Raw genomic sequence first — 72,089 nt, 5'->3', positions numbered from 1 at the left:
GGGGGAGGCAGCACAGTTAGGGAGTTTTAGAAAGTGGCATATGTTGATGTTGGACATTCAGCTGATGCAAAAGGCGAAATAGGTGAAGTACCAGGAAGAGGTGGACCAAAGCAAGCCATTTTTCTGTCACCCTATGTGTCATCAGGGGAAGGTGGGACAAAATCCTTGGAAACCCATGCGTGGTTCATTTTAATGAAGGTTAGATCATCCACATTTTGGGTTGACAGACGGGTCCTTTTTTCTGTCAGGATTGATCCAGCTGCACTGAAGACTCTTTCCGATAGCACACTTGCAGCTGGGCAAGCAAGCTCCTGTAAGGCATATTGGGCCAATTCAGGCCAGGTGTCCAGTTTAGCGGCCCAATAGTCAAAGGGGAATGACCTGTGTGGGAGAACATCGATATGGGAGGAAAAGTAGTTTGTAACCATAGTTGACAACTGCTGTCTCCTGTCACTTTCCATCGATGCAGTATTACCAGTTGTGTGAGCGGTATTTGAAAAATCAGTCCACAACATTGTCATGAAACCCCTGTCTCCAACGCCACTTCTGCTGTGTGCACCACGAACACCTCTGCCAAGCTGCCCCCGTCCCGTACGGCTCGTGTGAGAACCATCACCGCTGCTGTGTGCTGGGAATGCCTCAAGCAACCGATTTACCAGAGTTGCTTGTTTATTAGCCAATATTAGGTCAAGGTTCTCCTGTGGCATGATGTTTTGTAATTTGCCTTTATAACGTGGATCCAGGATGCTGGCCAACCAGTAGTCGTCATCGTTCATCATTTTGGCAATGCGGGGGTCCCTTTTTAGGATCCGCAAGGCATAATCTGACATGTGGGCCAATGTTCCCGGTGTCAATGATGCACTGCGAGTGCTGGGTGGAGGAGCACTTTCTGGCAAATCCACATCCCTCCAGTCACGCACAAACCCTGTACCAGACCTTGCCACGCCAACATTTTCACTTGCCCCACGAGATGCATCCTCCTCCTCTAAGTAATCATCCCCATCATCCTCCTCCTCCTCTTCTTCCTCCACCTCGTCCAAGAGAGGTCCCTGAGCAGACAATGGCTGAATGTCATCAAGGATTCCCTCCTCCTCTTCCTCCTCATCAACATTGGCTGCAGAAGCCTGCTCCTTAAGGTGCGTCAAAGTTTGCATGAGCAGACACATAAGTGGGATGCTCATGCTTAGGATGGCGTCGTCTGCGCTTACCAGCCGTGTGCATTCCTGCATTCCTCAAAACACTGAAGGACTTTACAAAGGTCTTTCAGCTTCGACCACTGCACGCCTGTCAACTCCATGTCTGCTCTCAAAGTGCCTGGCCGTGTATCCTCCCACAAATGCATTATGGCCTGCCTCTGCTCGCACACCCGCTCCACCATGTGCAGGGTGGAGTTCCACCTTGTTGCAATGTCGATAATGAGGCGGTGGTTGGGAAGGTGGAGCAATCGCTGCAGCTTCTGCATACGAACGGAGTGTACAGGCGACCGGCGGATGTGCGCGCACAGTCTTCGCACCTTCTGGAGCAGGGCTGTTAACTCCGGATAATTTTTGAGGAAGCACTGCACCACCAGGTTCAAGGTGTGAGCCAAGCAAGGTATGTGGCTGAGTTTTGAAAGGGCTATGGCTGCCACAAAATTACGGACGTTATCACTAACTACCTTGCCTGCCTCAAGATGTACACTGCCCAGCCATGACTCAGTTTGTCGCTTCAAGTACTCGGCCAGCACCTCGGCGGTGTGTCTGTCGCCCAAACACATCATCTGCAACACAGCCTGCTGACGCTTTCCACTAGCTGCTCGATAGGGGGACACATCGTGTGCAACTGTGGCAGCTGCAGATGGAGTGCTCGTACGACTGCGCTCTGTGGACGAGCTTTCGCTTCTGGAGGAGGAGGAGGAGGAGGAGGGTCGAACGCCTACAGCCAACTGTTTCCTATACCATGGGCTAGGCAGCACTGTCCCACCACCGCTGTCCCCTGTGGACCCTGCATCCACCACATTAACCCAGTGCGCAGTGATGGACACGTAACGGCCCTGGCCATGCCGACTGGACCATGCATCAGTTGTGAGGTGCACCTTTCCGCTCACTGACTGCTTGAGTGCATGGACAATGCGGTCTTTCACATGATGGTGGAGGGCTGGGATGGCTTTGCGAGAGAAGAAGTGGCGACTGGGTAGGTCATAGCGTGGTACTGCATAGGCCATGAGTTCGCGGAAAGCTGTGCTTTCCACCAACCGAAAGGGCATCATCTCAAACGAGATTAGTTTGGCAATGTGGGCGTTCAAACCCAGTGTACGCGGATGAGAGACTGAGTACTTTCTTGACCTACTCATAGTGTCTGGGAGGGTGAGCTGGACTTGAGAGCTGCATATGGTGGAAGTAGCGGTGGACAGGGCGGACTGAGAGAGGGTTGATGATGGTGATGGAGTTGGTGTTCTTTCTGATGGCCTATAATCAGTCTTTCGTTGATATAACAGTGGGATTGCCTGACTGCTGTGGCCTTGCAACGACACCTCAACATTTGCTGCTGTGCTAACCGGTGGGCTTACAGTGGGGGAAACAATGTAGCGTTGCTGACTACCTTTGTTGTGATCAGTTGCACATGTGGCACTTGAGGTTGAGGTGTTGTGTCCACGCTTGCAAGTGCATGCTGGTTAAATGTCTAAGCATGCAACTGGTATTCAAATTTTTCAGATTTTTCCCTCGGCTAAAGGTCTTTGTGCACTTCTTACAGATAACCTTGGCCTGATCATGAGGATTTTGTTCAAAAAAGTGCCACACTGCACTCTTCCTACTTTGGCAGACATTTTGCGGCCTAGCACGCTGTGATCTTTTGACCCTCTGGACAAGCTGTCCAGCAACTCTTTTGATGTTTGGAACCTGTCTTTGGAGTGCTCCGGGCCTGCCAGATAACAGCTGTTGCGATGTCGATGTCTGCTGTGGATGCTCCTCATCTGAGCAATTGGAAGCAGCACCCTCTTCCCCCAATGGATGCCAATCTGGGTCAACAACTGGGTCATCCATCACCTCCTCTTCTATGTCATGTGCACCTTTCTCTGTGTCACCGTGTATGGTGGTATAGTATGCGGGAAGGGGCACCTGAGTCTCATCAGGGTCAAAATCTGGCTCTGTACACTGCGAGGACAATGTAGTGCTCTGAGTGAATGTACCAGCAGAATCATCCATCAGCGGCTGTGCATCAGTGCACTCCATGTCAGATTCATCTTGGCCTGGGTAATTCACCATTTGACTTGATAATCCAGGCATGGTATGTGAAAACAGCTCCATGGAGTAATCAGTAGTATGTCCTGCGTCATCCTTCAATCTTGGTTGGGGTGAAGGACACAAGGAAAGGTGTGGTTCATGAACATGAGCCTCCAATGACGACTCAGTGCTTTTACTTTTTACAACTGAAGAAGAGGAGGCGATAGAGCTGGAGGCTGAGTCAGCAATGTAAGACAAAACTTTTTCCTGATGCTCTGCCTTTAAAAGCGGTTTGCCAACTCCTAGAAAACTAAGCGTTCGAGGCCTTATGTAGCCAGACGATGACGCAGGGTCAGCACCTCCTGCATTCGGTCCTATTTTGCTCTTGCCACTACCATCAGATCCACCACCAACACCATCATTACCAGCTGCCAACCCCCGCCCAATTCCACGGCCTCTTCCACCAGCCTTCCTCATTTTTGGTAGAAATGTAGACAAAATCCAACAAACTATATAGTAATGTAAAACAAGGTACAAGGTGTCTATAGGACAGGGGAGTTTTAGAATTTCTGCACACACTTGTGGACAGTGGACACTTGTGGATTGTGTGAGGCCCACTGATATCTGAGCGCTATGTGACACGCTCGATGGCACAGCTGCCTGTGACCAAAGTGACGAGAGGATAATGGAGATTTTGAATCTCTGCGTACACTTGTGGACAGTGGACACTTGTGGATTGTGTGCGGCCCACTGATATCTGAGCGCTATGTGACACGCTCGATGGCACAGCTGCCTGTGACCAAAGTGACGAGAGGATAATGGAGATTTTGAATCTCTGCGTACACTTGTGGACAGTGGACACTTGTGGATTGTGTGCGGCCCACTGATATCTGAGCGCTATGTGACACGCTCGATGGCACAGCTGCCTGTGACCAAAGTGACGAGAGGATAATGGAGATTTTGAATCTCTGCGTACACTTGTGGACAGTGGACACTTGTGGATTGTGTGCGGCCCACTGATATCTGAGCGCTATGTGACACGCTCGATGGCACAGCTGCCTGTGACCAAAGTGACGAGAGGATAATGGAGATTTTGAATCTCTGCGTACACTTGTGGACAGTGGACACTTGTGGATTGTGTGCGGCCCACTGATATCTGAGCGCTATGTGACACGCTCGATGGCACAGCTGCCTGTGACCAAAGTGACGAGAGGATAAGGGAGATTGGATTGCTTTTAAAAAAGCAGTTTGCAGAGCAGTGGGTAAACAGCAATGCCAGCGTGTCAGGAAGCCTTAAAAGGCAGCCCAACAACCAACACCACTGATACACCACAATATAGCCTCCCCTTGCACTGCACACACAGTGACTTGTGTGTTGTGCAGGCCAAATCGCTAGCAGCAGAAGCAGTTTTTTTGTCTTCTTCCCTGCCTAACGCTCTCCCTACAGAATCAGCAGCAACCTCTCCCTATACTAAGATCGGCAGAAGTAAGATGGCGGTCGGCGTGCACGCCCTTTTATACCCCCTGTGACGCCCACCAAAGCAAGCCAATCACTTGCATGCCCTTCTGAAAGATGGTGGTGACCCGTGCCTAGGTCATCACGTTGCCCACAGTGTCCGTGGATCCTGATTAGCTGAAAAAGAGCGCAAAACAAACTTTTGAAACGCGACTTTGGCGCGTAAGTCGCCGACCTCGTGGCCGACCTCATCCTACGGTCGGGTTTCGTTTCATGAAACCCGACTTTGCCAAAAGTCGGTGACTTTTGAATTTTTTCGACCCGTTTCGCTCAACTCTAATTGTGAGTATTTACCTGCCTCGCTATATTCGGATGTCCCGCTCTGCAGTTTTGGCTCCTCATTTGCAGCCACTAAGCATTCTGGGCTTCTTAACCAATCACAGTAATGCTGCAGCCATCTTGTTTGTGGCATTACTGTGATTGGCTGGCCACCCAGCATCATAGGGTGCTTTTAAGCCCTGCCACCGCCGTTTTCTGTACCTTGCATCCGGAGCCAGCATTCTACAAATATAGGGAGAGATCGCTCATCCGCTAGGGAGAGTGTTTAGGCCTCTTGATAACACAAAGCCCCTTTCAGGGCTACCTGCAGTGTATACTAGGTCAGTGTAGAGTAGGGAGCGAGAGATACTCAAGCAGGGACAGTTTAAAGGAGCCGGTCACTAGTTCAATAAAAATACCAAAAAATAGCTCTTTTCAGAGCTGAAGACACAACACAAAGTCAGAGTGCAGGGAGGGAGAGATTGTGTATTAGGTAGGGAGAGGTGAAAGTGTTCTTCCAGTGTCCATCATTAAGCTATGTGCCCACGTTGCATTTTAAAATGCACAATGAAAGCCGGACTCCCTCCCAGAAATCGTGCGTTTTTTTCCGCGCGATTTCACCGTGATTTTGTTCGCGATTTTTTCAAGCCCTTTCCAAGCAATTTGAAGCATCGCTTGGAAAGTGATTGACAGGTTGGTCACACTCGTCAAACATAGTGTTTGACAAGTGTGACCAGGTTTTTACTATTGAGGCCGCCTATGCGGCATCAATAGTAAAAGATACAATGTTAAAAATGATTAAAAAAAATAAAAATTCGGGGTATATTTACCTTCCGACGTCCCGCGCTGCATTCCCAAGCCACAGCGTTCCCAGCGATGCCTTGCGAGACTCGTGATGACGTTGGTCTCGTGTTACTATAGCGATCTTGCGAGACCGCTAGAGTCACGCGAGACTACGTCATCACAGGACCTTGCTGCAAGGCATTACTGGGAACGCTGTGGCCGGGAATGCAGCGCAGGACGTCGGAAGGTAAATATACCCCGATTTTTTATTTTTTATTCTTTTTTTTACAGGGGTATGGTACCCAGGGCCTGTAGGACAGTCTCCTCTCCTCCACACCGTGGGTACCAACCACACATGAGACGCTTAACTTCCCGCATGGTGGGCATAGCCACATGCGGGAAGTCAGCGATTCTCATGCATTCCTATGGGTGCAGAATCGTGGCAATTCTTTGCGATTCCGCACAAAAGAAGGAGCATGCTGTGATTTTTTCCGCGATGAGATTCCGCCGCGGAAAAAAGCGCTGCATTAGCACAGCATGTGCGGAATGCCATAGAAATGCATGGGGTGCATTCTGTACAAGATTTTTAAACGTTTTTGCAGCGTTTTCACACCGAAAATTGCGGCAAAAACGCTTAAAAATCGCATCATGGGCACACAGCCTTAAACAGTTCTTGTTAGAGGCAAAGCAATATTTTTCAAGCACACAGAGTACTAGCATTTTGTGCTGCCTTTTTTTTAAAGCATCGGTCTGTTTTCCTCGCTGTTTTTGGGTCAGAGCCTGCCTTCTGTTGTCCACATTAGTCAACTTAAAAAGGTGTTTAGTTCCCTATGCAAAGCAGTTGTCCAAATATTTCTTACTGGCTGCTTCCAAGTATGCACCAGGCCATTTTGGCCGCTGTTTTGGGGGTCAGAGTCTGCTTTCTGCTGTCCAAATTAGTCCACTTACAAAAAGAGTTTAGTGCCCTATGCAAAGCAGTAGTCCAAACATTTCCTTATCCTCTGCTGAAGTACCCTCCCCATCACTGTCAAGCTGGAACCTGTGCAGCAGCTCATTGGCAAAGCGGCAACACGCTCTGCTGAACTGATCTGTTTAGGTCATAAACCACACACTGCAGCAGAGCTGCGGCAAGTTAAAAAAAAAAACAGACAAATAAGTGGCTCTCCCCGCTGCAGCTCCAACCCAATCTGGTCGTCTGTGATAATATGAGTAACCTGGGGCAGCTTTAAAGGTCGGGCAACTGATACATGTGCCATTGTGTGGCTCACGTGCTGAACCTAGTTGTTTAGACATTTCTGAAAAGTTACCCTGCCTTGCCATACCTACTTGAGAAGGTGCGCTGAATTAGTGCCCATTTCTGCCATTCCTCTACTTTTGCTGGACTTACAGCACTGCAAAAGAGTTTGAATTTGCCAAGTCACTGACCCATTTGCGACCTGCCCACGTGGTGGAACTCAACCTATCATATGTTGGTGAGGATTAGTGAGCAGCAGAGGACAGTAGCTGAATACCAGCTTTAACATGCCCGTCAGACTGAGAGTCAGCCACCACATGTAACAACTGTCGAGTGGGTGTGAATTGCTGACATTTGTGAGGTTCTTGAGAACTTTGAGTACTGCACCAACCTCGTGAGTGATGATCAGGTTATTATCTGCGTAACCATCCTGCTGCTGTGTCTCTTGAAACAATCACTGCATAATCTTAAAGGGGAAGCTTTGAGTGCCCAGCATGTTGGTATGGAGCCTGATTTCACAATGGGTGATACTACCCAGCACAGCCAATATTCTGAGATAACATTGGGTGATGAGGAGGAAGATGAGGAGAATGAGGAGGGAGAGGACTTGTTTGTCTGTGCTACCGAGGGGACTCCTAATGCTGCAGAGGGGACACCCAACCCAAGTTTCATGTCCATGCAGCCTGGATGGGCTGGAGAGGAGGAGATAAGTCAGCGTGAGGAGAGGATGGGTACTGTTGGGGACACAGAACATTTGCCTTTTGCAGCATGGCTCACATGGCTGTTAGTGCCGGCCTCACAGCCTCCGGTCCTGGGGCCACCGATGCCAGTATCGCCTTTGGTCCTGGGTCCGCCGCTGCCAGGATCGCCGCTGTCAGCATTGCCTCCCACTCTACCGTGCCCCTCTCATCTCCCCGCTCCTCGGCATGCAGCGTCCTAGCGTGTCCCTCCTGTCATGATCTCAGTGCGTGTCTGACTCGCACATGTGGGGTTAATGTCAGGAACCAGTGATGATGACTGGTATTTCTGGGGTTAAAGGTTGTGATCCCAGTGCAGGCTTACCTGCACACCTGGGGCTTATGATTGTGGCATCTCCCTGGTTCTGGGAAAGCTTCTTATAGCCTCAGGAAGCTCCTATCCCCGTCAGTTATACTTTCGCCCTTGGCACAGTGTGGTGACCCCTGAGTGTGTTTGTGCTGTGTTCTTGTTTATCTGATACTCTGTGTATGACTCGGTCTGTTCTCTGGATACTGCTTGCTGGATTCTGCTTGGTACCTTCTATGTCTGTTTGGCTTTGACCACTGCCTGGCCCCGACTCTCCGTTCTGTCTCATCCCTGGTACTTTACTGTTATCTCTGTGTATGACCCGGTTTGTCTGACTTTGAGAATTCCTGTATAAGGGTACCATTACACTAAGCGATGCACCAGTGATCCTGACAACGATATGGATCGCTGGTGCATCGCTAAGTGGTCGCTAGTGAGCTGCCACACAGGCAGATCTCACCAGCGACATAGCAGCGGTCGGGGGGTCGCTACTTTCCTGTCAGATGCGGCGATCCTGACGTCCTCCCACCCGCGTCCACGCGTCGCTCATCGGCGCTACAGGAAGCCCAGCAGGAAGCGCCCGACGAGAAATGGTCCAGGACCTTCTCGCGCGATCAGCGATAACCAGCGGGGGGAGCCGGTCGCAGGTAAGTATCAGACATAGCGATATCGCTAGCGATATCGCTGCTGCGTCACAAAACCAGTGACGTTTCAGTGATATTGCTAGCGATCTCCCTGTGTGTAACGGGGGCTTTAGTGTTCTGCCTATCTCTGACAGCAGGATGCTAAGCCCCGCCCCCTTGCTGTCACATGACCGTAGGTCCTTCACTGCTCACTGACTTTAGCTTTTCCAGGACCTGTTTGCTTGAACTATCCGGCCGTGTCTGAACCCGGGCCCCTCTGCAGTGTGGGTGAGTCCTTGCTCAGCGGTGGCTGCACGCCGACCTTAAAAGGACCGTGACATTATAACTGACCGTTAAGTTTTTGTTTTGTTTTTTTCTTTTCTCTGCTGAGAAATATGGATCCCCTACAATCTCTGGCAGAACAAATGAAAAATCTGAGTCAGATGTTTCAGGGTTTATCTCTGGAGCAGCAAGCAAAAATAGTCCCTAGTATCACTTTATGGCAAAAGCTGCGTGGGAGCTTTCTCACACAGCAATGCCAAAAGTGAGACTAGGGACTATTTTTTTTACAGTGGCAGAGGAATACAGTGCGGAAGGATACCTACCTCCCGTCATTGGATTATTGAAGCCCCTAGAGAGCGGTCGCATCAGCTGATGCTGCTGTTCTCCATGAGAAATCGGCGTGGGACCCTCGTGGATTTCTGTGGATCAGGGAGTATATGGCTTGTTTGTTATTTTCATATTTTTTCATAGATGACACTGGCTTCGGGGATCAAAGTGACAAGTGATGGTGAGTATGTACTCTATGTTATATGTACTGTATGTCTATATGTATGTATTGTATGAATGTATTGTATGTAGTATGTATGTTTGTATGTAGTATGTATGTACAGTCATATGTAAAAGTTTGGGCACCCCTATTAATGTTAACCTTTTTTCTTTATAACAATTTTGGTTTTTGCAACAGGTATTTCAGTTTCATATATCTAATAACTGATGGACTCAGTTATAGTTCTGGATTCAAATGAGGTTTATTGTACTAACAGAAAATGTGCAATCTGCATTTAAACAAAATTTGACCGGTGCAAAAGTATGGGCACCCTTATCATTTTCTTGATTTGAACACTCCTAACTACTTTTTACTGACTTCCTGAAGCACTAAATTGGTTTTGTAACCTCATTGAGCTTTGAACTTCATAGCCAGGTGTATCAAATCATGAGAAAAGGTATTTAAAGTGGCCACTTGCAAGTAGTTCTCCTATTTGATTCTCCTATGAAGAGTGGCATCATGGGCTCCTCAAAACAACTCTCAAATGATCTGAAAACAAAGATTATTCAACATAGCTTTTCAGGGGAAGGATACAAAAAGTTGTCTCAGAGATTTAACCTGTCAGTTTCCACTGTGAGGAACATAGTAAGGAAATGGAAGAACACAGGTACAGTTCTTGTTAAGCCCAGAAGTGGCAGGCCAAGAAAAATATCAGAAAGGCAGAGAAGAAGAATGGTGAGAACAGTCAAGGACAATCCACAGACCACCTCCAAAGACCTGCAGCATCATCTTGCTGCAGATGGTGTCACTGTGCATCGGGCAACAATACAGCGCATGCATAACGCCTTTTTGTATGACCAAACAACTCAATCTTTGTTTCATCAGTCCACAGGACCTTCTTCCAAAATGTAACTGGCTTGTCCAAATGTGCTTTTGCATACCTCAGGCGACTCTGTTTGTGGCGTGCTTGCAGAAACGGCTTCTTTCGCATCACTCTCCCATACAGCTTCTCCTTGTGCAAAGTGCGCTGTATTGTTCACCGATGCACAGTGACACCATCTGCAGCAAGATGATGCTGCAGGTCTTTGGAGGTGGTCTGTGGATTGTCCTTGACTGTTCTCACCATTCTTCTTCTCTGCCTTTCTGATATTTTTCTTGGCCTGCCACTTCTGGGCTTAACAAGAACTGTACCTGTGTTCTTCCATTTCCTTAGTATGTTCCTCACAGTGGAAACTGACAGGTTAAATATCTGAGACAACTTTTTGTATCCTTCCCCTGAAAAGCTATGTTGAATAATCTTTGTTTTCAGATCATTTGAGAGTTGTTTTGAGGAGCTCATGATGCCACTCTTCATAGGAGAATCAAATAGGAGAACTACTTGCAAGTGGTCACCTTAAATACCTTTTCTCATGATTTGATACACCTGGCTATGAAGTTCAAAGCTCAATGAGGTTACAAAACCAATTTAGTGCTTCAGGAAGTCAGTAAAAAGTAGTTAGGAGTGTTCAAATCAAGAAAATGATAAGGGTGTGCATACTTTTGCACCGGTCAAATTTTGTTTAAATGCAGATTGCACATTTTCTGTTAGTACAATAAACCTCATTTGAATCCAGAAATATAACTGAGTCCATCAGTTATTAGATATATGAAACTGAAATAGCTTGTGCAAAAAACAAAATTGTTATAAAGAAAAAAGGTTAACATTAATAGGGGTGCCCAAACTTTTACATATGACTGTATATATATATATATATAGGCAAACAATTTCTTATATATATATATATATATATATATATAGCAGATATGTAGTATGTATGTTGTATGAATGTAGCATATATGAAGCATGTATGTAGTATGTAGTATGAATGTAGTATATATGTAGCATGTATGTAGTATGTATGTTGTATGAATGTAGTATATATGTAGTCTGTATGTAGTATATATATATATGTTGTATGTATGTAGTATATATGTAGCATGTATGTAGTATGTATGTATGTATGTATGTATGTATGTTGTATGAATGTAGTAGATATGAAGTATGTATGTAGTATATATATATATATATATGTTGTATGAATGTAGTATATAAGTAGTATGTATGTAGTATATATGTATGTTGTATGAATGTAATAATAGAAAAATCCTGAGGCTGAATAAGTGATTTTATATGCAAAAATCAGATATGCAAATTTCTTTTATTCGTCAGTCACACAGAAATCCCAGCGCTTCGGCAATAGAAGCCTTTATCAAGGGTATTTATCTAAACGGAATACAATTGAACAACTCACTATATAATAAACATAAGGCAAAGTTGGTACAGTATCACTGACATCTACAATAGCATCCAAATATAACCAAAGGAAAACAAGACATTTCTTGTGTCCCAAAGTGGATAAACTGATATATAAATAAATATAAGGGAATAATCCCTCTATCAGAATGATGACTCCATCATTAGAATAAATCCTCATAATACATCGAAAAGATTCACTCTATAAATGAGGAAAAAATAGAGAGAACAATTAAGAAAAAACACCATATAACATCCATCCTAATGCGGTTAAAGGTACCATGAAAATTGTGCAACACAAAAAGATATGAATACCTGAGTGATGATATATTGAAGTATCAGAAACTAAAAGAAAAGATTAGAAAAGTTGAATGAAGTAAAAAGTAATATAATCAAAGAAAAACAAGTAAAGATAACAGCACTATATCACTGAATTTGACAAACCTTAAGTGAAGAAAGCGGTAGTGTGGATCAGCGCCGCTGTATAGGGAGAATGTGTGTGTATGTGTGAGCTCAGAGAATGCCTCTTTATACCTTCCTAATTGCTGTAATGGATTGCAGCTGAAACGCTCCGCTGCGCCCATATCGCGCATGCGCTGACCGTCGGACAGGACGGAAGTGGGGCAGTGCACGGCAAGAAAACCAGGAAGTGTTCAACTATAGTGTGACATTACATAGCGCAAGCACTGACACTCAAACAGAACGGAAGTGAGGCATAAATTAAGTGATTCAAAGGAAGTAACACACTAAAACAACATATAACTTGGCGCCTGCGCAGACCGTCAAGAATGACGGAAGTGGGGCATAAAATGATCATAAAGAGGGAACATGACACAAGCGGTAGATTCAAAGTAATATAACTAAATGCAAATTTTAAGGAGTTAATATAACAAGATCACTGGTCATGTATGTATTCAATTGTTCAAATAAAATTAATGTAAGAATACTAATAGAAAGGTAAAGTAAAAGACAAAGAAAAAACAGAAAAAAAGAATTTATTCGGAACCACCCCGTGAAAGAATCAGAATCAGAAATAGGTACCTTCCTCCCGCAATTAGGTCTGTAAAAAAACAGAAAGGATTATTAACCTCTTCGCGACCGCCCACAGTAGATAAACGTTGGCGCTTGCTGGGCTTTGTGCAGCGCCGACGTTTATCTACTGTCGGCGGTTTTGTGCCCCCGGGACCCCCACATACCTTACAATGCGGGGATCCCGGTGCACAATGCATGCTGGGACCCCCGACGTCATCGAGACCTGATTGGTTCAGGTCCTGATGATGTCAGCGTCACAGCAGCCAATGGGAGCGATCGCTGGGAAAGCTGCTTGTTTCCCGGCGATCTAACTCATTGTAACGCGGCTTCTCCTCTGATCTAACACTGACAGATGATCAGAGGTGAAGCAGCGTTACTGTGTGACTAGATCGCTGCCTGGCACAGCTGATCGCTGCCTGGCACAGCATTGCCAGGCAGCGATCTTGTCACACAGTAATGCTGCTTCACCTCTGATCATCTGTCATTGTGAGATCAGAGGAGAAGTCGCGTTATTATGTGCCAGGCAGCGATCTTGTCACATAGTAACGCTGCTTCACCTCTGATCATCTGTCAGTGTGAGATCAGAGGAGAAGTGGAGTTACTATGAGTCAGATCGCAGGGCAGCGATCTTGTCACAAAAAAAAAGTAAAGAAAAAAAAGCAGGTACACAGGTTAGGGTTAGGGCAAGGGTTAGGGCTAGGGTTAGGGTTAGGGTTAGGGCTAGGGTTAGGGCTAGGGTTAGGGTAGGGTTAGGGCTAGGGCTAGGGTTAGGGTTAGGGCTAGGGTTAGGGTTAGGGCTAGGGTTAGGGCTAGGGTTAGGGCTAGGATTAGGGTTAGGGCTAGGGTTAGGGCTGGGATTAAGGTTATGGGTGTGTTGGTGTTAGGTTTGTGGTTAGGGTTATGGTTAGGGCTGAGATTAGGGTTAGGGGTGTGTTGGGGTTAGGGTTTGAATTAGAATTGGGGGTTTCCACTGTTTAGGTACATCAGGGGCTCTGTAAATGCAATATGACGCCCGCAGACCATTCCATCAAAGTCTGCATTTCAGAACGTCACTACTTCCCTTCCGAGCCCCACCGTGTGCCCAAACAGTAGTTTTCTCCCACATATGGGGTACCAGCGTACTCAGGACAAATTGGACAACAACTCTTAGGGTCCAATTTCTCCTGTTATCCTTGTGAAAATAAAAATTGGGGGCTAAAAGATCATTTTGTGGAAACACTTGGGGGTTCAAAATGATTTTTTTATTTTCACGCCTCTACATTATAAACTTTACTGAAACACTTGGGGGTTCAAAGTGCTCACCACACATCTAGATAAGTTCCTTTGGGGGTATAGTTTCCAAAATGGGGTCACTTGTGGGGGATTTCCACTGTTTAGGTACATCAGGGGCTCTCCAAATGCGACATGGCATCTGATCTCAATTCCAGCCAATTCTGCATTGAAACGGCACTCCTTCCGTTCTGAGCTCTGCCATGTGCTCAAACAGTGGTTTAGCCCCACATACGGGGTATTGGCGTATTCGGGAGAAATTGCACAAAAAATTTTGTGGTTCATTTTCTCTTTTTACACTTGTGAAAATAAAAAAAATGCTTTTGAAGTAAAATGTTTGTGAAAAAAAGTTAAATGTTTATTTTTTCCTTCCATATTCCATTCATTCATGTGAAGCACCTGAAGGGTTAATAAACTTCTTGAATGTGGTTTTGAGCACATTGAGAGGTGCAGTTTTTAGAATGGTGTCACTTTTGGGTATTTTCTGTCATATTGACCCCCCAAACTCACTTCAAATGTGAGGTGGTCCCTAAAAAAAATGGTGTTGCAAATTTTGTTGTAAAAATGAGAAATCGCTGGTCAACTTTTAACCCTTATAACTTCCTAAAAAAAAAAATTATGTTTCCAAAATTGTGCAGATGTAAAGTAGACATGTGGGAAATGTTATTTATCAACTATTTTGTGCGATATCACTCTCTGATTTAAGGGCATAAAAATTAAAAGTTTGAAAATTGCAAAATTTTCTAAATTTTCGCCAAATTTTGATTTTTTTAACAAATAAGCGCAGCTCATATCTAAAAATTTTTACCACCATCATGAAGTACAATATGTCATGAGAAAACAATGTCAGAATCAGTAGATTCCGTTGAATTGTTCTAGAGTTGTGACCTCATAAAGTGACACTGGTCAGAATTGAAAAAATTGGCCCGGTCACGAAGGCAAAAACAGGCTCGGGTGCGAAGGGGTTAAGGATAACACAAAATTCTCTGCATACGTACACATATCTATATATATATATATTTTTTTTTTTGTTTTTGTTTTTTTGTTTTGTTTTTTCATGAACACTTATATGTGCGTGTATACACACCAAAACACGGAAACAAAAGTATTCCACATATAAGATAAATAAAAAAATTTAATAAAATAATAAACATTTGTGAACTGAATAATGTATGAACCCAACATATAATAATATTATTATTTAACATTATTATATTATTAAAAATTCTACATGTGCATACATACATAGACATGTAAATATATATCCAAATATATGTGTGCACAAAACATGTACACACAGTGTGCGCACAAGGACACACACATATGTGCACATGTGTACACACTAATGAAAAAATACCGCTATAATGAAACATGTATATTGTTCTCCATAAATAAAAAGGAAAAGAGCACCCCTAATCCACTTTGCTATAGTAAAGACAACAAGAGTTACAATATATCATGTAATAAAGAATATGAAAAAAAGAAAGAGTAAAGATGGAAGTTGGTAAGAATCAATAAAAAACCTCATACTCCCTGTTCCGGCCTAAAGGTTCAAGAGTTTGGAGAGCAAAAATCCAATCCGCCTCTCGTTCTTTCAGTCTTTGTATCCTGTTGCCACCTCGTCTGCTAAGAGGTATGCTATCAATTATTTGATAGCGAAGTTGGGAGATATTATGGTTGTGAGAAATGAAGTGGGCCGGAATGGGTAACAAAGTTCTTTTACAGCGAATTGTAGATTTATGCTGAGAAATGCGATCTCGGATATGTTGGGTAGTCTCACCAACATATCCGAGACCGCATGGACACTTTATAAGAGATATTACATATGAAGAATCACAACTATAATATTCTTTGATTGGAAAAATCTTTCCTGATCTAGGGTGGGTAAAAGTGTCACCTTTAGTAATATTAGAGCAATGCAGACAATGCAAACAGGGAAAATGAATGTAGTATGTATGTAGTATACACTGTGTTCCAAATTATTATGCAAATCGGATTTAAGTGTCATAAAGATGTTATTTTTTGTTTTTCAAATAAACTCATAGATGGTATTGTGTATCAGGGCTCTTTGGATCACTGAAATCAATCTCAAGTTCCTGTGATAATTAGTTTACCAGGTGAGCTCAATTAAAGGAAAACTACTTAAGAATGATGTTCCACATTATTAAGCAGGGCACATGTTTCAAGGAATTTAGGAAAGAAAAAGGACCTCTCTGCTGCTGAAAAGCATCAAATAGTGCACTGCCTTGGTCAAGAGATGAAAACATTAGATATTTCCCAAAAATTTAAACGTGACCATCGTACTGTTAAGAGATTTGTGGTTGATTGAGCACAGACATGTTTGTGCTGATAAAGGCAGAATGAGGAAGGTTTCTGCCAGGCAAGTTCATTGGATTAAGAGAGCAGCTGCTAAAAAGCCATTACAAACCAGCAAACAGATATTTAAAGCTGCTGGAGCCTCTGGAGTCCCTCGAACCTCAAGGTGTAGGATCCTTCAAAGGCATGCTGTGGTGCATAGACCTACTATTCGGCCACCCCTAAACAGTGCTCACAAGCAGAAACGGTTGCAGTGGGCCCAGACATACATGAAGACTAATTTTCAAACAGTCTTGTTTACTGATGAGGGTCGAGCAACCCTGGATGGTCCAGATGGATGGTTGGTGGATGGCCACTATGTCCCAACAAGGCTGCGACGTCAGCAAGGAGGTGGAGGAGTCATGTTTTGGGCCGGAATCATGGGGAAACAGCTGGTAGGGCTCTTTAAGGTTCCTGAAGGTGTCAAAATGACCTCTGCAAAGTATATAGAGTTTCTGACTGACAGCTGTCTTCCATGGTATAAGAAGCAGAAACGTGCCTTCAGGAGCAAAATCCTCTTCATGCATGACAATGCACCATCTCAGGCTGCAAAGAATACCTCTGAGTCATTGACTGCTATAGGCATAAAAGGAGGTAAACTCATGGTGTGGCCACCATCTTCCCCTGACCTCAACCCTATAGAGAACCTCTGGAGTATCATCAAGCAAAAGATCTATGAGGGTGGGAGGCAGATCACATCAAAACAGCAGCTCTGGGAGGCTATTCTGACTCCATGCAAAGAAATACAAGCAGTAACTCTCCAAAAACTCCCAAGTTCAATGGATGCAAGAATTGTGAAGGTGATGTCACAGAAGGGTTCCTATGATAGCATGTAACTTGGCCTGTTAGAATGTTTTGGAGTTAAATAGCTTTTTTGTTTAGTGAATGTGACCTCCTAATGCTGCAAATTCCACAAATGAACATTTTCAGTTCTTTAAAACAGATCAAATGTTTAGAAATTCTACTGTGCCTAATAATTTGGAACAGTGCAATTTGAGTTTTTATTCATTTTGGAGATTATACTGTTATCATTGGGAGGTTTCTTCAATAAAATTCGATGTATAATCTAACAGGTGATGACTTTTATTAGACTGACTGTCATTTGTACTGACTATTTAGGAAAATCAGAGAAAAATATAATTTGCATAATAATTTGGAACACAGTGTATATGTATGTTGTATGAATGTAGTATATATGTAGCATGTATGTAGTATGTATGTATGTTGTATGAATGTAGTATTTATGTAGCATGTATGTAGTATGTATCTATGTTGTATGAATGTAGTATACATGTAGTATGTATGTAGTATATAAGCATGTTGTATGAATATAATATATGTAGCATGTATTATGTATGTAGTATGTATGTGTGTTGTATGAATGTAGTATATATGTAGCATGTATGTAGTATATATGTATGTTGTATGGATGTAGTATATATGTAGCATGTATGTAGTATATATGTATGTTGTATGAATGTAGTATGTATGTAGCATGTATGTAGTATGTATGTATGTTGTATGAATGTAGTATGTATGTAGCATGTATGTATGTTGTATGAATGTAGTATATATGTAGCATGTATGTAGTATGTATGTTGTATGAATGTAGTATAAATGTAGTATGTATGTAGTATGTATGTATGTTGTATGAATGTAGTATACATGTAGTATGTATGTAGTATATATGCATGTTGTATGAATATAATATATATGTAGCATGTATTATGTATGTAGTATGTATGTGTGTTGTATGAATGTAGTATACATGTATTATGTATGTAGTATGTATGAATGTAGTATATATGTAGTATGTATGTAGTATGTAGTATATATGTATGTTGTATGGATGTAGTATATATGTAGCATGTGTGTAGTATATATGTATGTTGTATGAATGTAGTATATATGTAGTATATATGTAGTATGTATGTATGTTGTATGAATGTAGTATATATGTAGCATGTATGTAGTATATATGTATGTTGTATGAATGTAGTATGTATGTAGTATGTAGCATGTATGTATGTTGTATGAATGTAGTATATATGTAGCATGTATGTAGTATGTATGTATGTATGTTGTATGAATGTAGTATATATGTAGTATGTATGTATTATATATGTATGTTGTATGAATGTAGTATATATGTAGTATGTATGTAGTATGTATGTATGTTGTATGAATGTAGTATATATATAGTATGTATATAGTATGTATGTAGCATGTTTTTTTTTTACATTCAACACGTTAGCTGGATGATGGGACTACTACTGTCCCATCATTGGCTAATGTGTCAATCACTGTCATTGTAGAAGGCATCGCCCGATGGGACTTGCAGTCCCATGGACGATGCCTGCACACACACAAGACCCCCGGCAGTCCCGCACAGACCACCGGCAGCCGGCACAGGCCCTCGGCAGCCGGCACAGACCACCGACAGCCGGCACAGGCCCTCGAGAGGCCCGTACAGACCACCGACAGCCGGCACAGGCCCCCGACAGGCCTGTACAGACCCCCGAGAGGCCAGTACAGACCACCGGCAGCCGGCACAGGCCCTCGACAGTCGGCACAGAACCCCGACAGGCCCATACAGACCACCGGCAGCCGGCACAGGCCCCCGACATATGGCACAGACCCCCGAGAGGCCCGAACAGACCACTGGCAGCCCGCACAGGCCCCTGACAGTCGGCACAGACCCCCGAGAGGCCTGCACAGACCCCGCCCGCACACAGACATGCACAGTGTCCGCCCACACTCTTACCCCCTCCCGAACAGGATGTACAAAGCAAGAAAGGGTTTTTTTTAATTCCGATATTTCTGTCCCATTGACTTGAATGGGACTTCCGGTATCGGAATCGGCGATACCGATACTTTTTGGGGTATCGGGCAGATCCAATCCGATCCGATATTTCAGAATATCGGATGTTATCGCTCAACACTACTCACAACTGGTGGACCAGAAAATGAACTCACAACAGTACCCCCCCTTGAGGAGGGGTCGCCGAACCTTCATCCATGCCACCAGGCCGATCTGGATGGGCCTGGTGAAAAGCACAAACCAATCTATTGGCATGAATATCCGAGACAGAGACCCAAGAATTATCCTCCTGGCCATAACCCTTCCATTTGACCAAATACTGGAGTCTCCGTCTAACCAAACGAGAATCCAATATTTTCTCTACCTCATATTCCACATGGCCTTCAACCAACACAGGGTCAGGAGGTGCTGTCATAGGAACGACTGGCTCAACAAACCTCTTCAACAGAGATTTGTGAAATACGTTATGGATCTTGAACGTAACTGGAAGAGCGAATCGAAAAGAAACAGGATTAAGAATCTCCAAAATCTTATAAGGTCCAATAAATCTTGGCTTACATTTTGGAGATGCAACCTTCATAGGAATATTCTTAGACGACAACCAAACCATATCACCCACTTTAAACCGGGGACCAATGGTCCTATGCCGGTTGGAAAATCGCTGGGCCTTTTCCTGAGAGAGTGACAACTTATCCACCACTTGGTCCCATATCTGCTGCATTCTCTCAACCACAGTGTCCACACCTGGGCAGGATGAAGATTCCACTTGCCCTGAAGAGAATCGAGGATGAAACCCAAAATTACAGAAAAAGGGTGACATCAAAGTGGCAGAACTAGCTCTATTGTTCAGTGTGAATTCGGCCAAGGGAAAAAATGAGACCCAATCATCCTGATCAGCAGATATAAAACATCTCAAATAAGACTCCAAGGTCTGGTTTGTTCTCTCAGTCTGTCCATTGGTCTGGTGATGAAACGTGGAGAAGGATAACTGAATTCCCAGATTGGAACAAAAGGCTTTCCAGAATCTAGAAACAAACTGGACTCCTCTGTCAGACACAATGTTCTTAGGAATCCTATGTAACCGAACCACCTGTTGTAAAAACAAGGGCACCAACTCAGCGGAAGATGGCAACTTTGGGAATGGTACAAAATGGATCATCTTCGAAAATCTATCACAAATCACCCAGATAACAGTCATTCTCTGAGAGACAGGAAGATCAGAAATACAATCCATTGAAATATGGGTCCATGGCCTCTTGGGCACCGGCAGGGGCATCAGCAACCCACTAGAACGAGAACAGGGTTTAGACCGAGAACAAGTCCCACAGGACTGTACAAAATTCCTGACATCATGAGATAAGGCAGGCCACCAAAAAGACCGACTCACCAAATCTCTGGTACCAAAAATACCTGGATGACCAGCCAATGCGGAGCAATGAATTTCAGACATCACTCTCTTTCTCCACTGGTCAGGAACATACAATTTTCCCATAGGGCAACGCTCAGGTTTATCCTCCTGAAATTCCTCCAGGGCGCATCTCAAATCGGGCGAAATGGCAGAAAGAACTACCCCCTCACCTAGGATGGTAGTAGGCTCGGTCACATTAAGAGAATCAGCAAAGAAACTCCTAGAAAGGGCGTCTGCCTTAACATTCTTAGATTCCCAGAAGAAAAGAGACCACAAAATTAAAACACGTGAAAATCAAGGCCCATCTAGTCTGTCTAGGATTCAAGTGTTTGGCCGACTCCAGATAAATTTCTTGTGATCGGTGAGGACCACAACTTGATGTCCAGCTCCCTCCAACCAATGTCTCCACTCCTCAAATGCCCATTTCATGGCCAACAATTCCCGATTTCCCACGTCATAGTTGCGTTCAGATGGGGAGAACTTTCGAGAAAAGAAGGCACAGGGATTCATCTTAGAAGTCACAGGGTCTTTTTGGGACAAAACAGCTCCTGCACCAATCTCAGAAGCATCTACCTCCACCTGAAATGGAAGTGAGACATCAGGTTGCCGTAAAACTGAAGCTGAAGTAAATCTCTGCTTAAGCTCCTGAAATGCTGAGACAGCCTCAGGTGACCAATTCAGCACATCAGCGCCCTTCTTGGTCAGATCAGTCAGTGGTTTGACAATACCAGAAAAATTACCTATAAATTTACGATAGAAATTCGCAAAACCCAAAAACTTCTGGAGGGCCTTCAAAGAAGTAGGCTGAACCCAGTCATAAATGGCATATACCTTGGCCGGGTCCATTTCAATAGTCGATGGAGACAAGATAAATCCCAAAAATGAAATCCTCTGTACACCAAAGAGGCATTTCGATTCCCTTAACAAACAGGGAATTCTCCCTCAAAATCCGGAACACAGTCCGGACGTGTTCCACATGAGAATCCCAATCACTAGAAAAGATCAAAATATCATCCAGAAAGATGATCAAAAACTTATCCACAAAGTCACGGAAAATATCATTCATAAAGGACTGGAAGACAGAAGGGGCATTAATGAGCCCAAAAGGCATCACCAGGTACTCAAAATGTCCCTCCGGAGTATTAAACGCCGTCTTTCTTTCATCCCCGTGCTTGATGCGAATAAGATTATATGCCCACCTGAGGTCAAGCTTAGTAAACCAGCAGGCACTCTTAACTCTGGAGAATAAATCAGACATCAGAGGTAACGGGTACTGATATTTAACCGTCATCTTGTTAAGGGAACGATAATCAATACACGGTCTTAATGAACCATCTTTCTTGGCCATAAAAAAAAAACAGCACCTAAAGGTGACGAGGATGGTCTAATATGACCCTTCTCCAACGACTTCTTAATATAGGATCGCATAGCATCATGTTCGGGTACTGATAAGTTGAAAAGCCGACCCTTGGGAAATTTAGACCCAGGCATCAATTCAATTGCACAGTCATGATTCCTATGAGGAGGCAAAGACGCAGACTTGCTCTCACTAAATACATCAGAAAAATCGACTAGATAATCAAGAATATCATGAGACTGAGGAGAGGTGGAGAAAATAGGAGCGTCCTTAAGAACACACTGACAACCCCAACTCACCACAGACCCAGATTTCCAATCCAAAACTGGATTATGGGTTTGCAAACAGGGAAAACCCAGAACAATAGTATCATGCAAATTATGCAGCACCAAAAATGTACAATTTTCTTGGTGGTCTGGGGCAACTCGCATTGTCACCTGGGTCCAAAACTGAGGTTTATTCTCCGCCAAAGGAGTAGCATAAAAACCCCTCAAAGGAATATTCGGTCGCAGAGGCGTCATGGAAAAAACACAAAGTTTAGCAAAGTCCAAATCCATCAGATTCAATGCTGCTTCTGAATCCACAAAAGCCTTCGTGTAAAATGTGGATAAGGAGCAGATCAGTGTAATTGCCAAAAGAAACTTAGGTTGTATACTGCCCACAGCAAATGTGTGAGCAAAACGTTTCTCTCGTTTAGGGCAGACAGAAATAGTATGAGAGACGTCTCCACAGAAAAAACACAGTTTATTACGCATTCTATACTCCTGACGTTGCGCCCTAGACAAAACCCCATCACATTGCATAGGTTCAGACGTTTGTTCGAAAGGTGGCAATGCCTCCCATGTAGTTTTACGTTCACGTAAACGCCGATCAACTTGAATGGCTAATGACATAGAATCATTCAGACCAGAGGGAACAGGAAATCCCACCATAACAACTTTTACGGTCTCTGATAAACCCTTCCGAAAGAGAGCTGCCAATGCACTATCATTCCATGTAGTAAGGACCGCCCACTTACGGAATTTTTGACAGTATAACTCTGCAGAATCCTGACCCTGGTTTAATGCCAGTAGAAGAGATGAGCCTTTTCTCTGGTCGAGTCGGGTTTCATGAAACCCGACTTTCGCAAAAGTCGGGTCGAACGAAATCGGCTGATTATCGTGAAAAGTCGAAGGCCAACTGAAACACGAAACCCAATGCAAGTCAATGGGGAAGCAAAGTCGGCAGGGAGTGGAGGACAGGAAACACACCTACAGTGCCCTTTTGAATGCCAAAAACATCAATTCTGATTACTGAAGCTTTTCAACCTTAATTTACTTCATAATTCTAGTTACGCACTGAAAAATGGGGGTTATTTGGCTACATTTTTGGGGGCGGAGTGCTGGCTCCAGGTTTTCATGTGCCCTGGGCCAAAGAGCGCCCCTTTAACACATACCACAACTCATGATGCTCCAATACCGCAGAGAAATAGCGGTGGTATAGTACAATGAAAAATACTTCACTTCTTACATCACATGACTCATATCCATTTTAAATTCTCCAATAGCTCCAAAAATGGACAGTATATTACTCCATACAGTACTATGGCCACCGCATAGTGCGCTATACAGAGTAATGAGGCCCATCTATTTCTCCATACAGAATCATTGGTCCCATATAATGTTTGAAACAGTATATGATGAGCTCCACATAATGCTACAGTATATGTTGGTCCCCATGGATGAAGCTCCACTGTTTTATGGGCCCAAATAATGCTCCATACATAATTGGCCCCATTTCTATTGCTCTAGTGTATAATGGGCCCTGTAAATGCTGCTCCAGTGTCTGATGTTCACCTTTGGAATGCTCCAGTGTATGGTGGGCCCCATATATCATTCTCCAGAGTATAGTGCTCCCCAAAAATTGCTGTCCCAACATTGAAAACAATTAAATAAGTCTCCTCGCTATGGAATCCCTGTACTTGTCTGGACTCCTCATCGTCCCCATCGTCCATCTCACTGCACTTAGCTGTTTAGGCAGAGGCACAACTAATCCCACAAAATAATTGTGGGAAGAAGAAGAGATCCCAAATCATAAAAAACAATTTTATTGATTCAAAATTAAAAACACATTAAAAAAGCAAAATGCCGTAGGGGACACCATAATATGCATACACAGGCAATATAACAATTAAGAGACCAAGGTATATTGGGAAAAATATCAATCCATAATCCACATATTAAGATATATAATATATCCGTTTAAACAGTATCAATATCATATCTCCCAATGATTAAAATAAATAATAGTGTCCACAGACATCATTAATTCAAGCCTCAATGGTCTCAGACAAATAATAATCCCCCCTATCTAAAGTGAAGTATAACAAATTATAAACCAATTAGTTTTATGTCCCCCACCTCCCTCTGAAATCATAATGATAACCAGAGCTAGTGGAGTCAATACAAAAGCCACTCCACAATAGAAGACGACATATAACCAATACCAGATCGATTTTTTTCCTGGTTCTTCCTGACCAGGAGCCAGCACTTGACCACTCAGTGCTTGCATTTTTTTGAAACTTCAGAAGAGGCGGGCATAATTGATGGAGTCTGTTTCGGCAATGTAAGCCAAAACCAGTTCCTCCTGCTCCGGCTATAAAAGCGGTTAACCTACTCCCAGAAAAGGTAGCCTTCCAGGCGTTCCGGAGCCAGACCATGATGCAGGCTCAACACCACCTGCCTTAGCTGCTATTGTGCTTTTGCATCTACCATCAGATGCACCACCACCATCATCACCAGCTGGCCCCCCCGCGCCCACGTCCGCGGCCTCTTCCACCAAACTTCAACATTTTGCACAAAATAGACACAAAATAACATCAGATATATGGCACTGTATAAGAAATATACAGCTCTATTCAGTCAAAGGATAATTGTCAATCTCCATATATATTCCATCAGTCACACAGAGACGCTCACATGCTCAGTATGGATTAGACAAGAATTTAAAAAGTAGACAAAGTGTACAGTATCATCAGATAGCAGGTATATATAGCATAGTTTAAACATTAACAATGTACGTCTATATATCAGGAGTAGTGTTGAGCCACCACGCTAGTGTTTTGGTTCATCACACAGGAGGCAAGTTCATCGAATGTTCGTCGAACCCCATTGAAAACAATGGCAGGCAAACGCAAACACATACAAACACATAGAAAACAATTACAAAACACCTTAAATGGTGTCCCAAAGCAGAGAAAATGCTCAGAAGACAAAAATTACATATGGAAAAGGGCAACTACATTTAGAAAAGAGGTGGAGGAGTAAAAGGAGGAGGTGGAGGAGACACAGAAATAGGCTTGTCTTTTTCCTTATGAAGTCAAGAAATGCTGGAAAAAAAATGTAAAATACCAACCAAAAAAAAAAATTATGAAATCGAACACGATCATATACCGTCGGACTTCCCACCAATAAATTATGTAAACTGGCGATCGGGCGGCGTTATTCCCACGAACCTCCAAACAGCGTCCATGAAGGCAAAGTGTTTGCTTTCCGGGGGCAGTATGATTACAAAGCTGAACCTTAAATGAATATCCAAAAGGGCACCACCAGGAGTGGAGCCTGCGGCTTAATTGGACTCCACCCGGGAAACCACAACCATGCCACCTCAAGAAAAGATGCACACATTGAAAGCTTTGTCGATTGTGTGTGTGGTGTGGTAAGTCTGATTGTAGTTGTGCTAGCAATTTGTCAGCTTTATTCCGTTAACGAACGAGAGTCCGGCATGCCCCCGCGGTACGCATCAAGCTTACTAGAGGGATACGCGAGGCTCTGGCACTATCATGGTCTATCATGGCGTTACATGTCCGGGGCTGCATGCACGCTACACTGAAAGGACCAGCTTTTGTCGCTTACAGGTGCAGATAACCAGCAGAACACCGTTAGTGATGGGTATCTGTGATTCCAATTATTTCCCGCGAACGATGATTTCCCAGTAAGTGCAGGTCAACCGCAATTCCTGAATTAGGCCTAACCGGCATTCCTGAAAAAATGCAAAAAATTACGTGTCCAAACCACAGTTGCTGTAGCTTGCTTAACAGCTCGGCAGCCGTTCTCAGGCCTAGTATGGATTCGACAAGATTCTAGAATGTTGATAAAGGGTACAGTTTCACCGGGTAACACATATATATGTAGCATAGTTTACACATTAAAAACCTATGTCTATATATCAGGAGGCAGGCTCAGACGGTCTCAGGCCCAGTATGGATTAGACGTGATTGGACAAAGGTGAGAAAGGGTAACGTATCACCGGATTACAGGTATGTATAGCATAGTTTACACATTAAAAACCTATGTCTATAGATCAGGAGGCAGGCTCAGACGGTCTCAGGCCCAGTATGGATTAGACGTGATTGGACAAAGGTGAGAAAGGGTAACGTATCACCGGATTACAGGTATGTATAGCATAGTTTACACATTAAAAACCTATGTCTATAGATCAGGAGGCAGGCTCAGACGGTCTCAGGCCCAGTATGGATTAGACGTGATTGGACAAAGGTGAGAAAAGGTAACGTATCACCGGATTACAGGTATGTATAGCATAGTTTACACATTAAAAACCTATGTCTATAGATCAGGAGGCAGGCTCAGACGGTCTCAGGCCCAGTATGGATTTGACCAGCTTGTACAAAGTTGAGAAAGGGTACATTATCACTGGATAGCAGGTATATATAGCATAGTTTAAATATTTAAAATCTCCATGTTCGCAGTATTTATTAGACAACAATCTAAAAAGTAGAAAAAAGGAAATGTATTTGAAGCGTACACCAGTATACACTTTTGGTGGTATTTTTACATTTTCATATATATTTCTGTCTCAGTAAGACAGTCCAGACTCTCCGCAATAGGAAATGAGATGCATACAATTACTGACATAAATTCTAGTGATTGCAGAAATCTAGGAATTCCTATTCATGGGATAAACTTCCGTCACAATTCTCAGAGGCGATGCAGACCCTCAATTAATTAGTGTGTGGAGACAGCGAAAACCTTTCTTTGTGAAGAAAGTGTTGCTGTATCGCAGTGCCGTTGATCCCAACGCCATTACTCATATCCATATAATTTTGATCACAGGGAGAGATGTAAACATGGTGCTCACGGCCTATCATGCTCTGTCACGTAACTTTGGAGTGCAAAAGACAGAAGCCACAGGCTGTAGGCGATTCATTTGGATTGGCATGAGAGGGTACATTTAAAAATGTGCGCTGGAATGTCACACGTCTGTGGGTAGGAAAACTGTGAAAGCTGATGAGAAACCACCACTGCATCTCCTTGTGAGTCGACGTCCATAAGAAATGGAAGCCATTGATCATCTGAACCTAGAGCCTGGCCAGCGGGACAGGGCATAGCTACGTCTTAACCATCATCTTCTATCATTTCACCAAATTTGTAGTGGCAGTCCCAGTGAAGGATTTGACAACCCAGACTACACAGCGGTGGAGCAGGGATAGGTAAACATTGCAAATGCTGGGGCCCTGCCCAAGCAAGGGGGGCCCACTCGTGGGCGTCGGCACTGGCACTGGGCCCCTCATAGTATGGCGGTGTGTCTGATGGCGGGTGTGCACCCCCACCGTCAGAGACACTTGATTGCACTATGAGGGACCCTGTGCCAGTGCCAGCGCCCAAGAGTCGGCCCACCCACCTGTCCAGGGCAACGGCACTCGCATGATTGCGGGCGCTAGGCGGTGACCCCGGCCATGGGGGGAGGAGGCAGCCCACTTAGGGAGGTTTACAAAATGGCATATGTTGACGTGGGACATTCACCTGCTGCTAAAGGCGAAATTGGTCAAGTCCCAGGAAGAGGCTGACCAATGAAAGCCATTTTTCTGTCAACCTATGTTTCATCAGGGTAAGGTGTGACAAAATCCTTGGAAACCCATGCATGGTTCATTTTAATGAAGGTTAGATCATCCACATTTTGGGTTGACAGACGGGTCCTTTTTTCTGTCAGGATTGATCCAGCAGCACTGAAGACTCTTTCCGATAGCACACTTGCAGCTGGGCAAGCGAGTTCCTGTAAGGCATATTGTGCCAATTCAGGCCAGGTGTCCAGTTTAGCTGCCCAATAGTCAAATGGGAATGACCTGTGAGGGAGAACATCGATATGGGAGGAAAAGTAGTTTGTAACCATAGTTAACAAGTGCTGTCTCCTGTCACTTTCAATTGATGCAGTATTACCAGTCGTGTGAGCGGGACTTGAAAAATCAGTCCACAACATGATCATGAAACCCCTGTCTCCATCGTCACTTCTGATGTGTGCACCACCAACACCTCTTACAAGTTGCCACCGGCCCCTACGGCTCGTGTGAGAACCATCACCGCTGCTGTGTGCTGGGAATGCCTCAACCAAACGGTTTACCAGAGTTGCTTGTTTGTTAGCCAATATTAGGTCAAGATTCTCCCGTGGCATGATGTTTTGGAATTTGCCTTTATAGCGTGGATCCAGGATGCTGGCCAACTAGTAGTCATCATCGCTCATCATTTTGGCAACGCGGGGGTCCCTTTTTAGAATCTGCAAGGCATAATCTGACATGTAGGCCAATGTTCCCGGTGTCAATGATGCACTGCGAGTGCTGGGTGGAGGAGCACTTTCAGGCAAATCCACATCCCTCCAGTCACGCACAAACCCAGTACCAGAACAACACGCCACGCCAACATTTTCTCTTGCCCCACGAGAAGCATCCTCCTCCCCTAAATAATCATCCCCATCATTATCCTCCTCTTCTTCCTCCACCTCATCCACAAGAGTTCTCTGAACAGACAATGGCTGACTGTCATTAAGGCTTCCCTACTCCTCTTCCTCACCATCCTCGGCTGAAGACACCTGCTCCTTGATGTGCGTCAAAGTTTGCATGAGCAGACGCATAAGTGAGATGCTCATGCTTATGATGGCGTCGTCTGCGTTTACCAGCCATGTGCATTCCTCAAAACATTGAAGGACTTTACAGAGGTCTTTCAGCTTCGACCACTGCACACTTGTCAACTCCATGTCTGCCCTCAAAGTGCCTGCCCGTGTATCCTCTCACAAATGCATAACAGCCTGCCTCTGTTCGCACAGCCGCTCAACCATGTGCATGGTGGAGTTCCACCTTGTTGCAACGTCGATAATTAGGCGGTGCTTGGGAAAGTGGTGCAATCACTACAGCTTCTGCATACGACTGGAGTGTACCGGCGAACGTAGAATGTGCGAGCACAGTCTTCGAACCTTAAGGAGCAGGCCTGTTAACTCCGGATAATTAGTGAGGAAGCACTGCACCACCAGATTCAAAGTATGAGCCAAGCAAGGTATGTGTCTGAGTTTTGAAAGGGCTATGGCTTCCACAAAATTCCGGCCGTTATCACTAACTACCTTGCCTGCCTCAAGATGTAGACTGCCCAGCCATGACTCAGTTTGTCGCTGAAAGTAGTCAGCCACTACCTCCGCCGTGTGTCTGTCGCCCAAACAAATCATCTTCAACACAGCCTGCTTACGCTTTCCACTAGCTGATCAATAGTGGGACACATCGTGTGCAACAATGTCAGCTGCGAATGCAGTGCTCGTGCGACTGCTCTCTGTGGACAAGCTTTCGCTTCTGGAGGAGGAGGAGGGTCGAACGCCTACAGCCAACTGTTTCCTATACCATATGCTAGGCAGCACTGTGCCAACACAGCTGTCCCCTGTGGACCCTGCATCCACCACATTAACCCAGTGCGCAGTGATGGACATGTAACGGCCCTGGACATGCCTACTGGACCATGCATCAGTTGTGAAGTGCACCTTTCCACTCACTGATTGCTTGAGTGCATGGACAATGCAGTCTTTCACATGAAGGTGGAGGGCTGGGATGGCTTTGCGAGAAAAGAAGTGGCGACTGGGTAGGTCATAGCGTGGTACTGCGTAGGCCATGAGTTCGCGGAAAGTTGCGCTTTCAACCAACCAATAGGGCATCATCTCTAACGAGATTCGTTTGGCAATGTGGGCGTTCAAACCCAGTGTACACGGATGAGAGGATGAGTACATTCTTGTCCTACTCATAGTCTCTGGTAGGGTGAGCTGGATTTGAGAGCTGCATATGGAGGAACTAGCGGTGGACATGGCGGACTGAGAGAGGGTTGATGATGGTGATGGAGTTGGTGTTCTTTCTGATGGCCTAGATTCAATCTTTCGTTGCAATAACAGTGTGATTCCCTGACGAATTTGCCCTTGCGAAAACAACCCAACATTTGCTGCTGGTGGTGTGCTAACCGGTGGACTTACAGTGGGGGAAGCAATGTAGCATTGCTGACTACCTTCTTTGGGAGCAGTAGCACATGTGGTACGTGAGTTTTGGTAGTCCGTCCACGCTTGCAAGTGCATGGTGGTTAAATGTCTTAGCATGCAACTGGTATTCAAATTTCTCAGATTTTTCCCTCGGCTAAAGGTCTTTGCGCACTTCTTACAGATAACCTTTGCCTGATCATTAGGATTTTGTTCAAAAAAGTGCCACACTGCACTCTTCCTACTATGGAAGACATTTTGCGGCCTTGCACGCTGTGCTATTTTGACCATCTGGACAAGCTGTCCAGCAACTCTTTTGGTTTTTGTAACCCGTTTTTGGACTGCTCCGGGCCTGCCAGATAACAGCTGTTGCGATGTCCATGCCTGCTGTGGATGCTTCTCCTCCTCTTCTGAGCTATTGGCAGCGGCACCCTCTACCCCCAATGGATGCCAATCTGGGTCAACAACTGGGTCAACCATCACGTCCTCTTCAATGTCATGTGCACCTTCCTCTGTGTCACCGTGTATTGTGGTATAGTATGCGGGTGTCATGATCCAGTTTTGGATCTGACAGTTTAAATGGATAAGTTGAACTTTTTTCCTTTGGCTGGGTGCCAAAAGTGACGTGATTGCCCCTGGTGGCCATTAGAATTACTACACGTGGTGTTTCATTCAAAGTTGCCCGGTGGTGGTTAGTGGTATCACACGATAGTTTAGGTTTAATGTGCACGTAATTAGTAGTCAGGTGTGACGCTCTATAAAAGAGTATCATGTGGGTTCAATCACTGCTAGTGATATTGTGTCATTTTGAAAGCAAGCCTGGGTGAAGATGGAGCTGAACATGAGTCCTGCGCGGCCCGGCCAGAGGGGACGAGTGGCAGCTATGTAGTCTGCAAGAAAGGCTGGCATGGCGTAGTGGAGTCGCAGTTTATTGTCAGCAGGAGGTGCTTGCATGGCTTGGTCGAGTGGCGACTATGGAGAGTTGCACTCAGCATGCTGGACTTGGTTGTTGAAGAGCTGGACTCAAGCATGCTTGACTTCTTGGCAGAGGCTGACTAATCTTTGGAACTCTGTTACTGGACTGCTGCAATTGGTGATAGACTCTGCTCCTAGGCTGCACTATGGTGAAGGATCCAGTTATGGTGATGGATCCGGGTGGAGGAGAAGATGCACGCAGGTGGTGGGCTCTGTTGCTAGGAGCGTATGCAACAGAGCAAAGCTAAGTGGTGTTCCCCCTTTATTGTCGTCTTTCCTCATGTGTGTATAGTGCAGTGGTGGGATTAGTTTCCGCACCGACCAATTCCCTAGTGAGGGTTTAGGGTCAGGGCGAGCAAGGGTTTTAAGGTACGCGTGAGGCGCCCGGTGCGGAACCGGCATAGGGAACGTTAGGAGTGCAGGGACACTGGCTCAGGGGAGCTTAGGAGGTCTCTACTTCCCTATTCCCTATCGCAGGACCCACCATTGTTAATGTTACCCAGGTTCCCCCTTTTATTAAATTCGCCTTAATGGAGGCGGGGTTTCCAGTCTACTGTATGTATAAGGTGCAATACCTAAATTCACCAGTTGGAGGCGGCGTATCCAGCTGCACATTTTATTATTTAAATTCACCCCACTGGAGGCGCTGTATCCTGGGTCACGTGTGTTATGGGTTCGCCTTGCGGTAACCGCTGCGTCCAGACACACGTGACCGTGACAGCGGCAACGGGCACCTGAGTTTTATCTGGGTAAGATTCTGGCTCAGTACACTGCGAGGACAATGTAGTGCTCTGAGTGAATGTACCAGCAGAATCATCTATCAGTGCCTGTGCATCAGTGCACTCCATGTCAGATTCATCTTTGCCTGGGTAATTCACGATTTCACTTGATAACTCAGGCATGGTATGTGAAAACAGCTCCATGGAGGAATCTGTAGCGTGGCCTGCCGCATCCTTCAATTTTGGTTGGGGTGAAGGACACAAGGAAAGGTGTGGTTCATGAACATGAGCCTCCAATGATGAATCAGTGCTTTTATTTTTTAAAACTTCAGAAGAGGAGGCGATAGAGCTGGAGGCTGAGTCAGCAATGTAAGCCAAAACTTGTTCTTGAAGCTCCGGCTTTAAAAGCGGTTTACCTACTCCCAGAAAAGGGAGCCTTTGAGGCCTTATGGAGCGAGACGATGACGCAGGTTCAACACCTTCTGCATTAGGTGCTATTTTGCTTTTGCCACTCCCAGCAGATCCAAAACCAACACCAACACCATCATTACCAGCTGCCAATCCCCGCCCACTTCCACGGACTCTTCCACCACACTTCCTCATTTTTGGGGAATATGTACCCAAAAAACCACCAACTATATGGTACTGTAAAACAAGGTACAAGGTGTATATAGTAGTGGGGAGAATTGGAATCTCTGTAGACTTCAGGACACAGTTGGATTCTGTCAGGCCCTGTTTATTTTACACCGCAATGTGACAGGCAGATTCTGGATGGTGTAATAAAGGTGGATAGAGGACTGTGGAGAATTGGAATCTCTGTAGACTCCAGGACACAGTTGGATTCTGTCAGGCCCTGTTTATTTTACACCGCAATGTGACAGGCAGATTCTGGATGTTGTAAGAAAGGTGGATAGAGGACTGTGGAGAATTGGAATCTCTCTACACTTCAGGACACAGTTGGATTCTGTCAGGCATTGTGTCTATAACACCGCAATGTGACCGGCAGAAATTGCCTAGTGTATGACAAACTACAAGGTGTATATAGAATTGGGCAGAATTGGAATCTCCATAGAGTGTAGGTCTGTAAGAACGGACAAACTCCTCGGCTTTTCCTTACAGAGTCACACACTTAGATAGCTTCAATTTGGCCGTGATAACAGCCCTTACACGGTACTGAGAGAGGAGCGTGCACGTACACCACTGTACGGTGTATGTAAAATTGTCAAGATCCGTGTTTTTGTATACGGACTGACACACGCTGTCTCTCTCTAGTTTTGAATGTAATCAAACAGCAAATATACTAAGCTGTTTGAAAAACAGACAAAACTATAAGGTGTAGGTCTGTAAGAACGGACAAACTCCTTGGCTTTTCCTTACAGGGTCAAACACTTAGATAGCTTCAATTTGGCCGTGATAACAGCCGTTACACGGTACTGTGTGAGGATCGTACACCGCTGTACGGTGTGCGAAAAAATGAACGCTCACTACCTCACCAGGAGAAAACAATACAATTTGGATTGCTTTTAAAAAAGCAGATTGAACACCAGTGTGCACACAGCAATGCAGCTAGCCTTAAAAGTCAGGCTAATCACCACCAGCGCTGCTGCACAAAAGCAAAAATCTTCACCTTTCACTGCACAGTAACTACAGTGAAAAGCGCTAGCAGCAGAAGCAGTTTCTTTTTTCTTTTTGCCTTCCTAACGCTCTCCCTACAGAATCAGCAGCTGTAGCAGCTCTCCCTATTCTGAGATCAGCATGAGGAACATGGCGGTCGGCGTCCCCGCCATTTTATACCCCCTGTGATGCCACACAAAGCAAGCCAATCACTTGCATGCCCTTCTCCAAGATGGTGGTGACCGATGCCTATGTCATCACGTTGCCCACAGTGTCCGTTCTTCCTGATTGGCTGAAAAAGAGTGCTAAAGCATCTTTTGAAACGCGACTTTGGCGTTAAAGTCGCCGACCTCGTGGCCAACTTCACGCTAAGGTCGGATTTTATTTCATGAAACCCCACTTTGGCGAAAGTCGGCGACTAGAGTTGAGCGAAACGGGTCAAAAAATTTCAAAAGTCGCCGACTTTTGGTAAAGCCGGGTTTCATGAAACGAAACCCGACCCTAGGGTGAGGTCGGCCACGAGCTCGGCGGCTTTAGCTTTAGTCGCGTTTCAAAAGTTTGTTTTCCGCCCATTTTCAGCCAATCAGGAGCCACGGACACTGTGGGCAACGTGATGACATAGGCAGGGGTCACCACCATCTTTGAGAAGGGCATGCAAGTGATTGGCTTGCTTTGGGGGGCGTCACAGGGGGTATAAAAGGGGGCGTGCACGCCGACCACCATGTTACTCATGCTGATCTCAGAATAGGGAGAGCTGCTGCTGCTGATTCTGTAGGGAGAGCGTTAGGCAGGGAAGAAGACACCAAAAACTGCTTCTGCTGCTAGCGATTTTGCCTGTACAACACACCAGTCACTGTGTGTGCAGTGCAAGTTGAGGCTATATTTTGCTAGATCAGCTGTGTTGGTTGTTAGGCTGCCTTATAAGGCTTCCTGATAGCTGCATTGCTGTTTTCCCACTGCTCTGCAAACTGCTTTTTTAAAAGCAATCCAAATTTTTTTTTTGTCCTGGTGAGGTACTGAGCGTGCATTTTTTCACACCATACAGCGGTGTACGCTCCTCACACAGTACCGTGTAACGGCTGTTATCACGGCCACAGTGAATCTATCTGTGTGTGACTCTGTAAGGATAAGTCGAGGACATGGTCCGTTCTTACAGACCTCCACCTTCTAGTTTTGTCTGGTTTTCAAACAGTTAAGTATATTTGCTGTTTGATCACATTCAAAACTATAGAGAGACAGCGTGTGTCAGTCCGTATACTTAAAAAACACAGAGCTTGACAATTTTACGGACACCGGACAGCGGTGTATGTGCACACTCCTCTCTCAGTACCGTGTAACGGCTGTTATCACGGCCACAGTGAAGCTATCTGTGTGTGACTCTGTAAGGATAAGTCGAGGACATGTTCCGTTCTTACAGACCTCCACCTTCTAGTTTTGTCTGGTTTTCAAACAGTTAAGTATATTTGCTGTTTGATCACATTCAAAACTATAGAGAGACAGCGTGTGTCAGTCCGTATACTTAAAAAACACGGAGCTTGACAATTTTACAGACACCGGACAGTGGTGTATGTGCACGCTCCTCTCTCAGTACCGTGTAACGGCTGTTGTCACGGCCACAGTGAAGTTATCTGTGTTTGACTCTGTAAGGATAAGTCGAGGACTTGTTCCGTTCTTACAGACCTACACTCTAGGGCGATTCCTATTCTGCCCAATTCTATATACACCTTGTAGTTTGTCATACACTAGCCAATTTCTGCCTGTGACATAGCGGTGTGATATTCACTGGGCCTCACACAATCCGACAGTGTCCACAAGTGTGATCAGAAATTCTACATCTCCCCTGTCCTATAGTGACATTTTTCACACCTACGACATTGAGCCTGTGACATAGCGGTGTGATATTAACTGGGCCTCACACAATCCAACAGTGTCCACAAGTGTGTTCAGAAATTCTACATCTCCCCTGTTCTATAGTGACATTTTTCACACCTGCAACATTGAGCCTGTGACATAGCGGTGTGATATTCACTGGGCCTCACACAATCCAACAGTGTCCACAAGTGTGTTCAGAAATTCTACATCTCCCCTGTCCTATAGTGACATTTTTCACACCTACGACATTGAGCCTGTGACATAGCGGTGTGATATTCACTGGGCCTCACACAATCCAACAGTGTCCACAAGTGTGTTCAGAAATTCTACATCTCCCCTGTCCTATAGTGACATTTTTCACACCTACGACATTGAGCCTGTGACATAGCGGTGTGATATTCACTGGACTTCACACAATCCAACAGTGTCAAAAAGTGTGTTCAGAAATTCTACATCTCCCCTGTCCTATAGTGACATTTTTCACACCTGCGACATTGAGACTGTGACATAGCTGTGTGATACTCACTGGGCCTCACACAATCCAACAGTGTCCACAAGTGTGTTCAGAAATTCTACATCTCCCCTGTCCTATAGTGACATTTTTCACACCTGTGACATTCAGCCTGTGACATAGCAGTGTGATATTCACTGGGCCTCACACAATCCAACATTGTCCACAAGTGTGTTCAGAAATTCTACATCTCCCCTGTCCTATAGTGACATTTTTCACACCTGCGACATTCAGCGTGTGACATAGCGGTGTGATATTCACTGGGCCTCACACAATCCAACAGTGTCCACAAGTGTGCTCAGAAATTCTACATCTCCCCTGTCCTATATACACCTTGTACCTTGTTTTACATTACTATATAGTTTGTGGAATTTTGTGTACATTTTTACCAAAAAATGTGGAAGGCTGGTGGAAGAGGCCGTGGAATTGGGCGGGGGTTGCCAGCTGGTAATGATAGTGTTGGTGGTGGATCTGATGTTAGTGGCAAAAGCAAAATAGGACCGAATGCAGGAGGTGTTGAGCCTGCGTCATCATCTGGCTCCACAAGGCATCGAAGGCTTAGTTTTCTAGGAGTTGACAAACCGCTTTTAAAGCCAAAGCTTCAGGAAAAAGTTTTGGCTTACATTGCTGACTCAGCCTCCAGCTCTATCGCCTCCTCTTCTGAAGTTGTAAAAAATAAAAGCACTGAGTCGTCATTGGAGGCTCATGTTCATGAACCACACCTTTCCTTGTGTCCTTCACCCCAACCAAGATTGAAGGATGACGCAGGCCATACAACTGATTACTCCATGGAGATGTTTTCACATACGATGCACGATGCCTGGGTTATCAAGTGAAATGGTGAATTACCCATGCCAAGATGAATCTGACATGGAGTGCACTGATGCACAGCCACTGATAGATGATTCTGCTGGTACATTCACTCAGAGCACTACATTGTCCTCGCAGTGTAATGAGCCAGATTCTGACCCTGATGAGACTCAGGTGCCCCTTCCCGCATACTATACCACCATACACGGTGACACAGAGGAAGGTGCACATGACATTGAAGAGGAGGTGATGGATGACCCAGTTGTTGACCCAGATTGGCATCCATTGGGGGAAGAGGGTGCTGCTTCCAATAGCTCAGATGAGGAGGTGGAGCATCCACAGCAGACATCGATATCGCAACAGCTGTTATCTGGCAGGCCCGGAGCACTCCAAAGACAGGTTCCAAAAATCAAAAGAGTTGCTGGACAGCTTGTCCAGACGGTCAAAATAGCACAGCGTGCTAGGCCGCAAAATGTCTTCCAAAGTAGGAAGAGTGCAGTGTGGCACTTTTTTGAACAAAATCCTCATGATCAGGCCAAGGTTATCTGTAAGAAGTGTGCAAAGACCTTTAGCCGAGGGAAAAATCTGAAAAATTTGAATACCAGTTGCATGCTTAGACATTTAACCAGCATGCACTTGCAAGCGTGGACACAACACCAAACCTCAAGTACCATATGTGCAACTGATCACAAAGAAGGTAGTCAGCAACGCTACATTGTTTCGCCCACTGTAAGCCCACCGGTTAGCACAGCAGCAAATGTTGAGGTGTCGTTGCAAGGCCAAAGCAGTCAGGGAATCCCACTGTTATATCAACGAAAGACTGAATCTAGGCCATCAGAAAGAACACCAACTCCATCACCATCATCAACCCTCTATCATTCCGCCCTGTCCACCTCTAGTTCCACCATATGCAGCTCTCAAGTCCAGCTCACCCTCCCAGACACTATGAGTAGGTCAAGAAAGTACTCAGTCTCTCATCCGCGTACACTGGGTTTGAACGCCCACATTGCCAAACTAATCTCGTTAGAGATGATGCCCTATCGGTTGGTGGAAAGCGCAGCTTTCCGCGAACTCATGGCCTATGCAGTACCACGCTATGACCTACCCAGTCGCCACTTCTCTCGCAAAGCCATTCCAGTCCTCCACCATCATGTGAAAGACCGCATTGTCCATGCACTCAAGCAGTCAGTGAGTGGAAAGGTGCACCTCACAATAGATGCATGGTCCAGTCGGCATGGCCAGGGCCGTTACGTGTCCATCACTGCGCACTGGGTTAATGTGGTGGATGCAGGGTCAACAGGGGACAGCGGTGGTGGGACAGTGCTGCCTAGCCCACTGTATAGGAAACAGTTGGCTGTAGGCGTTCGACCCTCCTCCTTCTCCTCTAGAAGCGAAAGCTCGTCCACAGAGCGCAGTCGTACGAGCACTCCATCTGCAGCTGCCACTGTTGCACACGAGGTGTCCCCCTAAAGAGCAGCTAGTGGAAAGCGTCAGCAGGCTGTGTTGCAGATGATGTGTTTGGGCGACAGACAGACCGCGGAGGTGCTGGCCGAGTACTTTCAGCGACAAACTGAGTCATGGCTGGGCAGTCTACATCTTGAGGCAGGCAAGGTAGTTAGTGATAACGGCCGTAATTTTGTGGCAGCCATAGCCCTTTCAAAACTCAGCCACATACCTTGCTTGGCTCACACCTTGAACCTGGTGGTGCAGCGCTTCCTCAACAATTATCCGGAGTTAACAGCCCTGCTCCAGAAGGTGCGAAGACTGTGCGCACACATCCGCCGGTCGCCTGTACACTCCATTCGTATGCAGAAGCTGCAGCGATTGCTCCACCTTCCCAACCACCGCCTCATTATCGACATTGCAACAAGGTGGAACTCCACCCTGCACATGGTTGAGCAGCTGTGCGAGCAGAGGCAGGCCATAATGCATTTGTGGGAGGATACACGGCCAGGCACTTTGAGAGCAGACATGGAGTTGACAGGTGTGCAGTGGTCAAAGCTGAAAGACCTCTGTAAAGTCCTTCAGTGTTTTGATGAATGCACACGGCTGGTAAGCGCAGACGACGCCATCCTAAGCATGAGCATCCCACTTATGCGTCTGCTCATGCAAACTTTGACGCACCTTAAGGAGCAGGCGTCTGCAGCCAATGTTGACGAGGAGGAAGAGGAGGAGGGAATCCTTGATGACATTCAGCCATTGTCTGCTCAGGGACCTCTCCTGGATGAGGTGGAGGAAGAAGAGGAGGAGGAGGATGATGATGGGGATGATTACTTAGGGGAGGAGGATGCATCTTGTGGGGCAAGTGAAAATGTTGGCGTGGCAAGGTCTGGTACAGGGTTTGTGCGTGACTGGAGGGATGTGGATTTGCCAGAAAGTGCTCCTCCAACCAGCACTCGCAGTGCATCATTGACACCGGGAACATTGGCCCACATGTCAGATTATGCCTTGCAGATCCTAAAAAAGGACCCCCGCATTGCCAAAATGATGAACGATGACGACTACTGGTTGGCCAGCATCCTGGATCCACGCTACAAAGGCAAATTCCAAAACATCATGCCACAGGAGAACCTTGACCTAATATTGGCTATTAAACAAGCAACTCTGGTAAACCGGTTGGTTGAGGCATTCCCAGCACACAGCAGCGGTGATGGTTCTCACACGAGCCGTACGGGCCGGGGACAGCTTGGCAGAGGTGTTCATGGTGCACACAGCAGAAGTGGCGTTGGAGACAGGGGTTTCATGACAATGTTGTGGACTGATTTTTCAAGTACCGCTCACACAACTGGTAATACTGCATCGATGGAAAGTGACAGAAGACAGCAGTTGTCAACCATGGTTACAAACTACTTTTCCTCCCATATCGATGTTCTCCCGCACAGGTCATTCCCCTTTGACTATTGGGCCGCTAAACTGGACACCTGGCCTGAATTGGCACAATATGCCTTACAGGAGCTTGCATGCCCAGCTGCAAGTGTGCTATCGGAAAGAGTCTTCAGTGCAGCTGGATCAATCCTGACAGAAAAAAGGACCCGTCTGTCAACCCAAAATGTGGATGATCTAACCTTCATTAAAATGAACCATGCATGGGTTTCCAAGGATTTTGTCCCACCTTCCCTTGATGACACATAGGTTGCCAGAAAAATGGCTTGCTTTGGTCCTCCTCCTATTCTGTGAACATGACGTATTTCGCCTTTTGCAGCAGCTAAATGTCCCACATCAACATATGCCACTTTGCAAACCGCCCTAACTGGGCTGCCCCCCCCACATGGCCGGGGTCACCACCTAGCGCACGACACCGTGCGATTACCGTTGCCCTGGACAGGTGGGTAGGCCGACTCTTGGGCGCGGGCACTGGCACAGGGTCCCTCATAGTGCAATCAATTGTCTGACGGTCATGGTGCACACCCGCCGTCAGACACACCGCCGTACTATGAGGGGCCCAGTGCCAGTACCGACGCCCACGAGTGTACCCCCTTTGCTTGGGCAGGGCCCCAGCATTTGCAATGTTTACCTCTCCCTGCTCCTCCGCTGTGTAGTCTGGGCTGTCAAATCCTTCACTGGGAGTGCCACTACAAATTGATTGAACTGAAAGATGATGGTTAAGATGTAGCTATGCCCTTTGCTGCTGGCCGGGCTCTAGCTCCAGATGATCAATGGCTTCCATTTCTTATGGATGTCGACTCACAATGACATGCAGTGGTAGTTTATCATCAGCTTTCACAGTTTTCCTACTCACAAACGTGTGATATTCCGGCGCACATTTTAAAATGTGCCCTCTCATGCCAATCAAATAGAATCGCCTACGGCCTGTGGCTTCTGTCTTTTGCACTCCAAAGTTACGTGACAGATCATGATAGCCAGTGAGCACCATGTTTACATTGCTCCCTATGATAAAAATTGGATTGAGATGAGCAACAGTGATGGAATCCACGGAAGTGCGATACAGCAAGACTTTATTCACAAAAAAATGTTTTCACTGTCTCAACACACAAATTAATTGAGGGTCAGCATCGCCTATGAGAATTGTGACGGAAGTTTTTCCCGTGAATAGTAATTCCTAGATTTCTGCAATCACTAGCCTTTATGTCAGTAATTGTATGCATCTCATTTCCTATTGCGGAGAGGCTGGACTGTATTACTGAGACACAAATATATGAAGATTTAAAAATAACACCAAAAGTATATAGTTGTGTACGCCTCAAATGCATTTCCTTTTTTCCACTTTTTAGATTGCTGTGTAATCCATACTGAGAACACGGAGATTTTACATGTTTAAACTATGCTATATATACCTGCTATCCAGTGATAAAGTACCCTTTCTCAACTTTGTACAATCTGGTCAAATCCATACTGGGCCTGAGAACATCTGAGTCTGCCTCCTGATCTATAGACATATATTTTTAATGTGTAAACTAGGCTACATATATACGTGTTATACAGTGAAACTGTACCCTTTATCAACTTTCTACAATGTTGTTGAATCCATACTGGGCCTGACAACGGCTGCCGAGCTGTTAAGCAAGCTACAGCGCCTGTGGTTTGGACACGTAATTTTTTCAGGAATGACGGTTAGGCCTAACTCCGGAATTGCGGTTGACCTGAACTTACTGGGAAATCATCGTTCGCGGGGAATAATCTGAATCCCAGATCCCCATCACTAACGGAGTTCAGCAGGTTATCTGCACCTGTAAGCGACAAAAGCTGGTCCTTTCTGTGTAGCGTGCATGCAGCCCTGGACATGTACGGGAATGCTAGACCTGTTATTGCTCGATCTCACGTGCCAGAGCCTCGCTTATCCCTCTAGTAAGCTTGACGCGTACTGCAGCGGCATGCCGGAGTCTCGGTTGTTAACGGAATAAAGCTGAGAAATCGCTAGCACAACTACAAACACACATACCACACCACACACAGAATCGACAAAGCTTTCAAAGTGTGCATCTTTTCTTTAGTAAGTTGTGGTTGTGGTTTCCCGGGTGGAGTCCAATTGAGTCCAATTAAGCCACAGGCTCCACTCCAGGTGGTGCCCTTTCGGACATTCCTTTAAGGTTCAGCTTTGCAATCATACTGCCCCCGGAAACCAAAAACTTTGCATTCATGGACGCTGTTTGGAGGTTCGTAGGAATAACGCCGCCCGATCAGCAGTCGGCATATGGGTCGCCCTCCCAGGGCTGTGGGGTACTCGGTACCAGGCCGGTGTCAGTGGGATGTGTCACAGCAGCGGTGACTCGGACGGTGGCCCTGGGCGCCCATGTAAATGGCGTGGTATAATGGTAAAGAGTTTATATAGATAGTTTGATGCCACCTGTGGTGTTCGGCAACATAGATGTTAGGCCGACGCTGCATGCAGATCCTCTAGGACTGATGGTGTTGTGCAGCAAAGATGGTGAAGCTCCCCACATGTGGAGCTGGAGTCCCAGGGAAGTGTAGATGTAGTGATGGGGGAAAGGCACAGGTGGTGTAGGTGCTGGTACCCAGATGTAGCGATGCTGGAATAACTGTAGGACACCAGTGCGTGTAGTTCCAAAGCTTTACTTACAGTCTGCAGGTTACACAGATGCCTGCCTCCGTGCTGTGTCCTCCGGGTCAGGACCTCAGCCAACCTCCGGGACCAAAATGGAAAGCTCCCTTCCAACACTCCGCCAACATGTACTTTCCTGAACGTCTCCTTTCTAGCGCTTGTGGGGGAAGCACTCACAGGACTGTGGTTCACTGAAGCGCCTCCTGTCTAACAGATGTTCCTCAGACTTTACTTGTATGGCAGACAGCTGTAGCCTTTTCCTTCTGGCTCCCACACGTTGATGCTGGGGCCTCCGAGCCTTAGTTGGGTACAGAGCATTTATAGCTGCTACTTCCCCCGGTTTCTGCTGCAGGAACGTCAGTGTCCCTACAAACTCGGAGACCAGAATTGGGACCATGCGCTCCAGCTAGGAGTGAGCCTTAACTCTGCTCATCCTCCAGCTCCCCTTCTCACGTCCAAACACTTCCCCTTCCCTGCACAGAGTGCCCTAACTTACCTCCTCCCGACCACAGAGAGCAGCTCCTCAGCAGTCAGGTTCAGAGGTCTCCCTGCTAGCCTGGAGTGGGAAATGTGTTGTGTGTTGGTTTCACTGCTAGAGAGATCCTTCGTTGCTCCCAAGCTTGACAACACACTCCCTAGGAGGAAGGTAATGCCACAGTGGCGACCGTACTCTTGGGGATGCCACAACTGCACTGAGGCCCAGCCACTGCTGGATGATGCTGCTGGTACATTGACCCAGACTACTACATTCCCCTCGCACTCTACACTGCCAGAATCTGACCCAGATGAAACTCAGGTTCCCCTTCCCACATACTATACCACCTTACACGGTGACAAAGAGGAAGGTGCAGATGAAAGTTCAGGTTCCTTGAGCAGGTGGGGGGGCATACTCATGGGCGATGGCACTGGCACAGGGCACCGCATAGTACGCAAAAGTGTCTCTGCCGGTGGGAGGGCCTAAACAGCCAAGTGCAGTGAGATGGAAGATGGGGACGACAAGGAGTTCAGAGTAGTGCAGGGATTCCCTAGCAAGGAGACTTATGTAATTGTTTTCAATGTTGGGACAGCAATTTTTGGGGAGCACTATACTCTGGTGAATGATATATGGGGCCCACCATACACTGGAGCATTCAAAAGGTGGACATCAGACACTGGAGCAGCATTTACAGGGCCCATTATACACTAGAGCATTAGAAATGGGGCCCATTATATATGGAGCATTATTTGGGCCCATAAGACAGTGGAGCTTCATCCATTGGGACCAACATATACTATAGCATTATGTGGAGCTCATCATATACGGTTTGAAACATTAAATGGGATCAATGATTCCATATGGAGAAATATATGGGCTTCATTACTCTGTATAGCACACTAAGCGCTGGCCATAATACTGTATGGAGTTATATACTGTTCATTTTTGGAGGTATTGGAGAATTTAAAATGGATATCAGTCATGAGATGTAAGAAGTGAAGTATTTTTCATTGTACTATACTGCTATTTATCTGCTGTATCGGAGCATCATGAGTTGTGGTATGTGTTAAAGGGGCGCTCTTTGGCCCTGGGCCCACGAAAACCTGGAGCCAGCCCTACCCCCCCACAACTGTAGCCAAATAACCCCCATTTTTCAGTGCGTAACTAGTATTATGAAGTAAATTAAGGTTGACAAGCTTAAGTAATAAGAATTGATGCTTTTGGCATTCAAATGGGCACTGTAGGTGTGTTTCCTGTCCTCCTCTCACTGCCGACTTTAATTCCCCATTGACTTACATTGGGTTTCGTGTTTCGGTCGGACCCCCGACTTTTCCCTATAGTCGGCCGATTTTGCTCGACCCGACTTTTGGAAAAGTCGGGTTTCATGAAACGAAACTCGACCCTAAAAAAACAAAAGTCGCTCAACTCTATCGGCGACTTTTGAATTTTTTCGACCCGTTTCGCTCAACTCTAGTGGACAGTAAACACACCTACAGTGCCCATTTCAATGCCAACAACATCAATTCTTATTACTTAAGCTTGTCAACCTTAATTTACTTTATAATAATAGATACGCATTGAAAACTGGGGGTTATTTGGCTAAAGTTGTGGTTGGGTAGGGCTTGCTCTAGGTTTTCATGTGCCCTGGGACAAAGAGTGTCAGTGGGCCCCTTTAACATGTGACACAATTCGTGATGCTCTGATACGGAAAAGAAATATTCGTATAGTACAATGAAAAATACTTCACATCTTACATGACATGACTGATATGACGAGCTCCACATAATGCTACAGTATATGTTGGTCCCCATGGATGATGCTCCACTGTCTTATGTGCCCAAATAATGCTCCATATATAATGGGCCCCATTTCTAATGCTCCAGTGTATAATGTGCCCCGTAAATGCAGCTCCAGGGTCTTATGTCCCCCATTTGGAACTCTCCAGTATGTGATGGGCCTCATGGAAGATGTTCCAGTGTCTTATTGGCCCAAATAATGCTCCATATCTTATGGGCCCCATTTCTAAGGCTCCAGTTATAATGGGCCCTGAAAATGCAGCTCCAGTGTCTGATGTCCCCCATCTGGAATGCTCCCGTATATGCTGGGCCTCATGCATCATGCTCCAGTGTCTTATTGGCCCAAATAATGCTCCATATCTAATGGGCCCCATTTCTAATGATCCAGTGTACAATGGGCCCCATAAATGCTGCTCCAGTGTCTGATGTCCTCCATTTGGAATTCTCCAGTACATGATGGGCCAAATGGATGGTGCTCCAGTGTATGATGGGCCCCATATCTCATTCTCCAGTGTATAGTGCTCCCCAAAAAATTGCTCCCAACCTTTATATGACGAGCTCCACATAATGCTACAGTATATGTTGGTCCCCATGGATGATGCTCCACTGTCTTATGGGCCCAAATACTGCTCCATATTTAATGGGCTCCATTTCTAATGCTCCAGTGTACAATGGGCCCCGTAAATGCTGCTCCAGTGTCTGATGTCCCCCATTTGGAATGCTCCAGTATATGATGGGCCTCATGAATGATGCTCCAGTGTATGATGGGCCCAAATAATGCTCCATATGTAATCTGCCCCACTTAGAATGCTCCAGTATATGATAGGCCCCATGGATGATGCTCCAGTGTCTTATGGACCCAAATAGTGCTCCTTATAAAAGTGCTCCCCAAAAATTGCTCCCAACCCAAAAGTTAAATACCTCTCCTCGCTGGGCACTGCTCTACTCTGGACTCCTCAGCGTCAACATCTTCCAGCTCTCTGCACTTGGACTGTTTAGGCAGAGGGCATACAGACGTGATGTCATCGCGCTCTCTGACCTGAATGTCACTGTCAGGAAACGCGGAAGACGTCACGGCGGAGGAGCAGGGAGAGGTAAGTATTGTAAACAGAACCAGAAAAAGAATCATCCCTAAAAATTAACTTTTAATTCAATCAATAAAAAGCATAATACCTCAATACATAGGGAGGTAGTTAAATAGATAGAGGGTCAGGTAGCCAAATGGTTCAATAATTCACAGACATTAAGGGCCAAAAACTACTTTGCCCTAGTATGCCCTACCAAGACCCTTCCTGACTGCGGAGGTTGGCACCCTAGTTGTTGACGATGTGGCCCCCCCCGCTCAACGTCGGCGTCCCTAGTAACGCCCTAGACCTCCCTACATATACAAAAATAGGGGACACAAAAAATACCCACACTCACACCCACAATGCCAAAAATAGTGGAGAGACAATTATTGTCTCGTGTTAAAAAAAGTGCTAGGTGCTGTAAACTTATCTCGTAGTATAGGACTGTAAACTTATCTCGTAATAGAGACATCATGTGGGATTTTTTTTTCCTTTAAAGAGCAGTATTAACCCTGCAAGACTGAGATTTCCTTGCACTATATATGAAATGAGAAAAGCTGAAGAGTGCAATGCGATGTTTTATATGAATTCTCATTGTCCCCCACACTGCCATGGGGAGGATGTCTGATATAGTTCATCTATTTTGCTTGCATATACAGTATGAAGGGTTACTGCACAGTGTTATATTTTATTGTGCCCTATGAGGAATTTAGGCATATGGAGGTGATTCAACTTTAAACCTCATTAAGTACCGCCTTATATCAATACTGTTGCTCATTTTGACATTGTGTGCATCTTTTGAGGTTGACTGAGCCTCAGGACATATTGGGCTGATTAAATTTATGCGCATCTGCAACAGCTGTCTAACAGATACTATTTTTCCATTATGTAAGTGTGCAGTGTTTACAGTGTTTTTTGCTGGTTTTCAATTTTGAACAAATATGTGTACTTTTATTGTAGACTAGCGACATTGATCTCTCTGTATATGTTTTTTCTAAGATTTTCTATTATGGGTTTGATTTATTTCAGCAGGGTAGTATAATTTTTTTGACTACGAGATAAGTTCTATTTTTTCTGCTGATACCCATTCTGTGAATAATTAAGAATTTTTAGACTACGAGATAAGTTTACAGTCCTCTATTACGAGATAAGTTTACAGCACCTAGCACTTTTTTTAGCACGAGACAATAATTGTCTCTCCACTATTTTCGGCATTGTGGGTGTGAGTGTGGGTATTTTTTGTGTCCCCTATTTTTGTATATGTAGGGAGGTCTAGGGCGTTACTAGGGACGCCAACGTTGAGTGGGGGCGCCACATCGTCAACAACAAGGGTGCCAACCTCCGCGGTCAGGAAGGGTCTTGGTAGGGCATACTAGGGCGAAGTAGTTTTTGCCCCTTAATGTCTGTGAATTATTGAACCATTTGGTTACCTGACCCTCCATCTATTTATCTACCTCCCTATGTATTGAGGTAATTTTACCGTATTATGCTTTTTAGTGATTGAATTAAAAGTTAATTTTTAGGGATTATTCTTTTTCTGGTTCTGTTCAGAGTACATAATCCTGAATATATAATCCACTGGAGGTTTGTAAGAGGTAAGTATTGCAAGTGCTGTGGCCCTGACCAAGCAGGGGGGCAACGGCACTGACACAGGACCCCTCATAGTACGCCGGTGTGTCTGACGGCGAGTGGGCCCTCCCACCGGCAGAGACACTTTTGCGTACTATGAGGGGCCCTGTGCCAGTGCCATCGCCCACGAGTATGCCCCCCCCACCTTCTCAGGGAACTGGCTCTTTCATCTGCACCTTCCTCTGTGTCACTGTGTAAGGTAGTATAGTATGCGGGAAGGGGCACTTAAATTTCATCTGAGTCAGATTTTGGCTCTGTAGAGTGCGAGGGGAATGTACCAGCAGAATCATCTAGCAGTGGCTGTGCATGAGTGCACTCCATCTCTAATTCATTTTGGACTGGGGAATTCAGGATTTGACTTGATAACCCAGGCATGGTATGTGAAAAGAGCTCCATGGAGTAATCTCAAGTGTGGGCTGCCGCATCCTTCACTTTTGGTGGGGGTGAAGGACACAAGGAAAGGGGCTGAACAGAAGCCTGCACTGACGACTCAGTGCTTGCAGTTTTTGATACTTCAGAAGAGGAGGCGATAGAGCTGGAGGCTGTTTCGGCAATGTAAGCCAAAGCCAGTTCCTTATGCTCCGGCTTTAAAAGATGTTTACCTACTCGCAGAAAAGGGAGCCTTCCAGGCCTTCCGGAGCCAGACCATGCTGCAGTCTCAACACCTCCTGCCTTTGCTGGTATTGTACTTTTGGCACTACCAGTAGATGCACCTCCACCACCATCAGTACCAGCTAGCCACCCACGCCCACGTCCGCTGCCTCTTACACCATACTTCCTAATTTTTTTGTGAAAATGGACCCAAAATACCAGCAGATAAATGGTACTGTATCAGAAGCGTACAGCTTTACACAGTGTAGGGGGTCATTGAAAATCTCCATATATATTTCCAGAGTCAGACACAGATGCTCACAGGCTCAGTATGAATTGGACAATACTATAAAAAGTTGAAAAAGGGTACAGTAACACCAGATACTAGGTATATATAGTCTACTTTAAACATTCTAAATCTCCTTATATATTTCAGGAGGCAGACACAAACGTTCTCAGTCCCAGTATGGATTACACAAGAATATAGAAAGTTGAGAAAGGGTACAGTATCACCTGTTACCAAGTATATCCGTATATATTTCCAGTCAGAAACAGACTCTCACTGGCTCAGTATGGATTACACCAGAATATAAAAAGCAGTAAATGGGTAATGCATCACAAGCGTAGAGCTGTACACAGTGTTGGGACAATTTTTAAATCTACATATATATTTCAGGAGTAACACACAGACTCTCACAGGTTCAGTATGGATCACACCATAATATAAAAAGAAGATCCGCAGGAAATAATCACACATGTGGGCCAATGTTCAAGGTGTCAATGATGCACTTAGAGTGGTTGGTGGAGGAGGACTTTCTGGCACAAAGGGTACTGTATCAACCGATACCAGGTATATATAGTATAGTGAAAATAGAAAAAAACTACATATGTATTTCAGGAGGCAGGCACAGACGCTCTGAGGCCCAGTATGGATTAGACAAGAATGTAGAAAGTTGAGAAAGGGCACAGTATTACCAGATACCAGGTATATATAGCATAGTTTAAACATTCTAAAGCTCTGTATATATTTCAGGAGGCACACACAGACGCTCTCAGGTCCAGTATGGATCCGACAAGAATGCTGAAAGTTGAGAAAGGGTACAGTATCACCAGATGCCAGGTATATATAGCATAGTTTTAACATTATAAATCTCCGTATATATTTCCAGAGTCAGAAACAGACTCACTGGCTCAGTATGGATTACACCAGACTATAAAAAGCAGTAAATTGGTAATGTATCACAAGCATAGAGCTGTATACAGTGTTGGCATAATTTTAAAATCTACATATATATTTCAGGGATAACACACAGACTCTCACAGGCTCAGTATGGATCACACCATAATATAAAAAGAAGATCCGCAGGAAATAATCACACATGTGGGCCAATGTTCAAGGTGTAAATAATGCACTGCCTGTGGAGTAGCACTTTCTGGCAAATCCACATCCCTCCAGTCACGCACAAACCCTGTACCAGACCTTGGCATGCCAACATTTTCTCTTGCCCCCTGAGAAGCATCCTCCTCCCCAAAATAATCATCCCCCTCATCCTCCTCCTCCTCTTCCTCTTCCTCCACCTCGTCCAGGACAGTTGCCTGAGCAGACAATGGCTGACTGTCATCAAGGCTTCCCTCCTCCTCCTCCTTTTCCTCATCCTCTACTGCAGATGCCTGATCCTTAATGTGTGTCAAAGTTTGCAGGAGCAGACGCATAAGAGGGATGCTCAGGCTTATGATGGCGTCGTCTGCGCTTACCAGCCATGTGCATTCCTCAAAACACTGAAGGACTTTACAGAGGTCTTTCAGCTTTGACCACTGCACACCCAACAATCCCATGCCTGCCCTTAAACTGCCTGCCCGTGTATCCTCCCACAAATGCATTACAGCCTGCCTCTGTTGGCACAGCCTCTCAACCATGTGCATGTTGGAGTTCCACCTTGTTGCAACGTCTATAATTAGGCGGTGCTTGGGGAGGTGGAGCAATCGCTGCCGCTTCTGCATACGACTGGAGTGTACTGGCGAGTGACGGATGTGAGAGTACAGTCTTCGCACCTTATTAAGCAGGCCTGTTAACTCTGGATAATTATTTAGGAAGCACTGCACCACCAGGTTCAAGGTGTGAGCCAGGCAAGGTATGTGTCTGAGTTTTGCAAGGGCTATGGCTGCCACAAAATTCCAGCCGTTATCACTGACTACCTTGCCTTGCTCAAGATGTAGACTGCCCAGCCATGACTCAGTTTGTTGATGCAAGTAGTCGGCCAGTACTTCCGCAGTGTGTCTTTTGTCGCCCAAAGACATCTTTAAAACAGCCTGCTGCCGCTTACCACTAGCTGTTCGATAGTGGGACACCTCGTGTGCAACACTGGCAGCTGTGGATGTAGTGCTCGTGCGACTGCGCTCTGTCAATGAGCTTTCGCTTCTGGAGGAGGAGGAGGAGGGTCGAAAGCCTACAGCCAACTGTTTCCTATACCGTGGACTAGGCAGCACTGTTCCACCGCCGCTGTCCCCTGTGGAGCCAGCATTCACCACATTAACCCATTGCGCAGTGATGGACACGTAACGGCCCTGGCCATGCCTACTGGCCCATACATCTGTTGTGAGGTGCACCTTTCCACTCACTGATTGTTTGATTGCATGGACAATGCGGTCTATCACATGCAGGTGGAGGGCAGGGATGGCTTTTCGAGAAAAGAAGTGCCGACTGGGTAGGTCATAGCGTGGGACAGCGTAGGCCATGAGCTCTCAGAAATCTTCGCTTTCAACTAAATGGAAGGGCATCATCTCTAATGAGATCAGTTTGGCTATGTAGCCGTTCAAAGACAGTGTACGCGGATGATAGGATGAGTACTTTCTTGTCCTACTCAGAGTGTCTGGTAGGGTGAGCTGGACTTGAGAGCTGCATAGGGGGGAACTAGTGGTGGAGATTAAGGACTAATATGGGGTTGGTGGTGGTGGTGTTGGCGATGGCCTAGATTCAGTCTTTTTTTGCAAAAACATAGTGATTCCCTGACTGCTTTGGTCTTGCGACGACACCTCAACATTTTTTTGCTGGTGGTGTGCTTAGCGGTGGCCTTTCAGTTAGGGAAGCAACGAAGCGTTGCTGGCTACCTTCAGTTGGAGCAGGTGCACATGTGCTACCTGAGGTCTTGTAGTCCGTCCACCCTTGCAAGTGCATGGTGGTTAAATGTCTAAGCATGCAACTGGTGTTTAAATTTCGGAGATTTTTACCTCGGCTGAAGGTCCTTCCGCACGTCTTACAGATAACCTTTGCCTCATCAAAAGGATTTTCGTCAAAAAAATGCCACACTGCACTCTTCCTACTATGGTATAAATTTTCAGGGCTTGCACGGTGCGAAAATTTGACCATCTGGCCAAACTGTCCTGCAACTCTTTTTGTTTTTTTTTATCTAGTTTTGGTACAGCTACGGGCCTGCCAGATTGCCAGATAACCGCCGCTGTGATGGTGATGCCTGCTGTGGATCCTTCTCCTCTTCTGAGCTATTGCCAGCGCCACCCTCTTCCCTCAATGGATGCCAATTCAGGTCAACAACTGGGTCATCCATCACCTTCTCTTCAATTTCATCTGCACCTTCCTCTGTGTCACCGTGTAAGGTGGTATAGTATGCGGGAAGGGGCACCTGAATTTCATCAGGGTCAGAATCTGGCTCACTAGACTGCGAGGCAAATGTATTGCTCTGGTTCAATGTACCAGCAGAATCATCTAGCAGTGGCTGTGCATCAGTGCACTCCATGTCAGATTCATCTTGGACTGGGGAATTCAGGATTTGACTTGATAACCCTGCCATGGTATGTGAAAAGAGCTCCATGGAGTAATCTGAAGTGTGTGCTGCGGCATCCTTCACTTTTGGTGTGGGTGAAGGGCACAAGGAAAGGTGTTGCTCCTGACCAGAAGCCTGCACTGACGACTCTGTGCTTGCAGTATTTGTAACTTCAGAAGAGGAGGCAATAGAGCTGGAGGCTGTTTCGGCAATGTAAGCCAAAACCTGTTCCTGATGCTCCGGCTTTAAAAGCGGTTTACCTACTCACTGAAAAGGGAACCTTGAAGGCCTTCTTGTGCCAGACGATGACGCAGGCTCAACACCTCCTGCCTTAGCTGCTATTGTGCTTTTACCATAACCAGCAGATGCACCACCACCACCATCAGTACCAGCTGCGCCCCCACGCCCACGTACATGGCCTCTTCCACCATATTTCCTCATGTTTGGGAAAATGTTTCAAAAATACCAGCAGAGATATGATACTGTATGAGGAGCGTACAGCTGTGTAGGGTGTATGGAAAAATTTAAATCCACGTATATATTTTGTTACTCACAGACACTCTCACAGTATGTATTTGACCGTAATCCAAACAGCAGATATACGATACTGTATGAGATGCGGACAGCTGTATATGGTGTATTTATGGGTAAATGAAAATCTCTGTCTATGTATTTACGGAGTCACACACAGATAGCATGTGTTTGTCCGTGATACTAGCCGGTACATGATATTGTGTAAGGATCGTACAGCTCTATACGGTGTATGGAAAAACGGAAATGTCCATATATGTATTTCCGGAGTCTCACACACTCACGCTGTCTCCGTATAGATTTGACCATAATCCAAACAGCAGATATACGATAATGTTTGAGAAGCGGACAGCTCGATACGGTGTATGTATGGAAAATTTTAATTCTCCGTCTATTTTTTAACGGTCACACACACACGCTGTCTCTGTATAGATTTGACCGTAATCAAAACAGCAGATATACGATATTGTTTAACAAGCAGACAGCTCTATACGGTGTATGTATAGAGAAATGAAAATCTCCATCAATCTTTTTACTGAGTCACACACAGATAGCATGTATTTGTCCATGATACCAGCCGGTACACAGTAGTGTGTGAGGAGCGTACAGCTCTATACGGTGTATGTATGGAAAATTTTAAATCTCCGTCTATTTTTTATGGAGTCACACACACACGCTGTCTCTGTATAGATTTGACCGTTATCAAACAGCAGATATAGGATACTGTTTGACAAGCTGACAGCTCTATACGGTGTATGTATGGAAAAATTTTAAATCTCCATCTATTTTTTAATGGAGTCACACACACACGCTGTCTCTGTATAGACAGCTCTATACGGTGTATGGAAAAATTGAAATTTCCGTATATGTATTTACAGAGTCTCACACATACATGCTGTCTCTGTATATATTTGAGCGCAATACAAACAGCAGACATACAATACTGTTTGATAAGCGGAGTCACACACAGATAGCAGGTATTTGTTCGTGATACCAGCCGGTACACAGTAGTGTGTGAGGAGCGTACACCTCTATACGGTGTGCGAAAAAATGAATGCTCGCTAACTGTGCAGACAAAAGGAATACAATTATTTTTGCTTTGAAAAAAGCAGTCTGCACAGCAGTATGCACACAGCAATGCAGCTACCAGGTAGCCTTATAAGGCAGCCTAATAACCACCAGAGCTGCTGCACACAAAAATATCCTCCCCTGTCACTGCACACTAACTGTTGTGCTGCACAGTGAAAATCGCTATCAGCAGAAGCACAGTTTTTTTCCTGCCTAAACACTCCCTATTGAGAACGAGCAGCAGCAACCTCTCCCTATGCTAAGATCGGCAGAAGTAAGATGGCGGTCGGCGTTCAGGGCTTTTATAGCCACTGTGACGCCACACAAAGCCAGCCAATCACTGCAATGCCCTTCTCTAAGATGGTGGTGGCCGCTCCTCATGTCATCGCGTCCTTGATCATTGGCTGAGAAAAGGCGCTGGAAGCATTATGAGAAACGCGACTTTGGCGCTCGAGTCGGCGACCTCATGGCCAGCCTCACACTATGGTCGGGTTTCGATCGGTGAAACTCGACTTAAGCGAAAGTCAGCGACTTTTGAATTTGACGGACCTGTTTCGCTCAACTCTACTCTCCACTCCTTACGCTTTCCTAGGTCAGAGACATGGCTCAGAAGTGGCCTATGTGGATTCGGGTGCGGCAGGGAACTCTATTAGGCTCAAGGAGGTAAATAAGTATCGGATTCCTGTGATCTCCCTGAAGAATCCAAGTTTGATCGCTTTTGTGGATGGTAAACCCCTACAAGAGTCTGGCTCCATGGTTACTGAGGAAGTGGTTCTGCAAATTAGGGCTCTTCACCAAGAGAAGTTTGCCTTCTATGTTTAACCCAACTTGTCGCATGCCTTGCTTCTCGGTCTTCCCTGGCTTAGGACACACAAGCCCGTTCTTGATTGGCTTTCTGGTGAGGTTCTTCATTGGGGCATTCATGTCAAGAGATGTGTCTTGGGTCTGTTCAGGCTGCTAGTTCCACTCTACCCTCTTCGAGCCCCGTAGGATTACCCGCCAAGTACTGTTCGTTTGCTGACGTGTTTGATAAGAAGGAGGCTGTGACTCTTCCGCCACATCAGCCATACGACTGCCCTATTGAGCTGCTACCTGGGACCACCCCGCCTAGGGATAGAATCTACCCACTGTCTCCGGCCGAGACCTCAGCCATGTCTGAATACGTCCGGGAGAACCTTGCTAAGGGGTTTATACGAAAATCCACTTCTGCGGGAGCCGGGTTTTTTTTCGTAAAAAAAGAAGGATGGCTCTCTTTGGCCATGCATCGACTTCCGAGGACTGAACGAAATTACGATCAAGAATAAATACCCCCTGCCGCTCATCCTTTAGCTCTTTGACTGCTTGCGAGGGGCTAGGGTCTTCTCTAAACTAGACCTACGTGGAGCCTTCCATTTCATCTGCATTTGCCCTGGTGACGGGTGGAAGACCGCTTTCAATACCCGGGACGGGCATTATGAATAGCTCGTCATGCACTTTGGCCTCTGCAACGCCCCCGCAGTGTTTCAAGAATTTGTCAATGACATTTTCTGGGACCTGCTATACTGCATTGTGGTGTACCTTTCCAACATCCTCATTTTCTCCCCGGATCTATCTTCCCATAGGAAGAGTGTTCATTTGGTGCTGCAGCATCTGCGGGAGAACCGCCTCTACGTCAAGACTGAGAAGTATGTCTTTGAGCAGTCTTCCCTGCCCTTCTTGAGCAACATCATTGCTGATTTTGGATTAAAGATGGATCATGAGTAGAGTTGAGCAAAACAGGTCGGTCAGATTCAAAAATCGCCGACTTTCGCCAAAGTCGGGTTTCGCCGATCGAAACCCGACCCTAGCGTGAGGTCGGCCATGAGGTTGCCGATCAGCGCACCAAAGTCGCGTTTCAAATGATGCTTTCAGCGCCTTTTCTCACCCAATGATAGAGGACGCACACTGTGGGCAACGTGATGACATCTTTGGCGGCCAGCACCATCTTAGAGAAGGGCATTGAAGTGATTGGCTGGCTTTGTGTGGTGTCACAGTGGGTATAAAAGGCTGTGAACGCCGACCATCTTACTTCTGCCGATCTTACAATAGGGAGAGGTGCTGCTGCTGATTCTGAACAGGGAGAGCATTAGGCAGGGAAGAAGAAAAAAAAACTGCTTCTGCTGATAGTGCTTTTCACTGTACAGTTAGTTGCAGTGAAAGGGGAGGATTTTTGTTGTGTACAGCAGCGCTGGTGGTGATTAGGCTGCCTTTTAAGGCTACCTGCTAGCTGCATTGCTGTGTGCACACTGCTGTTCAAACTGCTTTTTTCAAAGCACTCTAAACTTTATTATTTTGTCCTGGTGAGTTACTGAGCGTTCATTTTTTCACACACCATCTAGCGGTGTACGCTCCTCACACACTACCGTGTACCGGCTGGTATCACGGACAAATAGAAGCTATCTGGGTGTGACTCTGGAAGAAAAAGCCGAGGAGTTTGTCCATTTTTCCAGACCTACACCTTAGAGTCATGTCCGTTTTTCAAACGGTTTCGTATATCTGCTGTTTGATAACGGTCAAAACTAGACAGAGCGTGTGTCAGTCCGTATACAAATACAATGAGCTTGACAATTTTCCATACAGACACCGTCTAGCAGTGTACGCTCCTCACACACTACCTTGTACCGGCTGGTATCCGTACAAATAGAAGCTATCTGGGTATGACTCTGGAAGAAAAAGACGAGGAGTTTGTCCGTTTTTCCAGACCTACACCTGTCCGTTTTTCAAACAGTTTCGTATATCTGCTGTTTGACAACGGTCAAAACTAGATAGAGACAGCGTGTGTCAGTCCGTATACAAATACATGGAGCTTGACAGTTTTCCATACACACCGTACAGCGGTGTACGCTCCTCACACACTACCGTGTACTGCCTTCTAGCACGGACAAATAGAAGCTATCTGGGTGAGACTCTGGAAAAAAAAGCTGAGGAGTTTGTCCGTTATTCCAGACATACATCTTAGAGCACTGTCCGTTTTTCAAACAGTTTCGTAGATCTGCTGTTTGATTACAGTCAAAAGTAGACAGAGACAGCATGTGACAGCCTGTATACAAATACACGGAGCTTGACAATTTTCCATACACACACCGTACAGCGGTGTATGCTCCTCACACACTACCGTGTACCGCCTTCTAGCACGGACAAATAGAAGCTACCTTTGTGTGACTGTGGAAAAAAAAGCCAAGGAGTGTTTCCATTTTTCCAGACCTACAGCTTCGAGTCCTGTCCGTTTTTCAAACAGTTTCGTATATCTGCTGTTTGATCACGGTCAAAACTAGACAGAGACAGCGTGTGTCAGTCCATATACAAATAAACAGAGCTTGACAATTTTACATACACACATCGTATAGAGCTGTCCGATTTTCCAACAGTATTGTATATCTGTCGTTTGCATTACAGTCACTTTTATACCTAGTCAACATGTGTGTGTGACACTCCTTAAATATATATACAGATATTTTTAGTTGCACAAAAATCGTATACAGCTGTACACTTCTGATACAATTCCGTATATCTGCTTGTTGGATTATGGTCCAATACATACTGTGAGAGCGTCTGTGGCTAACATAATATATACGTTGATTTAATTTGTTTAATACACCTTACACAGCTGGATGCTCCTCATACAGTACCATCTCTCTGCTGGTATTTTTGGTACATTTTCCCAAACATGAGGAAGTATGGTGGAAGAGGCCGTGGATATGGGCAGGGGGCGCAGCTGGTACTGATGGTGGTGGTGCATCTGCTGGTTCTGGCAAAAGCACAATAGCAGCTAAGGCAGGAGGTGTTGAGCCTGCGTCATCCTCTGGCCCAAGAAGGCCTGTAAGGTTGCCTTTTCTTGGAGTCGGAAAACCGCTTTTAAAGCTAGGAGCATCTGGAACTGGTTTTGGTGTAAATTGCGGAAACAACCACCAGCTCTATTGCCTCCTCTTCTGAACGGTCAAAACGTGCAAGCAAGGAGTCCTCAGTGCAGGGTTCTGGTCATAAAAACCCCTTTCCTTGTGTCCTTCACCCCCACCAAAAGTTAAGGATGCGGCAGCCCACACTTCAGATTACTCTATGGAGCTCTTTTCACATACCATGCCTGGGTTATCCAGTCAAATCCTGAATTCCCCAGTCCAAGATGAATATTACTTGGAGTGCACTGATGCACAGCCACTGCTATATGATTCTGCTGGTACATTGACCCACAGCACTACATTGCCCTCGCAGTCTATTGAGCCAGAATCTGACCCTGATGAAACCCAGGTGCCCCTTCCCGCATGCTATACCACCTTACACGGTGACACAGAGGAAAGTAAAGAGGAAGGTGCAGATGACTTTGAAGAGGAGGTGACGGATGACCCAGCTTGACATCCATTTAGGGAGTAGGGTGGTGCTGGCAATAGTTCAGATAAGGAGAAGGATCTGCAGCAGGCATTGACATCGCAGCAGCGGTTATCTAGCAGGCAGGTAGCTGTCCTAAAATGTGGAACAAAAACTAAAAGAGTGGCAGGACAGCTTGACCAGACAATCAACTTAGCACAGCGTGCAAGGCCAGAAAATGTTTACCATAGTAGGAAGAGTGCAGTGTGGCACTTCTTTGTCCAAAATCCTACTGATGAGGCAAAGGTTACCTGTAAGAAGTGCGGAAGGACCTTTAGCCGAGGTAAACAACTCAGGAATTTGAATACCAGTTGCATGCTTAGACATTTAATCAACATGCACTTGCAAGCGTGGACGGACTACAAAACCTCAGGTAGCACATGTGCACCTGCTCTGAATGAAGGTAGCCAACAACGCTCCATCGCTTCCCCCACTGTAAGACCACCACCACCACTAAGCACACCACCAGCACTAAATGTGGAGGTGTCGTCACAACACTGTATACGTGTATACTGTGTACGTTATGAATACCTTTCCCTTTTTCTACTTTAATTCTGGTGTAATACATAGTTAGCCTGTGAGTGTCTGTGTGGCGCCCCTGAGGCTCAGTCACCACAGAGGTACTGCACCTTCTCTTAAGGTGTAGTGCCCCACCATTCAGGTAAGGTGGGAACTCCTTGCCACACTCCAACACCTGCACCCACACACACAGGATACTTCAGCAGGACTACATTGCGGCTCCATGCTTAGAGGGTAGCAGAGTACCTTTCGTGGGTCCTTGCTTCATAACACGAGATGTGCTGGGAGGTGGGTGGAGTTGAGATCCATATAAAAGATTGGGAAGGTTTAGAATTACAGGTCAGTCTGACAGGAGGTCAGAGGAGTGAGGACAGGCAGTCAGGAGAGTCTGAGGACGGGTCCGAGAGAAGGAGATCCCTAGAAGAGGGAGAGGTAAAGAAGGAGTGCTGCAGCTGCCTCAGTGATCTGAGCCAGCTGGCACGGGAAGGAGGAGAGAAGGAGAAAGACGTAGAACTGCAACCTAAGCTTCCATAGAGAGAAAGACAAGTACGGAACGAAGGAGAAGTGAGAACAGAGAGGAGTTGTGGGTTGGAAGAGGAACCCTGCCTATAGGTTCTCAGCAGAAGGCCGAGGCCCGGTCCCCGAGGTTGGACACTTATGGTTCTGCAGCAGACACCGGTGGAGTAGTTGGTTGTAAATGCATTATTACTCCCATCTAAGACTTGAGGCACAACAGCAAAACGGATAGAGAGCCGGGAGCGAGGTGTCCCCAAAGCAGGCTACAGCTGTCTGCCGTGCAAGTAGAGTTGTTAGGAACATCTGACAGGAGGAACTCCAGAGTACCACGGTGCTGGAGAGCTTCACCATCAAAGGCGCATTGGCGGAGTCGTTCAGAAAGGCACATGTTGGCGGAGTGTTGGCAGGGAGAGTCCTATCTTGCCTGGAGGTTGGCTGAGTCTCTGCCCCGGAGGACATAGTACTGAGGCAGGCAACTGTGTGTACTACGAACTGTGAGTAAAGCTTTGAAACTGCAAGCCCTGGTGTCCTCAATTCATTCTCGCATCAGCACCGCTACATCTGGGCATCAGCATCCACGCTGCCCGTGCCTCTCTACTAATCCCACATCTACACTGCCCTGGAACTACAGCTCCACCTGTGGGGAGCAACACCATCTTTGCTGCACCCTACCATCAGTCCCAGTGGATCTGCATGCAGCGTTGGCTTACCATCTTACTTGCTAAACACCACAGGTGGCGTCACGAACTATCCATATAAACTACATCACAAATCCCCCATTACTTGGGTGCCCAGTGCCACAGACTGGGTCACCGCTGCTGTGACACATTCCCCCTGACACCAGCCCGGTACCGAGTACCCCACAGCCCTGGGAGGGTGAACCATCTGTATCTTACTCTGGAGGGAAAAGACATAAATTTATCTCTAGACTGGACACACCTGGCATGTGCTGATACAGTACCTTGTTTCAAAAATTTGTATTAAGGTATCATCTGTAGGATAGCCAACTGTGGGGTGGGACCCTCTTCTTGCCGCAGACAAACACGAGACTGAGACAGAGTTTGTATTGAACAGGTCCGTTTTTAGTGCCCATCCTTCTGTCGACAACAGCAATTCACCACAGCCGTTTCACATTTTTCTGTACACAGGCCCCGGTATCTTCACTTCCTTTGTAACTATAATCGTGGCGTCCTCTGTGGCTCTTCCACTGTGGCTGGCCTAGGGCCAACCACCACATCGCTGCATGAGTCTGAGCACACCGTCCGTATGATAGCCCCAGGCCGTCTTCATCTGTGGCTACCGTCCCCTGGGCCACCCCCCTGTGACCGCCTCAACTGTCAGTCCTCTCTGGAGCCTTTACACTGTCTCTATTTCCTCAGCAGAACTTCCTCTTTACTGTGCTCCCTTCGCTGACTAACTCTTCCAGAACCTTCCCTCAGCCCTTTATACTTACAGTTCTGGTAACTCCACCCACCATCACCTAACAGTTTCTCTGACCAATGGCAGTTTTTCAGTCCCACTCCTACACTCTTCCACTGCCCTCCAATGGGCAAGCTAAAACACTGCACCCTTTCTCTTTATCTTAGCGGTTTCACACCTACACTGCACTACACCTCTGCTTCTCACAACAGGCTGGTTTGTCTGTCAGTCCACCTTCCCTACATCATCCATAGTGAGTGAGTGTGTGTGGGTTACGCCTTCTATATATACGGTGAATCGGAGAAATAAATTTTTACACTATACTCGATACAGCTTGTATCTTGTTATACAGTACCTTTGTTCGACATTTAGCATTAGGCTGTGTGCACACACAGCATATTTTTTAGATGTTTTGCCAATAAAACCGCTATAAAAAAGCTAAAAATAAGCCTCCCTTTCATTTCTATGCATTTTGCACTTTTTGTGCATATTGATGCTTTTTTTTTATCGCTAAAGAACTGCTTCGCGGTAAACGCTGCATGCTCATTAATTTCTCGGATTTTTCCGCATTTCTGGCCATTTCTATGGGTCAGGAATCGCGCGGAAAAACCCCCCATAAAAAAGACGTGTGTTTTGCGCAAAAGCCACGAAAAAAACGCGCGGAAAATGCACAGAAAAAAATGCGCAGTTTCTGGGAAGGGAGTCCGTTTTTTTAGCAGAAATTTTCTGCTACGTGTGCACATAGCATTACGGTCAAATCCATACTGTGTAAGCGACTGAGAGTGACTACAGGACTATTTATACGGAGATTTCAATTGTACCCTAAAAAATATATACTTGCTATCTTGCTATCAAGGACCTTTTTTACAACATTTTTTATTATGGTCAAAATTAGAGTTGAGCGACTTTGCCTTTTTCGGGTCGAGTCGGGTTTCATGAAACCCGACTTTCTCAAAAGTCGGGTCGAACGAAATCGTCCGATTATCGTGAAAAGTCGAAGGCCGACTGAAACAAGAAACCCAATGCAAGTCAAATGGGAAGCAAAGTCGGCAGGGAGTGGGGGACATTAAACACACCTACAGTGCCCATTTGAATGGCAAAAGCATCAATTTTTATTACTGAAGCTTGTTAACCTTAATTTACTTCATAATAATAGTTACGCACTAAAAACTGGGGGTTATTTGGCTAAAGTTGTGGAGGGGTAGGGCTGGCTCCAGGTTTTCATGTGCCCTGGGCCAAAGAGCGCCCCTTTAACACATACCACAACTTATGATGCTCCGATACGGTAGAGAAATAGCAGTATAGTACAATGAAAAATACTTCACTTTTTACATCTCATGACTGATATCGATTTTAAATTCTCCAATAGCTCCAAAAACGGACAGTATATTACTCCATACAGTATTATGGGCACCGCATAGTGCGCTATACAGAGTAATGAGGCCCATATATTTCTCCATACTGAATCATTGGTCCCACATAATGTTTGAAACAGTATATGATGAGCTACACATAATGCTACAGTATATGTTGGTCCACATGGATGAAGCTCCACTGTCTTATGGGCCCAAATAATGCTCCATATATAATGGGACCCATTTCTAATGCTCCAGTGTATAATGGACCCTGTAAATGCTGCTCCAGTGTCTGATGTCCACCTTTGGAATGCCCCAGTGTATGGTGGGCCCCATATATCATTCTCCAGAGTATAGTGCTCCCCAAAAATTGCTGTCCCAACATTGAAAACAATTAAATAAGTCTCCTCGCTAGGGAAACCCTGTACTAGTCTGGATTCCTCGTCGTCCCCATCTTCCATCTCACTGCACTTGGCTATTTAGGCAGAGAGCGTACAGACGTGATGTCATTGGCTCTCTGATCAGAATATCACTGTCAGGACATGCGGAAGATGTCATGGCGGTGGAGCAGGGAGAGGTAATTATTTCAACGTTGCAAGTGCTGTGATCCTGAGCATGCAGGGGGGGCCCACTCGTTGGCGATGGCACTGGAACAGGGCCCCTCATAGTACGGCGGTGTGTCTGACGTTGGGTGGGTGGCTCCCACCGGCAGAGACACTTTTGCGTACTATGAGGGACCCTGTGCCAGTGCCATCGCCCATGAGTATGCCCGCACCTGCTCAAGGAACCTGCACTTTCATCTGCACCTTTCTCTTTGTCACCTTGTAAGGTGGTATAGTATGTGGGAAGGGGAACCTGAGTTTCCTCAGGGTCACATTCTGGCTGTGTAGAGTGTGAGGGGAATGTAGTGGTGTGGGTCAATGTACCAGCAGAATCATCTAGCAGTGGCTGGGCATCAGTGCACTTGTGGCCTCCCCAGGAGTACAGTCGCCACAGTGGCATTACCTTCCTCCTAGGGAGTGTGATGTCATGCTTGGGAGCAACGAAGGATCTCTCTAGCAGTTCAACCAACACACAACACATTTCCCACTCCAGGCCATCAGGGAGACCTCTGAACCTGACTGCTGAGGAGCTGCTCTCTGTGGTTTTGAGGAGGTAAGTTAGGGCACTCTGTGCAGGGAAGGGGAAGTGTGTGGACGTGAAAAGGGGAGCTGGAGGATGAGCAGAGTTAAGGCTCACTCTTAGCTGGAGCGCATGGTCCGGATTCCGGTCTCCGAGTTTGTAGGGACACTGACGTTCCTGCAGCCGAAACCGGAGGAAGTAGCAGTTGTAAATGCTCTCTACCCAACTAAGGCTCGGAGGACCCAGCATCGATGTGAGGGAGCCAGAAAGAAAAGGCTACGGCTGGCTGCCATACGAGAAAGTTCCAAAAGAGAGTCAATAGGGGGAACTTCATTGAACTCAGCACTGCGAATACCTCAGATAAGCGCTAGAACGGAGGCCACACTACCTATCTGGAGAGAAATAATTCCAAATTGGCTTCCAGGCTGACCAACTCCTTCTCCATCTGTACTCTGGGTCCTGGACGGCACTTACCAAGTACAGGTAAAGGAACTGCATGACTGTGTGTGTCATCTTTCTCCTGCGCTTGGCGCACTGCTCTGCTACATCCTGCACTGCACACCATCTACCAACTCTTTCATCTACACTGCGACTATGGCCCTACCTGTGCAGGGCTTCTACATCTTAGCTGCACCACAACATCTGTCCCACAGAAGCGACACTGCAGCGCTGGTCAATCTAATCAGAAACGACAGGTGGCGTCATGTATCATTCACCTATAAAAAAAGTTGTTCACCCCTTTGCATGGACGCCCAGGGTCACGGAACGGGTCACCACCACCATGACACATCCCTGTGAGACACCGGCCCAGTACCAATTAACCCCACTGCCCTGGCTGGCCACCCACACTCCATGTCTGATTCATCTTGGACTTGGGAATTCACGATTTGACTTGATAACCCAGGCATGGTATGATAGAAAGAGCTACATGGACTAATGTGAAGTGTGGCCTGCTACATCATTCACTTTTGGTGGGGGTGAAGGACACAAGGAAAGGGGTTCTTCCTGACCAGGAGCCAGCACTTGATGACTCAGTGCTTGCATTTTTTGAAACTTCAGAAAGGGAGGGCATATTTGCTGGAGTCTGTTTCGGCAATGTAAGCCAAAACCAGTTCCTCATGCTCCGCCTTTAAAAGCGGTTAACCTACTCCCAGAAAAGGTAGCCTTCCAGGCGTTCCGGAGCCAGACCATGACACACGCTCAACACCTCCTGCCTTAGCTGCTATTGTGCTTTTGCCACTACCAGCAGATGCACCACCACCATCAGCACCAGCTGGCCTCCCCACGCCCACGTCCGTGGCCTCTTACACCAAACTTCAAAATTTTGCAGAAAATAGACCCAAAATAACATCAGATATATGGCACTGTATCAGAAGCGTACAGCTCTATTCAGTCAAAGGATAATTGTCAATCTCCCTATATATTCCATCAGTCACACAGAGATGCTCACAGGCTCAGTATGGATTAGACAAGAATATAAAAATTAGACAAAGTGTACAGTATCATTAGATAGCAGGTATATATAGTATAGTTTAGACATTCTAAATCTCCGTAGATATTTGAGGAGGCACACACAGATACTCTCAGGCTCAGTATTGGATTACAACACAATCTAAAAAGCTGTAAAACGGTAATGGATCTCAAGAGTACAGTTGTACACAGTGTAGGTGTCATTGTTGTCAATTTCAGTATTTATTTCCACAGTCAGAAAATAACTCTCACTTGGTCAGTTTGGATTAGACCAGAATATAACAAGCAGTAAATGGGTAATGTATCCCAAGCGTAGAGCTGTAAACAGTGTTGGGGTAATCTTTAAATGTACATCTAAATTGCAGGAGTAACCCATAGACACTAACACGCTCAGGATGGATCACACCACAATATAACAAGAAGATCCGCAAGAAATAATCACACATGTGGGACAATGTTCCAGGTGTCAATGATACACTTAGAGTGTTGGTTGGAGGAGGACTTCCTGGCACAAAGGGTACAGTATCACCACATACCAGGTATATATAGCATAATTTAAACATTAACAATGTACTTCGATATATCAGGAGTAGTGTTGAGCCACCCCGCTAGTGTTTTGGTTCGTCGCACAGGAGGCAAGTTCGTCGAATGTTCGTCGAACGTTCGAAGAACACCATCAAACCCCATTCAAAACAATGGCAGGCAAACACAAACACATACAAACACATAGAAAACAATTACAAAACACCTGTAAAGGTGTCCCAAAGCAGACAAAATGCTCAGTAGACAAAAATTACATATGGAAAAGGGCAACTACATTTAGAAAAGAGGTGGAGGAGTAAAAGGAGGAAGAGGAGACACAGATATAGGCTTGTCATGCCATTATGATGTCAAGAAAGGCTGGAATAAAAATGTAAAACACAAACCCCCAAAAAAATTCTGAAATTGAACACGATCATATACCGTCGGACTGCCCACCAATAAATTATGGCAACTGCCGATGGGGCGGCGTTATTCCCACGAAGCTCCAAACTGCGTCCATGAAGGCAAAGTGTTTGGTTTCCGGGGGCTGTATGATTGCAAAGCTGAACCTTAAAGGAATGTCCAAAAGGGCACCACCAGGAGTGGAGCCTGTGGCTTAATTGGACTCCACCCAGGAAACCACAACCATACAAGCTACAGAAAAGATGGGCAGATTGCAAGCTTTGTCGATTCTCTGTGTGGTGTGGTATGTCCGTTTGTAGTTGTGCTAGCGATTTCTCAGCTTTATTCCGTTAACGACCGAGACTTCGACATGCCCCCACGGTACGCATCAAGCTTACTAGAGGGATAAGCGAGGCTCTGGCACGCGAGATCGAGCAATAACAGGTCTATCATGCCCTTAAATGTCCGGGGCTGCATGCGCGCTACACTGAGAGGACCAGCTTTTGTCGCTTACAGGTGCTGATAACCCGCTGAACACCGTTAGTGATGGGGATCTGGGATTCCAATTATTCCTCGTGAACGATGATTTCCCAGTAAGTGCAGGTCAACCGCAATTACGGACTTAGGCCTAACCGGCATTCCTGACAAAATGAAAAAATTACGTGTCCAAACCACAGGTGCTATAGCTTGCTTAACAGCTCGGCAGCCGTTCTCAGGCCCAGTATGGATTCGACAACATTGTAGAAAGTTGATAAAGGGTACAGTTTCACCGGATAACACGTATATATGTAGCATAGTTTACACATTAAAAACCTATGTCTATAGATCAGGAGGCAGGCTCAGACGGTCTCAGGCCCAGTATGGATTAGACGTGATTGGACAAAGGTGAGAAAGGGTAACGTATCACCGGATTACTGGTATGTATAGCATAGTTTACACATTAAAAACCTATGTATATAGATCAGGAGGCAGGCTCAGACGGTCTCAGGCCCAGTATGGATAAGACGTGATTGGACAAAGGTGAGAAAGGGTAACGTATCACCGTATTACAGGTATGTATAGCATAGTTTACACATTAAAAACCTATGTCTATAGATCAGGAGGCAGGTTCAGACGGTCTCAGGCTCAGTATGGATTAGACGTGATTGGACAAAGGTGAGAAATGGTACATTATAACTGGATAGCAGGTATATATAGCATAGTTTAAACATTTAAAATCTCCGTGTTCTCAGTATGGATTAGACAACAATCTAAAAAGAAGAAAAAAGGAAATGTTTTTGAAGCGTACACCAGTATACACTTTTGGTGGTATTTTTAAATCATATATATTTCTGTCTCAGTAAGTGTCATGTCGGACACTGTTCGCAGCAGGGTGTCCGGTAGCCAGCGGTAATACCCCATCCTACCACTTTGTTCTCAGCAGCGCTGGTTGGTCTTCTGATCCGACTTGGATTGGGTTAAACAGGTTGTCGTTCTGGCTGAGGGCTTAGCCACGCCCTCTGTCTTTAAATTGTCCTGCCTGACTATGGGCGTAACCGACTATAGAATCATAGAATCATAGAATCATAGAATCGTAGAGTTGGAAGGGACCTCCTGGGCCATCTGGTCCAACCCCCTGCTCAAAGCAGGATTCGCTAAATCATCCCAGTCAGATGTCTGTCCAGCCTCTGTTTGAAGACTTCCATTGAAGGAGAACTCACCACTTCTCGTGGCAGCCTGTTCCACTCATTGATCACTCTAACTGTCAAAAAGTTTTTTCTAATATCTAATCTGTGTCTCCTCCCATTCAGTTTCATCCCATTGCTTCTAGTCTTTCCTTGTGCAAATGAGAATAAAGTTGATCCTTCTACAATGTGACAGCCCTTTAGATATTTGTAGACAGCTATTAAGTCTCCTCTCAGTCTTCTCTTTTGCAAACTAAACATTCCCAAATCCTGCAACCTTTCCTCATAAGACAGGGTTTGCAGACCGGTCACCATTCTGGTCGCTCTTTTCTGAACTTGCTCCATTTTTTTGATGTCTTTTTTAAAATGTGGTGCCCAAAACTGGACACAATATTCCAGATGAGGTCTGACCAAAGAGGAGTAGAGGGAAATAATGACTTCACGTGATCTAGACTGTATGCTTCTGTTAATACATCCTAGAATTGCATTTGCCTTTTTTGCTGCTGCATCACACTGTTGACTCATATTCAGTCTGTGATCTATTAGTATACCCAAGTCTTTTTCACATGTGCTGTCACTTAGCCCTATTCCTCCCATTCTATATATGCTTTTTCCATTTTTATTGCCCAGATGTAGTACTTTGCATTTCTCCCTGTTAAAAACCATTCTGTTAGTTGCTGCCCACTTCTCCAGTTTATTTAAATCTTTTTGAATCCTCTCTCTCTCTTCTCTAGTATTAGCTATCCCTCCTAGCTTTGTGTCATCAGCAAATTTAATCAGTTTACCCTCAATTCCTTCATCTAAATCGTTGATAAAGATGTTGAACAATACAGGGCCCAGGACAGAGCCCTGTGGTACCCCACTTGAGACATTCTTCCAACTGGATGTGCAGCCATTTACGACCACTCTTTGGGTCCGATCACTAAGCCAGTTATGAATCCACCTAACAGTTGCCTTGTCCATTCCATACTTACTCATTTTTTCAATAAGGATTGTATGAGAGACTTTGTCAAATGCTTTGCTGAAGTCAAGATATACTATATCTACAGCATTTCCTTGATCCACCCAATCAGTGATACCGTCATAGAAGGAAATTAAGTTAGTCTGACATGACTTATTAGTTACAAACCCGTGCTGACTCTGTTTAATCACTTCATTCTTATCCAGGTATTGACATACATGTTGTTTAATAATTTGTTCAAAGATCTTTCCTGGTATAGAAGTCAGACTCACCGGCCTATAGTTACCTGGGTCCACCTTCTTCCCCTTTTTGAAGATAGGAACAACATTTGCTCTTCTCCAGTCTTCTGGCACTTCTCCTGTTCTCCAAGAATTTTCAAAGATTATAGAGAGGGGTTCAAAAATTTCTTCTGCTATCTCCTTCAGTACTCTGGGGTGTAATTCATCTGGACCTGGAGACTTGAATTCATTTAGGCTAGCTAAGTGTTTCCTCACTATCTTTCTGTTTATAGATATCCTGGATTCTTCTATTCCCTTAATAGGACAGTGAATAACAGTTGATGTTACATTTCCTTTCTGAGAGAAAACAGATGCAAAATAGGAATTTAAAAGTTCAGCCTTCTCAACATCCTGTCTTACCATTTCATCATTTTCATCCTGTAAAAATCCTATAGCATCTTTGACTTTTCTTTTACTTTTGACATATCCCCAAAATCCTTTATTATTGCTTTTGACATCTCTTGCAAGCCTCAATTCATTTTCAGCTTTAGCTAATCTGATTTGTGCCCTGCAGGTTCTGCAGACAGCATTATATTCTTCTTTAGATATGCCTCCCTCTTTCCATTTTATAAACATTTTTTTCTTCCTTTTTAGCATGTGCTTAAGTTCTGTGTTCATCCATCCTGGTTTCCTTAACTGCTTCCTATTCTTCCCTCTTTTCGGAATTGTTAACAACTGTGCTTTGAGAATTTCATTTTTCAAGATTTCCCATCCTTCCTGGACATTTTTGTCTTTAAGGATATCCAGCCATTGGATCCCTCCAATTCTCTTTCTGAATCCCTTAAAATCTGCCTTTCTGAAATCTAACCTTGACGTCTGAGTCTTCACAGGTCTTCCGCCTCTAGTTATCCAAAATTCTAAAATAGCATGGTCGCTACCTCCTAGGGTCCCAGCCACTTTTACCTCCTCAACCATTTCCTCCCTGTTTATAAGGATTAGATCCAAGGTAGCAGTTCCCCTTGTTTTCTCCCTTACCTTTTGGAAGATAAAGTTGTCAGCAAGAGAGGATAAGAATTTCCTTGACCTGTTAGTTTTGCCTGAGAGAGATTCCCAACAAATGTCTGGATAGTTGAAATCTCCCATGACAACTATGTCATATTTTTTGGAGAACTTGGCCATTTGATGCATAAAGAGTTCATCCATAGCTTCAGCTTGCACAGGCGGCCTGTAGTAAATGCCTACAATGGTGTCCTTTCCATTGTTCTGTCCTTGTATTCTTACCCAAACAGTTTCCACAGAACTCCCAGTCTCTGAAGCTTCAATCTCTGTGCAGATATACGCGTTTCTAACATACAATGCGACACCCCCTCCTCGTTTATCAAGTCTGTTTCTTGCAAATAAGTTGTATCCTTCTAGTCTTGTATTCCAATCATGTGTATTGTCCCACCAAGTTTCAGTGATTCCAATGACATCATATTTCTTTTCCTGTGTTAGTAGTTCCAATTCTTCTTGTTTGTTGCCCATGCTTTGTGCATTAGTATAGAAACATTTTAGTTTGTGATTGGTTTCTCTTTCTCCAATATTTTTATTAATTAGATTCTTTCGTCTTTGTTCTTCCTTTCCACTTCTAATAGCAGAGTTCTCAATAGCATTTGTCAGGTGTATGGCTTTTTCTGGTCTTTTGCTTCCCTTCCCATGTTGTTCTAGTTTAAAGCTCTCCTTACAAGTGTAGCAAGGCGACTTCCAAATACATGCTTTCCAGTCTTCGTAAGGTGCACCCCATCTCTAGCAAGTAGTCCATCGTATAAGTAGTTCACTCCGTGATCCAGAAATCCAAATCGTTGCTGACGGCACCATCGACGTAGCCAGTTGTTCACCTGCAGAATCTTATTCCACCTCCTTGTTCCATGGCCATCCACTGGGAGGATGGAAGAGAAGACCACCTGCGCTCCCAGTTCTTTCACTTTCTTGCCTAAGTCTTCAAAGTCTCTGCAGATGGTTTCCAGGTCGTTTCTTGCAGTGTCATTTGTCCCCACATGTAGTAGCAGGAATGGGTTGTCTTCTGTAGGTCTGAAGAGTCCTGATATCCTGTCAGACACATCTTTAATTTTTGCACCTGGAAGACAACACATTTCTCTTGAAGTTATATCCGGTCTGCAGATAGCGGCCTCAGTTCCTCTCAACAGGGAATCCCCCATGACCACCACTCTCCGTTTCTTCTTCACAACATTTTTCTTTCTCCATCCAGGAGGACTCTGAAGGCGTACAAGGTTGCTGCTTGTTGGCAAAGTCTTATCCTGATGTATTTCTTCATTGTTTTCCTGCGTGAGAGCCTGGTACTGGTTTCTGAGCAGTATGGGTGCTGACTGCCTCCTGATCCTCCTGCTTCTCTGGGTCACATGTCTCCATTCCTCTGTTTCTTCAGGTGCACTTCGAATTTCTTCTCTTTCTGTAACATGAAGAGATAATTCTGCTCTGTCCAAGAACTCTTCACCTTCCTTAATGATCTTCAACGTAGCTAACCTCTCTTCGAGATTTTGCAACTTTTCCTCCAACAGGGACACAAGCTTGCATTTGTGGCATGTGAAGTTTGGCTTTTCCACTGGTAAGTCTGTGAACATGTAGCAAGAAATGCAGCTCACCAAATGGCTCCTGGCCTCTTCCATCTTGAGATTTCTTAAAAACGATGAAAGATGAGCCCAAATTCGTGCGCCGACAGGCGCGCGGTTTTTCCGATTTCCTCTTTTCAGCTGCAACGGCCAAAACCCAGTGATCGTTGAGCTCGCGGAGACTCTTCACTTATCCCAGAAGGCACTGGGAATATGCAAATGATCTCCTCAAGACTCTTCCCCTGGTTTTCCGATTTCCTCTTTTCAGCTGCAACGGCCAAAACCCAGTGATCGTTGAGCTCGCGGAGACTCTTCACTTATCCCAGAAGGCACTGGGAATATGCAAATGATCTCCTCAAGACTCTTCCCCTGGTTTTCCGATTTCCTCTTTTCAGCTGCAACGGCCAAAACCCAGTGATCGTTGAGCTCGCGGAGACTCTTCACTTATCCCAGAAGGCACTGGGAATATGCAAATGATCTCCTCAAGACTCTTCCCCTGGTTTTCCGATTTCCTCTTTTCAGCTGCAACGGCCAAAACCCAGTGATCGTTGAGCTCGCGGAGACTCTTCACTTATCCCAGAAGGCACTGGGAATATGCAAATGATCTCCTCAAGACTCTTCCCCTGGTTTTTGCTCTTGCCTTTTGCTAGCGATACCGGTCTGGAGTGGTGGTCTAAGGAGCATACTGTTTCTGGTGTAGTATATTCCGTTGTTGCCATTTTGCCTCCCTGTGTTGTATTATTTGGTTGCCCTTGCACATTATTGTATTCTCCTGTGTGTACGCGGTGTGGTGCGTTTCCTTTATCCCTGTCCATACTTATTTGTGGGGTCTGGTGTTTGGTCTCCTCACTGGGTGGAGGGTGGTGGGTTCAGCTTAGGGCTGGACAGGAGACAAGGACAGGGTGGAGGCCCAGGCAGGCACACCTTCAGTGTAAACCCTGGGTTGAGGGACAGACAGGGTTTCCCCTAGTCTGAGGGACACCGCAGGGGCCCCGGGGTTTTGGCCTAAAGTTACCTAGGCTTCACATGACAGTAAGACAGTCCAGCCTCTCCGACATAGGAAATGAGATGCATACAATTACTGACATAAAGTCTAGTGATTGCAGAAATATAGGAATTAACAATCACGGGAAAAATTGCCGTCACAATTCTCTGAGGTGATGCTGATCCTCAATTAATTTGTGTGTGGAGACAGCGAAAACATAACTTTGTGAAGAAAGTGTTGCTGTATCGCAGTACCGTTGATCCCATCAGCGTTACTCATCTTCTTCAAATTTTAATCACAGGGAGAGATGTAAACATGTTGCTCACTGCCTATCATGATCTGTCATGTAACTTTGGAGTGCAAAAGACAGAAGCCACAGGCCGTAGGCGATTCTATGGGATTGGCATGAGAGGGCACATTTAAAAATGTGCGCCGGAATGTCACGCGTCTGTGAGTAGGAAAACTGTGAAAGCTGATGATAAACCACCACTGCATGTCATTGTGAGTTGAAGTCCATAAGAAATGGAAGCCATTGATCATCTGAAGCTAGAGCCCAGCCAGTGGGACAGGGCATAGTTACATCTTAACCATCATCTATCAGTTCAACAAATTTGTAGTGGCAGTCCCAGTGAAGGATTTGACAGCCCAGACTACACAGCGGAGGAGCAGGGAGAGGTAAACATTGCAAATGCTGTGGCCCTGCCCAAGCAAGGGGGGCACACTTGTGGGTGTCAGTACTGGCACTGGGAC

Source organism: Dendrobates tinctorius, unplaced genomic scaffold, assembly GCF_039654945.1.
Source record: "Dendrobates tinctorius isolate UK_male_01 unplaced genomic scaffold, ASM3965494v1 ptg000095l, whole genome shotgun sequence".
In the NCBI taxonomy this organism is placed as follows: Eukaryota; Metazoa; Chordata; class Amphibia; order Anura; family Dendrobatidae; genus Dendrobates; species Dendrobates tinctorius.
Note: the sequence above shows the minus strand (reverse complement) of the source record.